Here is a 69892-nt window from a genome sequence, read left to right on the forward strand (position 1 = left end):
GGACAAAGACTGTGTCCTTACATGGCAGAAGAGATGAGAGGGGAGAAGGGGAGACTGCTGTGGGAAGCCTCTCTCGTGAGGTGTTAATCCAGTTCCCAAAGGCCCCACCTTCTAATACTGTTGCACTGGGGATTCAGTTCCAACATGAATTTGAGGGATCACAAACATTCAAGCACATGGAAATATCTGGCTGTCCCCTGGTGGCCTTTGTCTCACTGATGAGAGACAAGCAGACATCATTTACCTCCGATGTGGGCTGTAAGGAGCACACAGATTAACGGCATCTCCTGAGGATCCTCCCAAATGCTCAAAGCCCTCAGCTCTGAGCTTTTGTTACAGGAATTTGCAGGGGACAGTGGAGAAGGTAGAATGGCACTTCTGTGAAATGGGACCTAGAGCCTGGGACCTTCTGGCCGCTGATGCAGGCTCCTAAAGCAAGTTAGCGGCTTGGGGAAAAGATTAGGTGCAGGGGGTGGGGAAGAAACTGGACCACAGAGCCATTCCCAAAGCATGGGGCTTGCTTCCATCCTGGCTTGAACAAACCAGCAACAAATGTGTTTTGGGGAACTTGATAAAGATTGAATATGGATTATGTTTTCAATGCTATTAGGGAATGACTGTTTAACTGGCTAGATGTGATAATGGGATTGTAGTTTCATTGGAAAATATCCTCCATTTTTGGAGATGAATGCTGAATTTTCTGACCTATTTATTTACGCTTGGCCATGTGTTTGTTGAGTTGATTTTTGTATATGGTATAAGGAAGAGGTCCAGTTTCAACTTTCTGCATGTGGCTAGCCAGTTCTCCCAGCACCACTTATTAAATAGGGAATCCTTTCCCCATTGCTTATTTTTGTCAGGTTTGTCAAAGAGTAAATGGTTGTAGGTGTGCGGTTTTATTTCTGTGTTCTTTACTCTGTTCGATTGGTCTATGTGTCTGTTTCTGTACCAGCACCACGGTGTTCTGGTTACTGTATCCCTGTAGTATAGTTTGAAGTCGGGGAGCGTGATGCCTCCAGCTCTGCTCTTTTTGCTTAGGATTGCCTAGGAGGTTCAGGCTTTTTTGATTCCATATGAAATTTAAAATAGTTTTTTTCTAATTATGTGAAGAATGTCAATGGTAGTTTAATGGGAAAAGCATTGAATCCGTAAATTGCTTTGGGCAGTAAGGCTGTTTTCATGATGCTGATTCTTCCCACCCATGAGCATGGAATGTTTCTCCATTTGTCTGTGTCATCTCTGATTTCTTTGAGCAGTGGTTTGTAGTTCTCCTTGAAGAGGTCCTTCACGTCCCTCGTTACCTGTATTCTTAAGTATTTTATTCTTTTTGTGGCAATCGCGAATGGGAGTTCACTCGGCTTGCCTATTGTTGGTGTACAGGAATGCTAGTGATTTTTACACACTGATTTTGTATTCTGAGACTTTGGTGACATTGCTTATCAGCTTAAGAAGCCTTTGGGCTGAGACAACGGGGTTTTCTAGATATAGGATCAAGTTATCTGTAAACAAAGGTAATTTGACTTCCTCCCTTCCTGTTTGATTGCCCTGGCCAGAACTTCCAAAACTATGTTAATAGGAGTGGTGAGAGGGCATCCTTGTCTTGTGCTGGTTTTCAAGGGGAGTGCTTCCAGCTTTTGACCATTCAGTACGATATTGGTTGTGGGTTTGTCATATATGGCTCTTATAATTTTGAGGTATGCTCGAAAAATATGGAACACATCAAGAATTTGTGTGTCATCCTTGTGCAGGGGCCGTGCTAATCTTCTCTGTATGGTTCCAATTTTAGTTATGTGCTGCTGAAGCGAGCACCAGCTAATCTTCCTAACTGGAGCAAATCGGTGCAGGTTTTTGTCCTGGCAAAGAGTATTTGGGCAGTGAACACCTGTTTCTGTTGTTTCTCAGTCTATCCCAACATGTAGAAAACCGTAAGGGTGGTTTGGTTTGCTCACCTGGGAGGGACGGCGGCGTGAACCTGCCTCGGGATTACACGAATGCCCTAGATCTCAGCTGTAGTTTAGCCCATGTGGGCCTTGATTATCTCCCCAGCCCACAGGACACTGGGCTGATGTGACCTGCAGGGGAGGAAGGTGTAGGTTGCTTTAACCAAAACCATGCTTGGCAGGGTGAGAAGGAAACCCTGTGAAAACAGAGACTCCTGCTTTCTCCTGAAGTTCTCCCCGGGGTCCAGCAAAGCTGGGCATGCCTACTTCGTGGTGCCGAAGGACCGGTCCTGCACCCGGGGTCATCGGTGCACAGCGCTCTGGAGTAAACACAGCCCACATGTGGGTGTGTGCTTTCCCTGTGTCCAGGAGCCCCAGTGGGTGGTCTGCTTCTGCAGGGGCACAGCCAGTGACGATGCCCATGCGGTCCTGTTCTTGTGTGGGCTGAGACGCTTGGTTGTTGTGGCCCAGGGACCCAAAGGTCCTCTTGGGGTGTTGGTTGACCGAGGTGCCCTTGGAGCCTGAGCCAATCCATGGTGGAAGCCCCTGTGACCGTTGAGGGGAGCAGGCTTTGCCGTTTGTGGCCGGGACCTCTTCTCGCTTGGAGATACAGCGCTTGGCTTCCCCTGGGCCTGGTGGAGACTGAGTCCGTCCATGGGCATCCGATGTAGTCTGATCTGGGTGTTGTTTGTCTGCTAAGTCCTGTAGCTGGACAGGCTGGGCATTCTCTACCATCAAGCCCATTGGGTACTGGACTCTCGTAAGGTTCTTGGAACCTGTGGCAGACAGGCAGCCTCTGCCCCAAGGGAGCTGGTGCTGCCTTGAGGCAGACATCGAGGGAAGGGGAGCCGCCGTGGCCCAGCCACCGGTACTCAGCTTACCAAGCTCTTCCAGACATCCCTGCAGCTGATGCCCGATCAAGGTCAGCAGTGTGATGTCCTGCCCTGCAGAAGAGCACTACATCTCATGGGAGACCACTGAGCCACCTGGGCATGGACTGACTGGCTTTGGGTGCCTTCCTTCGTGGAGCGGGTCTGGCTTTTCTCAGGGACGAAGGCAGGACATTTAGTGCAGAGGGGGAACAGGATCATTTAGGAGCACAGCTGGGAGATGCCAGTGCAAGACTGCAGTGACCTCTCACAGGATATGGCACTGATGCTTGATGCCCCCTCACTGGCGCTACTTCCACTTCATGGGGGGGCACACCCCCACTATGGAGGCTAGAACGACCTTGACATTCCTTCTCTCTTGTCAGCTACTTAGGGCCTCAGTCCAACTTGGTGTTCCACCGGGACTTCGAACCTTGAACAAACTGTGCAAACATTCAGGGACGTCTTCCAGCTGTGGTCCTAAACCAGCCTGTTCCCATCTCCTCGCTCACTGCCGTCTTCATCCCTGGACCGTGTGGCTATGAGATGAGGGGGAGGATGACTGCACTTGACCCTTCTTGATCTGGACCCTCCTCCCCTCCCCTGGCACTGCTTCCGCCAGCACCAGTGCTATCCTTCCCAGCCTGCCGCCTGCTCCCGCACCTGCTGCCTGCTCCCCGACCCTCCGCCTGCTCCCGCACCCGCCGCCTGCTCCTCAACCTGTCGCCTGCTCTCCCACCCGCCGCCTGCTCCCCCACCCATCTGCTCCCGCACCCGCCTGCTCCCCCACCCGCCTGCTCCCGCACCCGCTGCTGTTTCTAACCACGGCATTGTCTTTACAGCTGAAGGACAGTGGGGAGACATCATGGGATTCACTAGGGTGTCCACGTACTCTGTCCCTCCAGAGAAGCCGCTCCTGCGGGATGGTGATCTGGCTTCTCAGGACCATTCGGGATTATTTAGGAGCTCAGCCGGGAGATGCCACTGTAAGACTGCAGTGAGGACCTACAGCATATGGTCCTGGTTCCCAGTGAGTGGTGCCACTCCCCCAAACCAGGATCCACGGGCCGGGGGCCTAGGGATGAGAGTGAGGGCAGCGCCTACGGTTAGACATTCACCTCTTGGCCCTGTTAGTCCTTACTCTTCTAGTTTGGAGATTTATTTTAGTTTATTTTATTTAGTTATATATATGTGTGTGTGTGTGTGTGTGTGTGTGTGTGTGTGTGTGTATAGGCATATACATACACATTGCATATATATGTATATATGTCTATATATACACATATAAATACACACATGTACATATGTATATATATATTTTGAGACCGCGTCTCGCTCTGTCACCCAGGCTGGAGGGCAGTGGCACAATCTCAGCTCACTGCACCCTGTCTCCGGGGTTCCAGCAATTCTCCTGCCTCAGCCTCCTGTAGGCAGTAGCTGTGATTACAGACGCCCACCACTACACCCAACTAATTTTTTTGTATTTTATTTATTTATTCTTTTTTTTTAAATTTATTTTTTTGAGAGGGAGTTTTGCTCTTGTCACCCAGGCTGAGGTGCAATGGTATGATCTCGGCTCACTGCGACCTCCGCCTCCTGGGTTCAAGAGAGTCTTCTGCCTCAGCCTGCTGAGTAGCTGGGATTATAGGCACCTACCATCACACCTGGCTATTTTTTTTTTTTTTAGTAGAGATGGGGTTTCACCATGTTGGCTAGGCTGGTTTCTAACTCCTGACCTCAAGTGATCTGCCCGCCTTGGCCTATGTTGGAAATAGATGCTCGGTGCTGCAAAGAAAAATCAGCACTGAGACAAAGGATCTTTCAGCAACACAATTTTTACTTCCTGGACTGCAGGAAGGGTACTCCCGGTAGGCACTGTGCCACGAGAGTACAAAGAACAAAGGGAAACACACAAGTTTATTCCTTACACATGTGGGGTCATCCTTTCTGCTGTGTCTGATCTCAGTTGGCTGCAGCCAGACCTCACAATCTAAACTAAAACCTGATTGGCTAATAACCTAAAACTTTTCTAAACAGGTAAAAGCAATGGAGAGCTGGGACACACCTGTGAGCATGTCTAGCACAGATACCTTGTTGAAAGTACAAGGACATAGAATGTACTACGTGCCTGTAAGCATGGTGTGTCTAACAGCTACATAGGATAGGGCTTCACAAAGTTATTAGTACACTGATTCTTTAACAAGAAAGGAAACTTTAAAAAGGAACTTTTCTATTTCCCACAGCCTCCCAAAGTGCTAGGATTATAGGCATGAGCCACCGCACCTGGCCTATTTGTTTATATTTTGAGACAGGGTCTCACTCTGCCACCCAGGCTGGAGTTCAGGGTTGTGATCACAGCTTACTGTAGCCTCTACCTCCTGGGCTCAAGAGATCCTCCCACCTCAGCCTCTGAGTAGCTGGGACCACAGGTGTTCACCAACATGCCTGGCTAATATTTCCTTTCTGTCGTTGTAGAAACAAGATCCTGCTGTGTCGCCCAGACTGGTCTCGAACTCCTGGCTTCAAGCAGTCCTCCTGCCTCGGCCTCCCAAAGTGTTGGGATGTGAGGCATGAACACGCCATGAACACACACACCGCTTGCAGCCCCTACATCTATGCTGCTCTTACACAGCTGAGAAAAACAGCACAGCTTGTGTCTGGGTGGAGCCCTCCAAGGCACGGACCATGGGTGTCCTGCTGTCTGTGCTGGGCTGCTGCCTCCAGTCCTCCTGCCTTGGCCTCCCAAAGTGTTGGGATTCCAGCTGTGAGCCCACCATGCCTGGCCTGGTTTGGAGATTTCAGTAACTAACAGAGGAGTGCTTTGGTCAGATAATAAATCACGGTATGATGGAGCTGAAAGTTGTGGGTGCCACGTGGATTAAGAAGCCTTAAAGGGGACCTTGGGAATAGCGAGGTGGTCCTAACAAGAGGAAGCAGAGATGTGACTACTAACAGGTGGTCCCGGGTCCATTCTCCCGTAGTTGGAGATGAAATTGGTAGACAACCACAGCAACAAAGTTCAGGACTCAGACCCTGCGGGAGTGAAGAACTGGGCTGCCGGCCGAGCAAACGCGGTGTGAGGAACGTGAGCCGTGAGCACACATCACCGCCTCATGACCAGCTGCAGAGATGAGCCACCCAGAGCTTTGGCAAAGTTTCTGTTTTTGTCATGCTGTCTAAACTTCACCAGAACTGAACTCGGCCTCCTGCCTCCCTTCTCTTTCCACCGAGACTGTGTATTGGGTGTGTGGGTGCTTCCTTTCACATTAAATCCATAGGCTGCAGAACAGCGACGCGACCAGGATGGAGCCAGTGGGAGCGCCCACCACCAGAGACCCTGGGCTGTCACCGGGTGTGGAACCCATGACACCTTTGGCGTCCACCTTTGGCGACCAGGCCTGTGCGTTTTCAGTGGAAGGAGCACTGTGTGTTACGTGGGCGTGTTCTAATTTCCGGAGGGGTGTGTGGTTGTCACTGGAAAGATAGGCTGGACCGTAGCTGGCATTTGTCACTCTGGCCACTCATCATAGGATTGTTCTTATTTGGAGGGAATCCGCCTTGGCTGGTCTCGGTGGGGGATGGGGCCATATGCCCGCTATGGAAGTTAGAAGGGCTCTGACAGTCCTTCTCTTCTGTCAGCATCACTAGGGCCTTGGCCTAGGCTGGGCCAACTTGGTGTTCCACCCAGGACATAGCATGTTGAGCAAATTGTGCAAACATTCAGGGACTATTAGAGATAATTCATCATAGACATGGTCTGAAAGTCCAGTGAGAGTGGGTGTGGCAGGCAGAATATCTAAACTGTTACCCACGAAGTGTCCCGCCTTAATCCCTGGACCACGTGGGAAAGCTGATAAGATTTCTCTTTCAAGAACTCCTACACAGGCTACAACACGGATGAACCTACAGATGTAACAGCGAATGAAATAAACCAGACACAAAAGGAACATCCTGTGTGACCCCACGATACGAGGCCCCTGGAGCAGCTGAATCCATAGAGACAGAAAGTGGATGGTGGGTGCCAGGGACCGGGGCAGAGGATGGGAGTTGGTGTTTACTGGGGACAGACGTTCAGCTTGAGAAGACGGAAAGTTCTGGAGAGGGATCGTGGTGATGGTTGCACAGCAACGTGAATGTATTTAATGACACACACCGTACACTTAAAAAATGGTTCAGATGGCGAATTCTATGTGACGTATATTTGACGGCAGTCTACTCAGTGCGCCATTGCTGGTTTGAAGGTGGAGGGGCCACAGGAGCAGGGACAGGACGTGGGCACCTCAGTCCTACAGCCATGCGGAGTTGACTTGTCAACAGCCTGAATGGTCCTGGAGGCAGATGCTTCCCTGGAGCCTCCAGATGACAGTGCAGCCCACCAAGGCCTGACGTCAGCCTGAGAGACCCTGCACAGGGTGCCCGCTGAGCCCACTGGGACCCCTGCCCTGGAGAACTGCGAGCTCATAAATGGGAGCTGCTGGAGTCCTGCTTCTGTGCTGCTTCTTACGCAGCATGGAAACCAGCGCGGCTTGTGTCTGGGTGGAGCCCTCCAGGGCGTGGACCACTGGGTCTTGCAGTCTGCGCTGGGCTGCTCCCTCCAGCGTGGCCTCCTCTGTGCTTGCACCTAGCCCATTCCCACGGAGGGATTTGGTGAAATACCCCTTACCCTTCCATCTGTTCCCAATGGAGCCTGACTCTCTGGCTGGGCTTTCACTCCCTCCCCTGCTCATAGCTTGAACCCTCCCATGAGGGCTGACAGTAGGGGCGTCTTCACTTCTGTGGGCAGGCAGGTGACGGGACAGGGGCCGAGATGCAGCATCCTTGTCCTGGAGCCGCTGAAGACGGCCCGAGCATCCTCTTAGACCAAAAGCATCTGCTTCGGAGTGGGGATAACGTGCAGGTCCATCCTCGGAGCGTCTGAAGAGGCTGGACTCCTGGGGCTGGTGGCCACATGCTCTGAGGAGCAAGGGGATCATAAGGCTGTGGCGTAGTGTTCTAGAAGGGACTACGAGGCTATTGTGGAATGTTCTAGAGGGGATCATGGGGCTGTTGTGGAATGTTCTAGAGAGGATTATGGAGCTGCTGTGGAATGTTCTAGGGGGCCCATGGGGCTGTTGCGGAATGTTCTAGAGGGGACTGAGAGGCTGTTGTAGAATGCAGAGGAGCCAGGGATGGGGTCTTGGATGGCCAGGAAGAACAAGTGGGGGGTGTTAACAGGCATGGCAGGCGGAGACAGGCCAGACTCCGTCAGGTCAGGAAGAACTGGCTGGCTGCGGGTTGGGCCCTTCCTGCCCCCTAAGCCTGAGGAGCTCTGGGGTATTCAAGCACAGAGACCTTGGCCTGGGGCTGTAATCTGAGGGCCTAGAAGCATCCATCTCCAGGTCTTTGTGAGGCCTGGGGTAAGTAAAGGGGGGTCTCCATGCAGCCTGTGGAATGCAGTGCACTGGCTCTGGCAACTCTCCAGGCCTCCCACCCGCCCTGGCACTCAGCCACCCATCAGCCTGTGGCCTGGTCTGGGGCTTCCTCCCAGCTACTGGCAGAGCAGAAGCCTCTGGGGCAGAGCTGGAGGACCCTTCTGGAGAGGGTGGGTGCAGGCAGGGGGCCCTACCGTGGGGCCAGGGTGTATTTGCCCTTGCGATCCAAGCTGCAGCCAGAGCGGATGGCAAACCACAGGAAGGAGTTGAGGAGTAAGGCGTACACCTGGGAGGGAGATGGCCATGGCTGCCCCACTGCTCCAGGGTGGGGGCGCCCCTCCCCAGGAAGCATCAGGATTCTGCTGTGTGGGGAGCAGCCCAGCTGCAGGAGGCAGGCACTGTCACATCGGACCACCTCCTGAGGTCAGGAACCATCACACTGAATCTCTTTTTGAGGTCAGGGACCGCCACACCAGACCAGTTCTCTGAGGTCAGGAACTGTCACACGGGACCACCTCCCGAGGTCAGGGACCGTCACACGGGACCATCTCCTGAGGTCAGGGACTGTCACACGAGGTCAGGCACCGTCACATGGGACCGCCTCCTGAGGTCAGGGACCATCACACGAGGTCAGGCACCGTCACACGGGACCACCTCCTGAGGTCAGACACCGTCACATGAGGTCAGGCACTGTCACATGGGACCGCCTCCTGAGGTCAGGGACCATCACACGGGACCGCCTCCTGAGGTCAGGGACCGTCACAAGGGACCACCTCCTGAGGTCAGGGACCATCACACGGGACCATCTCCCAAGTTCAGGGACCGTCACACGGGACCGCCTCCCGAGGTCAGGCACCGTCACATGAGGTCAGGCACCGTCACATGGGACCACCTCCCGAGGTCAGGCACCATCACACGGGACCACCTCCTGAGGTCAGGCACCGTCACACGGGACCACCTCCTGAGGTCAGGGACCATCACACGGGACCATCTCCCAAGTTCAGGGACCGTCACACCGGACCGCCTCCCTGAGGTCAGGCACCGTCACACAAGGTCAGGCACCGTCACACGGGACCGCCTCCTGAGGTCAGGCACCATCACACTGAACCTCTTTCTGAGGTCAGGGACTGTCACACGGGACCGTCTCCTGAGGTCAGGAACCGTCACACTGGACCGCCTCCCTGAGGTCAGGCACATTCACACCCGACCACCTCCCTGAGGGCGTTCAGCCAGCGAGGCCCAAGACCAGAGATGCTGTCCTGGATTCCCCTTCTACCTGAGTCGGGGGCTAGGTAGGCAGAGGGGGTAGAAGGTGGGAAGGGGCGGTGAGGGAGGTGCGGGCGTACCGTGAGGGCCAGGCCGATGGTCGTCAGACTAGAGGCGACCTGCTGGTGTGTCCTCAGGAAGCTCCGGATGCCCTGCAGGCAGTCCTGTGAGAGGGCAGCAGGCATGGCACCCGCCCTGACCAGCCCTCCCTGCCTGGGCGAGTGGACTCTTTGGGGCACGGAGCTGCAGCACCCACCCAGGCCAATGCCAGGGCAGCAGAGAGGTGGGGTGCAGCCCATTCCCAGCGAATTCTAGGGAAAGGCAGCACAAATGGGTGAAGCCCAGTGGGACAGGGCTGGCCTCTGTGGGCACCCGGGTACTGCCCTGGGCCCAGCAGGTGCCGTCTCCCAGCTGTCCTGAGCGTCCATGTTGGACCACACGTTGGCTCCCGTGGGCTGGGCTGCTTTTGACTCACTCTGGGTTCCCAGCGTCCAGCACCTTGGTGACCAGAGAGGGTGCTGGCTAACAGGGAGGGCCGGAAGCCAGCGGGTAGAGGGATATGGGGGCTCCCTGCATGGTCCCAGGGTCCTGGCTCCATCCTGGGTTTCCAGTGCCACCCCAGGACATGGCACCCAGAGGCATCTTTCCAGAAAAGGGAGGTGGCAGGTGTGTCTCTGAATCCTGGAGATGGTGACAACTGGGGCAGGCTTTGGAGGCTTCCGCAGGGTCTCAGCGCTCAGCCTCCTGCCCCTGCAGGCAGCTCTGCCTCCCTCCTGCCCATGGCTGCCCATCTGGGTGGCTCTGTGCCCACTGCCTGTGCTGGCTCTTCTGGCTCCCCAGGAAGCTTCAAAGTCGGGCCCATGGTTCCTGCCATCCCGGGGTGCTCACGGCAGTCCCTGTTTTTCAGTCAGGGGCCCTGGGGCCTCTCCTTGGGTGGCACAGGGTTTCCAACTGTCAGTCCTGCCCCTGCTGCTGCTGGTGCCTCCCCAGCACCATCCCCAGCACCGGCCTGGACTGTGACTCCACCCCTCACCAAGCCTCCAGCCATTTGCTCTCCTCCCCTCTGTTTCTTGGAGGGTCGCCAGGCGCCTCCCACCATGAGATAGGGTGGGTCTGTTTCCAGGACAGTAGGGGAGGGAAGCAGGGAGGGGGCAGGGCGGACTGGGGGAGGGCTGCTGGGCACCAGGAGAGGGAGGGGAGGGCCCGCTCTGGTTCTGTTGCTGCAGAAGCCTTCGCCACACCCTGGGCTACGCTGACCCTCCAGCCTCGCTTCTCCTCCTCTGAGTGCCCTTCCACTCCTCCTGATGCCCCCCAGGATCCCTGCACCCTTCCCCCTAGACAGAGCAGACCAGGCCTGCCCTGCGGGCCCTTGGCACAGAGCCCTCATGGGTGCACTCCAAGAGGCTTCTGTGGACGCAGCTGGCCTTGGGAAGCCCCCCAGCTGGAACTGGCTTGAAGGAGTGAACGGCGCACGGGGCCTGCGTCCAGCTGAGTGGAGGGTAGCCTGTGTCTATGCCTTGAGCGCAGCCTGGCCACACGACGGGCTTCATGCCCCATGAACCCTCACAAGGCCTCCGATCACACCAGAACCTTCCCTGAGCCCTTCGGCGGGCAGGTCCCAAGTGTCTGGGGAGGCCAAGGGCTGGGGTGAGAGGATGTCCCTGGGTCTCGGGGTTGGGCCCCAGGGTGTCCAGCCCCCGAGGGTCTTGCCTGGCCAGCATCCAGGTCCCCCCCTCACCTCTCTTGCCGCCTCTTCTCCCTGACACAGGTCGGCCTCTGTGTTCCCCAGACGGCTGAAAGGAGATCTCTTCCCACAGCACAGAAACTATAAGAACAGATGGGAGGGAGTGGTGGTGTGCTCCTGAGGCCCCAGGAGGTGGACAGCATCTATGGGGAAACTGAGGCATCACAAGGACAAATGACCCAGGTGGGGTCCCTGCAGCCCAGGGCTGGGGTATTACAGCTGCTTCTGCTGGGGTCTCCAGCCACTGCACAGCCTGGCCTGGTGAGGGAGCGCCCTCAAGCCCCACTGCCTGCCCGCTGGGGGCGGAACAGCTGCTGGAGCCAGGCCAGCTTCCCAGCCCTGCTCACAAGGGACTGTGTGTGTTTTTGTTGTTGTTTTGTTTTAAGATGGAGTCTCGCTCTGCCGCCCAGGCTAGAGTGCAGCGGGGTGACCTCGGCTCACTGCAATCTCCTCCTCCCGGGTTCAAGCGATTCTCCCGCCTCAGTCTCCTGAGAAGCTGGGATTATAGGCATGCACCACCATGATAACTTTTTTGTATTTTTAGTAGAGAGGGATTTTCACCATATTGGCCAGGCTGGTCTCGAACTCCTGACCTTGTGATCCGCCTGCCCTGGCCTCCCAAAGTGCTGGGATTACAGGCGTGAGCCACCGCGCCCGGCCTTTCTGGTTTTGTTTTTTAAGTAGAGACAAGGTCTCCCTGTGTTGCTCACACTGGTCTTGAACTCCTGGGCTCAAGCGCTTTGCCTGCCTCAACCTCCTCCCAAAGTGCTGGGATTACAGGCGCGAGTCACTATGTTCAGCCCTGTACTCGCTTTAACACTCTTGGAATCCTTCAGTGTTTCTGAGTAAGGGGCCCTGCCCTCTCATTTCACACTGGGTCTCCAGAATCTGGTAGGTGACTCTGTCCTGGGCAGACAGAGGATGGGAGCTTTTTGTCCCCAGCCCCCAGCTGTAGCCTGTGTCCTGGAACCCCCTGGTGCCTGGCCAGGCCGCTCGCTGGCCACCCTGTGCCTGTCCTCTGAACTGCAGTCAACACAGAGGCAGACCGCCCTGCCACCCAGCCGTCCCCACGCTCACCGTGTCCTGGATGGCCACCAGCTCCTGCCACCGGACGTGGGACATGCCTTTCACTGTCTGCTCATACACTAGGTCGTAGGTGTCCAGCATGGCTTCCTCCACCTGCACCAAGAGATCATAGGGAGGTCCTGGCCCTGGTGGGATACCTGGAGACAGAGCCCCCTCCCCACGACATCCAAAAGCCTGCTGGGCCCTCGGTGCTGAGTGACGTCCCAGCTCTGCCCCTCCTCGCAGCAGGTGCATCTCCCCAAGGGGGAGCCCGGGTCCCTGGGCAGCCGGTCACCGTGCTTCCCAACTTCAGTAGTGAGGCTTCCACTCAATGGCCACCAGTGTGGCCCTCCTGCCCCCAGAGGTCCTGCAGGATAAAGCAGAGGCCTAGCTCTGTGTCCGCCCCACTGTGGTCTTGCCAAGTCAGCCCAGGGAAGTGTCCACCATGCTACCGTGGACCTGGAGACAGGTGACGGGGCTGGCCTGGTGGAGAGCCTTGGAGAGGCCCTGTGCCAGGACCTCAGCTCCCGAAAAGCTGGGGGAGTCTAGGTCTTTCCCCAGAATTACTCAGCTGCCTTCCAGAGGGCCGGGCAAGTGGGCGCTGGGTAAGGCTTTGGACCAGAGACGCCTTGGGTCCTGGCGTCAGATCTGGGTGGACGAGGCCACCGTGGGGCAGGGTGTAGAGAAGGTGGAGGTGACAGGGCCTTGGTGGGTGCTGACTGAATGCTGCCTGTGCTCCACACCCCAACGCCACCTAGACCTTCTGTCTCCACCCTTCTAAGCAAGATGCCCTCCCCTGCCAAGTTACTCCTTCAAAGACAAACTAGAATCTCGCCTCCTACAGGAAGGCTTTTGGGACTGCTCCAGGAGTCGCTGGTCTCATGGCACAGGGCAAGGCCCTCTTTGAGGTTCCTGCCCCCTGATGTCTCCTTCCTGCCTCAGAGGCCCTCAGTTGTCCCCCACATGCCATGCTGATAGCAGGGACACACTGAGGGGATGCTCAGCAGCTGCCCCAAAGGGCAGTGGTGGAATGGAAGCCCCAGGCCTGCTCTGGTCACTCACACCTGCCCTCAAGAAAGGAAGGGTGCTTATTGCTCTGGGGACCGGCCTCCGTGGCAGCCCTGCCAGCAGCCAACTAGGCGGGCAGCGGGCAGTGGAGGGAGGCTCCTGGTCAGCCCTGCCCAAGCCTGGAGGCACCAGCAGGAGCCAGATGGACTTTCCAGACCAAACTTGACTCCTGACCCTAATTAATCCCTGCCATCGATGGCTAATACAAGTTAGATCGCTGTCCGTGAGTCACCCCAACTCAGCCAGTCTCATCCTCCCCCCAGCGCCCTGGCTGGCCACACCACTGTTGGCCTGGGCAGGGGCCTTGTTCAGCCTCAGCGTTTGTGAGTGTGAAACAGGGGTGGAGTCTGGCCGGGCCATTGTGTCTTCGTGGGTGGAGGTCCTGGGAAGGGAGGACCGGAGGCCTGGCCGAGCGGGCTTGGGGTCCGCTGGGACCTCCCCTCCTGCTTCCCTCCCAACTCCAATGACTGTCACCATTGTCAGGCACCTGCTACAGCCCAGGGAGGACACAGGTGCCTCTGAGGCTCTGAGCAAGGTGTGGTGATTACGGCAGCATGGGTGGGAGTGACAACACCTGTTAGCGGCTGAGGGGCTGCTCGGCCTGGCTCTGCCACGCGGCCCTCCCCACCACGGAGGAGGCAGAGCTCAGCGAGGTAGGCCTTCTGCCTCGAAGCCCACAGCCTGGCCCTGGAGGGCCCTGGAGGCCAGACCGGCTGCTCCCCACAGGGCTGGGGCTCCCAGGTGATGCTTCACCGTCTGCCTCCCTTCCAGGTTCTAGGGGCTCTGTAGGGGCCTGGGGCCTGGGTTTCTCAGGACACCTGGGACAGCTGCTCCCTGTTGGGTACCAATGCACTCAGCTTGGTCTTCCGGTGCCCGGGGTGGGGAGAGTGCTTCGGGACGAGGACCGGGAGCCACAGGACTAGTGCAGAATTCCTGGCTGCTGGGCCCACCCATCCTGCCATGCGTTCCTCTAACTCCTGCCCAGGCCGAGGCCTGAGGTCGGGGGTTTCCCACTGCAGCTTATCCCCATGACCAGATGGTCCCTGGTATCTGCCTGGGCTCGACGACCCCATCCCGTGTCTGCTGAAAGTGCTCAGGAAGGCACAGGCAGGCCCTGGGTGGCGGGTTGGGAAGGACTGGCCTGTGGACTCGCCACATAGGTCTAGGACCGGCTCTGGCCTGAGCACGCTGGGCCGCTGGAGGATCCAGGAAGCGGGGTGGCTCCGGGGTGGGGCCAGACCTGGATGATGGGGCTGTAGCCCCCACTGCTGTACTTAATTGGAGCCTGAATTATTAAAGGGTGCTGGGCCATCCATTCTCCCGATGCAGACTCATCTGTGGGCAGGGGGAGGGTTGCGGTGAAGTGGCTCCCAGGCCTGGAGAAGGTAATTAATAGCCCTCAAGCTCCAGTTCATCCCTGCAGCCCAGCCTGTGCCTCCTGCCTGTGGGAGCGTTGCAGAAAGTGGCTGCCTGGACTCCCTGGGGCAGGGATGGGATGGGGAGGGGCACCCCACTCTCAGCCCTGGGCCAGGGTCTGTGGCCACAGGGCACCGCCGAGGGCACGTGGCCGACCCTTTTCCTCCTCTGTCCTCTGCCTTCGCATCTGCAGGGCCGCCCCATGAGTTATCCGGACCTTCAGTTCAGGACACCTCAGGGGCCCCGTGGGTGGGGGGGTACAGGGGGAAGGGGTGGGGGTGCAGGGGCAAGGCTGGTGCCAACAGCCTGGGCTCTTTGGCCTTTGCCACTGTCTGGGCTGCCAGCAGGACCTTGCTGGACAAGAAGCCCAAGGCTGAAGACCGTTTGGCCCCAGTGGGACCTGAGGGTGGAGGGCAGAAGATGGGATGTGCAGCCACTTGTCCTGCTCAGGGCCCAGGCCTTGGCACCAAAGCTACCCTGTCCACACCCAGGACAGCTCAGAGTGAGTCCCATGTCCTGGAAGACCAGGCTGGGCAATGGGGCATGGCGGGGGGCACGAAGGGGAGACGGAAGAGTCTTTGCACACACCCGGCTGCAGTCTCTGGATCTCGACACTCCCTTCACAGAAAAGGAAACTGAGGCCCAGGAAGATTTAAGTGACTTGCCCAAGGGTGCCCCAAGGAGCCTGACTTCAAATTCAGAACTCCTTCACCGAGGCCACTCCCATGCCCACCAGGCCTGACACAGACCATGCCAAAAGTCAAAACCCACTGGGGGAGGCAGATAAGGCCCAGAGGCCAGAGGCCCAGGAGGAAGCCTCAGTCCCCTGTCTGGGGTCAAGCAAGGCCCTGAGAACTGGCGCCTGAAGGCCAGCCGGGCCCACGGGCCAGACGAAGGCGATGTGTGTGGGGATGCTGCCTGGGGCTGGGACAGGCCAGAGGCCAGCCCGGCAGGGGCGTCTATCTTTTTGCACCCCCTTCCCTTCCCTCCCTTCCTGGGGAGCAGGCCCCAGCTGTGTTCTGTACTGTGCCCCCTGCATAGCCCGCTTTCCTCCAGCACTGTGGCCCCTGGGTCAGAGCCATAAACACAGAAGCACGGGGCACAGGCTGCAGGTGCCCCCATGAGCCTGGGCACCCTGGCAGCTGTCTTGACCTCGGCCACCCACACTGTGACCCAGACCTCAAATGAACCCGACCCGCTCTCAGTGGACAGGAAACATGAGGCCAAAACATGGACCTGGCCCAGCTTTCCCAACAAGACTACTGGGCCAGTCCTCAAGGGACAGCCCTCTTCTGGGGGCTTAGCCCCTCCGGGAGCCTTCTGGGCCTGAGAAAAGAGCTCGTCCAAAATGATGCTGGGAGTAGGGGAACACTTTGGAGCCAGCCGTGGGCAGGGAAGCGGGAAGAGGCCATGGTTCCGGGCCAAGATACTTTGTGATAAGCCTGTAGCCCTCTCTAGCCCTGGCACTGCCAGGGTAACCTTGAGCTCCCCCCATCCCTGGAGGGCCCGAGTCCCCCCATCTGCAAACCACGTGGGGACCACCACACTTAGGCTGCCAGTGAAGCTCCAGCACCTGCACAACAGACGCCCGCAGAGCCCACCTAAACAGCAGACGCCCGCAGAGCCCACCTGCACAACAGACGCCCGCAGAGCCCACCTAAACAGCAGACGCCCGCAGAGCCCACCTGCACAACAGACGCCCGCAGAGCCCACCTAAACAGCAGACGCCCGCAGAGCCCACCTAAACAGCAGACGCCCGCAGAGCCCACCTGCACAGCAGACGACCCGCAGAGCCCCGCACCTGCACAACAGATGCCCGCAGAGCCCGCCACCTGCACAACAGACGCCCCGCAGAGCCCACCTGCACAGCAGACGCCCCGCAGAGCCCGCCACCTGCCCAGCAGACGCTTGCAGAGCCCCACACCTGCATAGCAGACGCCCGCAGAGCCCACCTGCACAACAGATGCCCGCAGAGCCCGCCACCTGCACAGCAGAAGCCCTGCAGAGCCCGCCACCTGCACAACGGATGCCCAGCAGAGCCTGGCACCTGCACAGCAGACGCCCTGCAGAGCTTGGCCAGAGGACCTGCCTGCCACCAGCCTCGCAGCTCCCATGGCCAAGCCCGTGTTTGGGGGCCCTGGGCAATCTGACACTTGAATACACGAGGCCACTGGGACTCCAGCAGGGTCTCCAAGACATCACCTCTTGTGACCTGCCAGGCTCTCCTGCCCCCATCGATGACCTTGCCTGTGGCTGTCCTGGCACTACCCGGGCTGCCCTAGGAGCTCTCACCGGGTCTGGGCTCTCAAGGGGAAGGTAGGGCTGGCTCTGCCACTGAGCTCTCTTTCTCTGCTGGGCCAGGGACGCCTCCTTCCTCTCCAAGCTGCTGACCTTTCCACAGGGATGCCCTTGGCCCCTGCCCAGGGTCAGCTAGGTCAGCCCCTCCTCCAGGAAGGTCAGCATCCAGAACGGAAGGGTGGTGAGGGGGTGGAGGCTGCGACACCCCAGTCTGTGGGTCTCCAAGCCCTTCCCCGTGGCATGTCTGCCCCACCAGGTCTCCGTAAGGAGCTTGGGCCCTGGATCACTGCTCCTTCCGGTCAGCCCCTAAGGCCAAGCCAGGGCCCTTCCTTCTTCCTCCTCCTCGTTCCCTCCCCCAAACCCCAGGGGCCTCAGCCCAGGAAAGAGTGGGCTGGGGGTCTTCAAGGAAATGAGGCTGGGGCAAGGCACGGACACAGCATAGGCCTCTTCCCACCAGGGAGTCCTGAACCTCACCCACCTCCAGCCCATGGCCTCCCTGCAGCCTCAGGCAGAGAGAACCCAGGCTGTGGTCCCCCCACCCCACCCATCAGCACAAGCATGGAAGCTGGGGCTGTCCCCCGACAATTGCTCCCCAGTCCCCAGGGACCCACTGGCTTGCTGTGGGGCCCTCCACTGCAGGGTGAGGGCAGCTGGCGCTCACCTGGGTGGGGCTGTGGAGTCTCCAGAAGGCCACCTGCACCTGTGCGCAGAACGCCAGGGTGAAGCACAGGAAGCCCTGGGGGCAGAGCAGGGCTGGTCACTGTCGGGGGTGGTCACTATGTGGGGGCTGGTCACTGTGGGGGGGCCAGTCACTATTGGGAGGTGATCACTGTGGGGGTGCTGGTCACTGCAGGGGCTTGTCACTGTGGGGGGATGGTCACGGGGGGGTCACTGTTGGGGGTGGTCACTGCAGGGGCTGGTCACTGTGGGGGTCTGGCCATTCACTGTGGGACCTGGTGGGGCCTGGCAGGCCTGGGCAGAGCAGTGCCCTCAGGCTGCGCCCCCTGCGGGGTGCTTGGCTGAGGTGTGGGTCTGAGTCCTGCTCCCCACTGCCTGAAAGGGAGACCTGGCCTGGGGAGGGCGTGGGCGCTGGGCGCATGGGTTCCCCAGCACCTTTCCATCCCTCTTCCAGGTGCTTTTTGACAAAATTCGTTCCTTGTTCTCCCATTTTGGCCCCCAAGGGGGGGCCAAATCTGTTGATGGCAGCACCGCACCCCTGGCCAGGAGGAGCAGGGCGCCCCTGGGAAGATGGAGACCCCTGCCCACCAGGGCTGCTTCCTAGGGGTGTGGATCTGGGCAGGGCCAGGCAGAGCCTCCCCTGGGCCTGAGGCTCCTCTGTCTTGCCTTCTGTTCTGAAGCAAGCCTTCCCCTAAAGCCCAGCACTGGCGAGGCTTGGGACAGAGGCGGAGGCCATCCAGGATGCTGTGGCCTCCGTCCTGGCAGGTGAGCCCGCCTTCCTCACCTCCCTTTCTCTCCATACTCTGCCTGGGTCCCCATGGCCCGGCCAACCGCTGTGCCCTCTCTATCACTGACACCCCTGTCCCCAGTCGTGGAGTCAGGCGTTCTCTGGCGGAAACGCGCTCTCCCAGTTATTCTCTAGGTCAGGGCTTCCAGGCTGTTGAGAGCCCCCTTGCAGCAGCTGAGGAACATGAGAGACCCCTCACCCGACAGCATCCACGTGCCCCCATACAGTTTTGGGGACGGCCGCAGAGGTCACCCCAGGGTAAGAACCCTGGGGATGTCCTCTCACCCAGAGCCTGCGCGGCCGCCTTCACCTTCATGCTGGTGCCCTGAGGACCTGGAGGACCCGATGGTGAGTCTAGCTGCTGTCCAGGCAGCTTCCTCAGGAATCCTGAGGCCGTGGTGACACCAGCCCCTCCACCCTGGCATGCATGTCCCGCAGGCAGCACGGTGCCCTCCTGGGTGGTCCATGGGCTAGGGCAGGTTGGGGCTGGGCCCTTTCAACCCGGGAGCTCCATTCAGGATGATGGCATGAGCATGGGCACCCTTGGAACAGAGAGAGACCCACACATGCTGGCAGGCAGGCAGCGACGAGGGGCATGCCAGGGAAAGCTGAGCAAGAGGGGTGTGGGAAGAGCTGGGGTGTCCTCCTGGCCCCAAACGCAAGCTGGTGCTGGCAGCTCCCCATGACCCTCCCGCCTGCCCTGGAGGCTGCAAGGCTTGATGAGGGATGGCCTGGGAGCTGCCTCCTCCTCCTCTCTGCTCTTCCCCTCCTTCCTCCTCTTCCTCCTCCTCCCTCCACCCTCCTCCTCACCTTTTTCCCTCCTTTCTCCTCCTTCCCCCTCCTCCTCCTCCCCGTCTTCCCTTCTCCCCCTCCTCTTCCCTCCTCCCCCCTCCTCTTCCCTCCTCCCCCCTCCTCTTCCCTCCTCCCCCTCCCTCTCCCTTGTCCCCCTCCCTCTGCCTCCTCTCCCTTCTCCCTCCTTTTCCTCCTCTTTCTTCTCCCTCTTTCTCCCTTCTTCTCCTCCCTCCTGCTTCCTCATCGTCATCATCCTCCTCCTTGCTGGCTGAGGGCCACCATTCCCATCTGGAAGCTATCACTCAATGCTGCCTCCCAGGCTTGAGGCCCTGAGCCAGCTCAGGAGACCAGCATTTTCCAGAAACCATTTCATTCCTCAGGAGAAAGAGCATCCACGGCCTCTCTCTCTCTCTCTCTTTCTCTCTCTCTCTCTCCCCCTACAACTCCTGCAGAGAGGATCTTGGGCAGTGGATGGGCCCACCCAGACCTCCCCGAGGCCTTCGCTGTCAGAGGCTGCTGCGTGGTCAGGTCTGCCCTGGCCGTTTTCTTTCCCCTCATTCTAAATGGAAATAGACACACAAGCGAATCGCACGTGCTTCCTTGGGCCGCGCTGCCAGCTCTGCTCTCTCAGCCCAGCAAGCTCTTTCATTTCCTGTGCGAGAGGCCAGCTAGAGGAGAGGCCGTAGGGGTGGGGGCCGGCAGGAAGGAGCTTTGGGGGCAGAAGCCAGGCGCCCAGAACGTTGGAAAAAAATCTTTCCGCTCCCTGCTCCCCATGCCTAACTCCTTCACTTGTGCTCATGCATGCAGACGCACATACAGATGTGCCAGATGCAACTCGCAGCCACCACACCCATATGGCAACAGGGGCAGGCGAAGACTGGCAACAGATACTTGCACACAAGTGCACACACACAATCATCTGCACATGCACACACACTCATGCACACATGCACACAACATACACAGGCACCTGCACCTGCACACATGCACACAACACAGGCACTTGCACCTGTGCACACTCATGCACACACACACACACTCATGCACATGCACACACAGAGGCACATGCACATGCACACACTCATGTGCATGCACACACACAGATGCACCTGTACATGCACACACTAATGCACACGCACATGCACACACACAGGCACCTGCACCCACACACTCATGCACACTCATGCACACAGGCACCTGCGCACACACTCATGCACACACACATGCACAGTCACCTGCACAGGCACATACGCACACACTCATGCACACAGGCACCTGCACATGCACACACACTCATGCACACACACACATACACACGCACACATACTCATGCACATATACACTCATGCATGCACACACACGCACCTGCACACACTCATGCACACACACATACACACAGGCACATGCACACTCATGCACCCACTTATGCACACACCCACATGCAAACACAGGCACCTGCGCATATACACATATACATGCACACGCATACACATGGGCTCACGTTCATGCACACACATGCATGCAGCTCAACGGGGCAAGTCTCTTGGCTGGGGTCTCCCAGTCCCCTGCTGTGGCCATGCTGAGCTCACCATTCAGGCCAGGGCTGAGTGCACTGGGGTTTGGGGTGAGCTGGAGCCCACCCAGCTTGTATTGGAGTGTCCTCAGGACCCCAGCCCAGTGCAAACGTCCAGCTGGGGCCTCCCAGGCTGCTCTACAAGCCTGACCCACATATCAAGTCACCCTGCCTTGAGGCTGGCTGGGGACACAGAACTCGAGCCAGGTGCTCCCTGATCGTCTCGGCCACAGATCAGGGTGCTAGGCTGGTTTGTGCACGGGGGCAAAGTGGGGTCGGAAAGGTGGTAGAGCCGCACAGCCCAGCGCTGGCTTCTGCAGGTATGGCCTCAAGCCCAGCACCATGGCGCCCCCTGGTGGACAGTGTTGTGGCACCCCCTCCCGCCACCCGCACCAGTTCTTTCTGGGCCTCCAGCTCTGACCTGGATCCCTTGGTCTGGCCCTGTTGCCAGCCTTGCCTTCCATCCAGCTGTCCCTTTGCAGACCATACACCCTCTGGGGGACAGTCTACCTGCCCTGTCATCTCCCCACTGGGGTCTCCCAAGTGGCCCTGGAGCCAGATAGCACAGGCTGGGGTTTTGGCGCCCGCCCAGGGCCAGTGCTGTCCCTGCCCACGCTCCTGTACCCGGGAGCAGGAATCCTGGCTAGCGCTGGAGATGCTGGCTCCTCCTCTGCTCCCCATAGCCTGCCCAGGGCTGGTGGGCCAGGGCAGCAGCTGCAGGAGGTGACTCGATTCCTGTCCTTGGAGGCGTTTATGAACCAGGGGTCATTCAACAAGCATTGCTGAACTTGGCGGCTGAGCTGAAAACCCTGCCAGCCCTGGGGACCCAGGGGGCTCTGCCCTCAGAGACCCCCAGTGTGGTCCAGCTTCACAAGCTAAACAGGGAAGCAAAGCCCCCACGGCATACTCTTCATGGCTGAGATGGGGAGATGGGAGGCTAGAGGGAGAGGGGGCAGCTCAGGGTACCAGGGAGGAGCTGCCCCAGATGGGGTGAGAGGAAGGCTGTGGGCCTAGCAGGGGCGGGATGGGTGTGGGGAGGCTGCTGCCGGTGGGGTCTGGGATGACCATCGAGGGCTGGCAGGGACCAGGACAGAGCCTATGGGGAGGAGTAGGAATGGGGTGACGAGGCCACGGCTGTGGGGGTGGGGTAGAGGGGCCTATGGGACCTCAGGGCTGTGGAGACTCCTCCGGCAACTGGAAAGGAGGCCGTGCAGCTCAAGAGAACCCAGCTGGAGAGCGGAACGAGGGGCATCGCTCTTGCCTTCCCTGGCCTCCTCCAAACAGGAAATGGGTTGCACCCAGCACCTCCCACAGCTTGCTGGGCAATAGAACCAGACCCTCCTGGGGACTTTGGAAACAGCTCCCAGAGTGAGAGGAAGGCTCTCTCTCTCTCTGTTTTTGAGATGGAGTTTCATTCTTGTTGCCCAGACTAGAGTGCAGTGGCACGATCTCGGCTCACTGCAACCTCCATTTCCTGGGTTCAAGCGATTCTGCTGCCTCAGCCTCCTGAGTAGCTGAGATTACAGGCACCTGCCACCATGCCCAGCTAATTTTTGTATTTCTAGTAGAGACAGGGTTTCACCATATTAGCCAGGCTGGTCTCGAACTCCTGACCTCATGGGATCCCACCCGCCTTGGCCTCCCAAAGTGCTGGGATTACAGGCATGAGCCACCGCATCCGGCCAGGCCATCTCTCTTTTTCAGGGCTCCTGTGGGAACCCTTGTTGGGCATGTGGATGACAGGGTGAGGTAGGGCCTGGTGGAGGGGACTTGGCGATCCAGGTTGGGGATCTTTGCTGGCCAGCATCCCTGGGGCCTCTGTTTCTGCCTGGACACTCAGGTGAGGGGGTGAGGCATAGCCCTGCCATCTCTTGAAGGGGTCCTGGGGCATCTGGGAACACAGTGAACTCACCCCGGCCATGAGACCCTGGGCCTCCCTCACAGTGGCTGCAGCACTCAGCACGGCTCCCAGAGTCAGGAGGCCCACCAGGCTTGACCCCACAGACAAGGCTGGTTGGGAGGAGAGAGGAGGAGGGTTAGGGGCGCCCAGGACAGGTCCTGAGGGCACACAGCCTGGTTCTGAAATCTAACTTGCTTCCAGCAGCTGGGTCCTAGGGCCACATTAACAGACAGAGGGGTGGATGCAGCCTATCTCCTAGGCAGGCAGCTGCGGTCTGAGGCCCCTGCCCAGCTGGAAACCACAGGGAGCGGAGGGGAGGGGAGAGGAGGGGAGGAGAGGGGAGAAGAGAGGAGGGGAGGGGAGAGGATAGGAGAGGAGAGCAGGGGAGGGGAGGGGAGAGGAGAGCAAGGGGGGAGAGGGGAGAGGAGAGCAGGGCAGGGGAGGGGAGGGGAGAGGAGAGTAAGGGAGGGGAGGGGAGGGGAGAGGAAAGGAGGGGAAGGGAGAGGAGAGGAGGGGAGAGGAGAGGAGGGGAGGAGAGGGGAGAGGAGAAGAGAGCAGGGGAGAGGAGGGGAGAGGAGAGGAGAACGGGGAGGAGAGGAGGGGAGAGGAGAGGAGGGGAGAAGAGGAGAGGAGGGAAGGGGAGAGGAAAGGAGGGGAGGAGAGGAGAGCAGGGGAGGAGAGGGGAGGAGAGAAGAGTAGGGGAGGGAAGAGGAGAGGAGGGGAGGAGAGGAGGGGAGGGGAGAGGAGAGGAGGGGAGGGGAGAGGAGGGGAGGGGAGGGGAGAGGAGAGGAGAGGAGAGCAGGGGAGGGGAGGGGAGGGGAGAGGAGAGCAGGGGAGGGGGGAGGAGGGGAGGGAAGAGAAAGGGAGGGAAGGGGCTGCCATGGGACCCTGGAGTCCAGTTAGGGCCCCATCTGACTTGGGAGTCAGGGGCTGTGCTGCACTTCTGGGTGCCCCGAGTGGGCCCCGGTCTCTTCATCAGACAGGGCCTTGAAGGAAGGAGGAGGGAGGTGTGACTCATTCAGCCTAGGGGACTGCCCCTCCTTCCCTATTTCCCTCCTTGCCCTCCCTGCCTGTGGGGCTATCTTTGAAGACACATGCTCCCCGCCATACCCTAGTGACAAGTGGCCGGAGTGGAGCTGTAATCTTATCAGTTCGGACCTGGACCAGGCCCCCAGGTGTCCTCCTCCAGGGAGTCCCTGGTCCTAGGACTTGGGGAAAAGCAGTGGGTTCTGAGGCAGCAGCCCTGACCTCCTGGGCCTCAGTTTCCCCACATCTGCCCACTGGGCTGCAGCCCTCCTGGGCCTCCTGAGCTCCTGTCTGAGAGTCCTCCATAGGTTCGGCTCCCGCATCCCCTCATGAAAGGCGTCTTCCTCGGCCTCACCCCTGAGTGGCCCAGTGGGCCCTGGCCCTCCCTCCTGCTCTCTGGATGTTGGATAAGTCACTGCTGAGTCTCTGCAGGGAGGCATCTGGCTAGAGCAGCCGCCACCCCTTCCCCACCCCATCCCAGGAGCTGAGTGGAACATCAGCTGGCGCGGAGCCCTTTCCATGGATCTGCTGAGCCCAGCCCCAGGCCAGTCCCAGGTGGCGCCTGCGTGGAATTGAGCCCTGACTGCACAGAGCCAAGTCCTGACCCTACCCGACATATACCCACACTGTGCCCATGCTCCTGTGGGGCACAAGAGCCAGGCAGGAACACCGGCTGTCACCCAGACCCCAGGCTCTGTCCTGGGGAGTGAGAACTCCAGGGAAGCCCCTCCCAGCCCCTGACCACCCCCGGCGCCTGCCCAGGGCCTGGCACCATTCCGACTGTGAGACCTCACACCCAGCTGGGCCCCCACCAGCCACCCTTGCACCCGAAGCCCCTCCCGACACATCCAGGCCTGGATCTGGCTTACCCCAGCGGTGCACAGCCTGGTACGGGTTCTTCTCCAGGGACGCTTGGCGGATGACAGCAAAGTGGGCCCCAAAGTAGGTGAGAGCCACCGTGGTGGCCACAGAGAGGCCCAGCAGCTGCGGACAGGGCAGGGTCAGAATGTGGCACCGGAAGGGAGGCCCTCGGCCCGGGAGGCAGGGCTGGGGCTCTCTCCTTAGCTGCAGGGTTTCCCGGGATCTCTGTGGAATGGTCTCAGGGGCCTTCACTGCAGATGCCCCAGCACACTCTAGGGCACCCACACATGGCCAGGCGTGCACACACTCACAGCCCGGCTTCCCCAGGCACCCAGGACCTCCAGTCATTCTGTCTGGAGTGGGAGTGAGCCCCACCTCGTGCCAACACCCTCTGGGCAGGAAGGGGAGAAGATCCCTGGCGCCTGGCAGCCAGTGCCCCTCCAGCCCAGCTCACCCAGGCCTCAGCCCTCCCCAGGCCTCCTCCAGGCCCTGCACTGCCCCTCAGGAGGAGAGATGGGCTGCCCACGGCAGTCATTGCCTGCCAGCTGTCTGCCACCAGAAGCCCCAGGCACATGTCTGCAGGACAGGGACCGTAGGGCTGGTGTGTGTGTGAGGGGAGGGGTAGCCCCAGTGCTGGAGGCCTGGGAAGCAGGCTTCACCCCTGCTCACCCCCACCCACCACCCACTCCTGCCCTATTACCAAGACAAAGAAGCAGGTGACCAGCATCTGGCATTTGGCAACCCTGACTCGACTCCAAGGCCCCATGGTGGCTCCCCTCCTCTTCTCTCCTCCCTTCCCTTCCCCTCCCCTCCCCTCCCTCTCCTCCCTTCCCCTCCCCTTTCCTCCCCTCCCCTCCCTGTGGTTTCCAGCTGGGCAGGGGCCTCAGACCGCAGCTGCTGGCCCAGGAGGTAGGCTGCATCCGCACCTCTGTCTGTCTGTCAACAGGGCCCTAGGACGGAGCTGCTGGGTGCCCCGGAAGAAGGGCAGGCAGGAAAGGGAGGGGCAGTGAGGTCGGCCTCCTCACCCCACCTCACCCTGCTGCCCCCAGCCCGGCCCAAGACGCCAGGGCATTTGCTGACACCTGAGCCAGGAGGACACGGCCTCATTCCTGGTGTGGCCACTGAGGACGGCGCTGGGAGCAGAAAGTCACGAGCAGGACTGAGTGTGGGATGCGAGGAGACGCACCCGGAGAGGAGGGGTGAGCTCCCTAAACTGGGGGTGTGCAAGTGTGGAGTGGCCTTGGGGGCGTGATCGTTGGAACACCATTATTGAAGTGCTCTTAGGAAGCACCATTTGAAATGTCCAATGACAGCTTAAGTTTTGAGAAGGTCCTGGGTTTTACCCTAAGGGGTATTTTGTTGCAGAGCCTTCCTGGGGCCACAGGGTAGTCTGGGTCCTCTCTCACAGCCATGCATGGCCTCCAGGGGGAGGCTTTGACAACCTCGAATTTGTAATTACGCAAAGCCATGTAATTCCACGTGGGTGGGGGCCCCGCTGCTGGCCCCAGTACAGCAGGGTTTTTGTGGCTTCTGGGCGAGGGTGGGCCTGGAGAGGCTGAAAATGCTCCGGGTGAATCCCCGAGCGGGGACCACTCTGGGCGCTCCGAGGCGGTGCTGACAGATGGCTCTGCTAGCCCTCCCCAGCTCTGCCACCCCCTTCCGCCGGTGCTGAAATTGCTTCTCCTGCATTTGGTCAGGACCTCATGGGCGGGGGAGCCAGGCCTGCAGGTGTGGCAAGCCAAGTGGCTGTGGGAGGATGGTTGGGCTGCCGCCTGTCAGGAGCACTGGAGGAACTGCTCAGGCCTCCTCTGCCCTCCTGCTTTGCCCGGCACCCCCAGACAGCACCCTTGGTAGCTCTGGCCCCCAGGAATTCCCATCCTGAGTCTGAGGGGGCTTGTGTGGACCTCAGACGCTTGGCACCCATAGCATCACTTTAGCTGGAGGCCTGGGTGTGGCTAAGGCTGGGGTGCAGGTATGAATCCAGGGGTAGCAGCAAGAGTGAAGGTACCAGGTCCAGGGTCGGGAGGCCCCCGGGCTGTGCAAGTGGCCAGCTCGGCCTCTCCCAGGAAGATGCTCTTGGCTATGTCTTGCTCATCCCTGGAATTGTCCTCCATCCTTGGCCGCCCTGGAGCCTGTGAGGCGGGCCTGGAACACCACGCCCTCCTGGGGTGCCTTTTCGCCAGGTCTGAAGAATTTTGGAGCAGGGTGGGCCTGGGCTCTTGACCCACCCTGGTGGGCACCTTTTCACAACAGCACTGTGCCCAGGTGGCCTCACTTGTCATCTTAAAGTGGCATCAAACCTCCCATCTGGTGGACAGAATCCCCAGGCCGGCCCTCCAGAGACCAGGTCTGACCACAGCCCCCCTCCCTGTGCCCCACCAGTGGGGGCAGGGAGCCGGTGAAACCCCCATGCCCTTTGCTGACCACACCCACCCACCCTGACACCCCCTTTGCAAGAATAAGTGGCTTGTTGAGGGGCAGCTACTGTGCAGGCTGCTGTCGGCCCTCACACACCCCCAGCCACCTCCTCTAGACGTGGTGCTGCCGCTCGGAGCCTGGGAGGCCCCTAGAGCAGCCGGTTCAGTCCCAAGGGGCCGACCCAGGAGGACAGCTGCCCCCCTCACCCCACCAAGGAGCCTGTCCTAAGGGCCGGGCCGCACTGCAAACCCGCCTAGGGGTCCCCAGCTTTATTTTCAGGGAAGAGATCGGGGGTGGATGCGTGTGTAGGAGTGGATGCATGTGATGTGTGTGCAGGAGTGGATGCGTGTGCAGGAGTGGATGCATGTGTAGGAGTGGATGTGTGTGCAGGGGTGGATGTGTGTGATGTGTGTGCAGGAGTGGATGCGTGTGTTGGAGTGGATGCGTGTGCAGGAGTGGATGCGTGTGATGTGTGTGCAGGAGTGGATGTGTGTGTAGGAGTGGATGTGTGTGCAGGAGTGGATGTGTGTGCAGGAGTGGATGCATGTGTTGGAGTGGATGCGTGTGCAGGAGTGGATGCGTGTGGTGTGTGCAGGAGTGGATGTGTATGTAGGAGTGGATGTGTGTGCAGGAGTGGATGCGTGTGCAGGAGTGGATGCGTGTGATGTGTATGCAGGAGTGGATGTGTGTGCAGGAGTGGATGCGTGTGCAGGAGTGGATGCATGTGGAGTGGATGTGTGTGCAGGAGTGGATGCGTGTGCAGGAGTGGATACTTGTGATGTGTGTGCAGGAGTGGATGTGTGTGTTGGAGTGGATGCGTGTGCAGGAGTGGATGCGTGTGGTGTGTGCAGGAGTGGATGCGTGTGCAGGAGTGGATGTGTGTGCAGGAGTGGATGCGTGTGGTGTGTGCAGGAGTGGATGTGTATGTAGGAGTGGATGTGTGTGCAGGAGTGGATGCGTGTGCAGGAGTGGATGCTTGTGATGTGTGTGCAGGAGTGGATATGTGTGGAGTGGATGTGTGTGCAGGAGTGGATGTGTGTGTTGGAGTGGATGCGTGTGCAGGAGTGGATGTGTGTGGTGTGTGCAGGAGTGGATGTGTATGTAGGAGTCGATGTGTGTGCAGGAGTGGATGTGTGTGCAGGAGTGGATGCATGTGCAGGAGTGGATGCGTGTGGAGTGGATGCGTGTGCAGGAGTGGATGCGTGTGCAGGAGTGGATGTTTGTGATGTGTGTGCAGGAGTGGATATGTGTGGAGTGGATGTGTGTGCAGGAGTGGATGCGTGTGTTGGAGTGGATGCGTGTGCAGGAGTGGATGTGTGTGGTGTGTGCAGGAGTGGATGTGTATGTAGGAGTCGATGTGTGTGCAGGAGTGGATGTGTGTGCAGGAGTGGATGCGTGTGATATGTGTGCAGGAGTGGATGCGTGTGCAGGAGTGGATGTGTGTGGAGTGGATGTGTGTGCAGGAGTGGATGCGTGTGATGTGTGTGCAGGAGTGGATGCGTGTGCAGGCGTGGGTATGTGTGCAGGCGTGTGTTACAGCGTTTACCTTCCAGAGACTTCCTTTTTCCTCTCTCCTTCCTGTGAACTCCTGGTTCCCAGGTGTCCCTGCTTGCTCCACAACATCCTTACCCACCAGAAGGCCCCTGGCTTCACAACGCCACCCGCAGCTGCCCAGTCCTCCACCCATGGGGACCTAGTTGCACTTGCCACTGCTCATGAAACTGGATCACCCAGCTCTTCACTGGCTCACCTGTGGCTACTGCCTCAGTTTACCTGTGCAGTTGCCCCTGGCTATCTGGCTGGGTAGGACTTGGAATTAGAAGCAGGCCCCTCCCTGGGAAACTGTGTCCTAAGGCCAGGAGGTGGCAGCCTCTGCCCTCCTGAGACAGGGATCTGTGAGCAGCCTGGCTCTGTGGCTTGGAGCCTGGGGGGCCCCTGAGCTGTTTGTGAGCACGGCCCCTCCCATCAGGGAGGCACTCAAGAGCTTCCCACCTGTGTCACAGGGAGTGGGGCCTGGAGCCCGAAGAGACCTGTGGGGGCCACACGAGCGCCTGAATTCAGCTCCTCTCTGTCCTTTCCCCTGATTCTGAAATTGTCCCCACAGCGCAGATGCATCGAGGGAGCTGCCTTTGCAGCCTCTCCTGAGCCCAGGGAGGAGAAGGGCAGCTCCCCTTCCCAATCGCCCTAGGCCTAGGTCAGCTTGGGTGGGCCCAAAGGGACTTCTGAACCCCCACTGCCCAGGCAGCCCCCTTTCCCTGGACGCCCCCTGGCCTGTCCCCTGAGAGCCAAGCCCATATTCAAACAGGGCTCTGGGGTCTGGGTACTGCTCTGCTCCCAACCAGGGAGTTTCTGGGCACGGTTGCCTGGGCCTTCCCTCTCAGTGCTGTGGACTGCTGCCCCCGCTGCCCAAACCCAGAGGGCAGTGATGGGCACCCTGTTTTTCCCTGCCTCCATCCTGGGAGCCTAGGCCCTGCCCTCAGTAGAGGCAGAGGAGACCCAGGGATGGCTGCCCCTGCATAGACATGGCTGCCTCCCAGCCAATACCTGCATCACAGATGCCAGGGACAGACTGTAGGCGAGGCATCTCCATCCACATCCACGCTGAGCCACCCACTAGCATGTGAGGCCGGGCACCACCAAGCCTACTGTCCCGCCTGGGCCACCCCAGCCCGGGCTGAGCCTCAGCACCCTGTGGGGGTAGAGCAGTGGGGCAGGGGCAGGAGGTGCCTGGGGTAAAAGCCGGATGTCTTCAGAGTGACCCCCCGGGGCTGGGCAGGGCTGGGGACGGGGGAAAGGCCTGCTGGCAGAAAAGTGCACACCGGACCCTCCTCCTAATGGTCCCCACACTCCCTGTGCAGACGAGGCAGCCTGCAGGGCAGAAGCTTCCAGCCCTATTCCTGGTGGCCAGCATGCTTTATTTAGCCCTTGACGAAGAGAATAGTTCCTGACAAGTGGCTGCAGTGAGCTCCTGGCACCTTTAAAGCTTTGGCGTTGCCTCTCTCAGGAACCTAGAAGTGGACACCCGTCCCCATTCAGGCCAGACCCCGAGGCTCAAGGGTCAAGGCCCAGGCCCATTGCCAGGCTGCCCTCTCTCTGGGACAGGTGCAAGGCCCCTTGGGAGGGGTGTGAAGTTGCAGAGGATCTTTAAGCAGAGTGAGGAATAGGGAGAGAGAAGGCTTTAGGAGGCGGGCTCAGTGTCAGCGTCCGTATGGACAGAATCATGTTCCTGCAGAATTCATAGGCTGAAGCCCTGCCCCCCAATTATATGGCATTAGGAAGTGGACATCTGGGAGGTATCAGGGACAGATGAGGACATGAAGGTCCCTGGTCCCATAGGACACAAACACAGAAGGCGGCCATCTGCAAGCCAGGAAGTGCGCCCTCCCCAAGACTGCAACCAGCGGCACCTTGATATTGGACTCCCAGTTTCCCGAACTGCAAGAAATAAGCACCTGCTGTTTACATGCCCAGCCCTAAGTGCTTCCTAACGGCAGCCAGAGCTAACCGAGACAGCTCCCCGCACTCACCCATCCATTTGTTCATTCATTCGTTCATTCACCTCATGTCTACTGCACGGTTCTGGGTTGGCTCTGGGAAGCAGTGAGTCACACACCGCCCCCGGTGTGGAGTATGGTTAGAGACAGTGTGACAGCGGACTGCAGTGGAGAGGGCAGAGGCCCTGGGAACCCCAGCAGGGCTGGCCAGAAGCACAGGCCCGGTTGAGCTGAGGCTGGCATGGGGCAAACTGGGGAGCCTCGGGGCGCAGGGGTGATAGATGTGGGGGGTTTCAAGGCAGTGAGATGAAGAAGAGAGGTGGGTGGTGCCCCCCCATGCCAGACTTCACCAGCCTCCCAAACCCTGAGTGTTCACCTGTCTGGATGAGACACCGCTGTGAACTTGGGAGTGAAGGCGGTGAGTTTGGGCAGTGCTGGGGGCCATGCAGGTGAAAAGTGGGATGAGTCTAGAGGCTGGGGCCCAGGCAGGAGCCCACAGCCCGCTGGTGGTACTCACATGAGAAGAAGCCTCAGGGGGCGGCTTGGAGTCTGCTGGGCTGTCCCCACACTGACACCCTGGCTGCAGGGCCCGCTGTGTCCTGGTAATGGCTCTCAGGATGGCTGTGTGGCCTACTCAGGGCCATCCCTACAGCCCATGCTCTCTGGATCACCAGTTGCCAGCAGCATCCCCCCCGCTTTGGGGAGAGGCCAAGGACCCCAGGATGGGAGGGAAAATGCAGTGGGGGCTCATCCAGCGCTGCCCAGCCTGAGGGTCCCTCACATGTGGGCTGCACCCCTGCATCTGTGGGGGTGGCCTCTGCTTAGGGTGGTTTCTGGTGAGTTCTGATACGTCAAACACCACCATCAGGACCAGCGCAGACAAAAGAAAAGTGAGCTGATTGGGGTGTCCCAGCTGGGGGCTCACAACCTTGAAGGAGGGCAGGGCACAGCCCAGTGGGGTTGGCCGTGAGGCCCCAGGCCTGTGGCTGAGGTCGCATCTGGCACTGGCAGCGATCGGAACAGGCCGGCCCACGGAGCCCGGTTGCCTTGGCCAGTGGCTCATGGTGCCACAGGAACTGGAGCAATGGGTGGCCTCCCTCATCCAGTGCCTGAGTCGAGGAGGACTGGGTCCTTCCTAGGGGAGGACTCCTGCAAACTTACATTGTTCCTGTTTCCCTCAGTCTCCCCCCAGGCCACAGCCATTTGCTGGGGTGGCCAGTTTGGAAAGGGGGATCATCAGACTCAGAGGGATAACTGGACACTGGCTCGAACCTGCCACCCACTCCTGAGGACACAAACATCCCTTAGATCTAATAGTCAGAGGAGGGGCATGTGGAGGCCAGGTTGCCCAGGGAGTTCTAGCTCAGGTCCAACTCTTGGTGGGTGCAGAGGTCACTTCCCCAGCCTGTGAAGGGTCAGTAAACAGATATGTGGCAGCCAACAGAGTCCCCACGTTTGTCCCCTGACCTGGGGGGTGGGGGCTACTGTGGTGGGAAAGGCCAAGTGGAAGCCACTGGGGTGGGAAAATGGTCAGTCAGAAGCAATCCACAGCCCTGGAGGGACCGCAGAGGTCAGCGCTGTCACTGAGGACTTGGAAGATGCTGGGTGGCGACCCCCACCACAGCCCCATTCCACTTGTCTAAGTGGTTTGTGCAGAAGACAGGGGGGTCCTGGAGAAAGAAGGACAGTGAATTCTGGTGAACTTAACCAGGACTCCAGCTGCAGCTGCTGTTTCAGATGTGACTGCTGATCGCCGGGGGAATCGAAGCAGCCCCAGACACCTGGTGCACAATCACTGATATGGCGGAAGCTTTGATTTTTAAAATAGATTTTATTTTTTTAGAGCAGTTTGAGGTTTACAGAGAAATTGAGCAGATTTGAGAGCTCTCTTAAAGCACCTCTCCCTACACACAGTTTGCCCATCATCAATATCTTGAATTAGTGTTTACTCTTACAATTGATGAGCCAATATTGATCCAGTCATTGATCAGGTTACATGAGGGTTCCCTCCTGGTGTTGTACATTCTATGGGTTTGGGCAAATGCATAAAGGCATGTGTCCACTGTTACAGCGTCACGCAGGATTATTTCACTGCCCTAAAATCCATCTGAGCTCCATTTATTCTTCCCTCCCTCCCCACTAACTCCAGGAAACCACTGATCTTTTCACTGTCTGCCTTTTCCAAAATGTCACATAGTGGGAAGTTATACAATCCGAAAAGGCAGGGAGACTCCTTCAGATAGGCCACTCTCACTTAGCAGCATACACTTACGGTTCCTCCATATCTTTTCACGGCATGATAGTTCATTTCTCTTTATCACTGAATAATATTCCACTGCTTGCATATATGAGAATTTGATTATCCATTCACCTATTGAAGAACTTCCTGGTTGCTTCCAAGTTTTGACAATTATAAATAAAGCTGTGCAAACATTAATGTGAAGGTTCTTGGGTGGACGCACGTTTTTAGCTTATTTGGGTAAACACCTAAGGCTGGATTGTATGGTAAGACTATGTTTGCCTTTGTAAGAAACCACCATTAATTAGGTCATTCCTACGTGGGTCAGGATATCACATCTGAGCTGCCTCCAAGATCCAAAGACACCCATGAGGCACCGTGCTTCCTGGATTGCTGGATTGTATGGTAAGACTACGTTTGCCTTTGTAAGAAACCACCATTAATTAGGCCATTCCTACGTGGGTCAGGATATCACATCTGAGCTGCCTCCAAGATCCAAAGACACCCATGAGGCACTGTGCTTCCTGGATTGCTGGATTGTATGGTAAGACTACATTTGGCTTTGTAAGAAGCCATCAAACTGTCTTCCAAAATGGCCGTCTCCTGTTGCATTTCCACCAGCTATGACAGAGTTCCTGTTGCTCCATGCTCTGGCCACCATTTGATGATGTCAGTGTTTTGGATTTTGGCCATTCTTATAGGCATCTCATTGTTGTTTTAATTTGCAATACTCTAATAGCATGTGATATGAAACCTCTTTCCATGAGCTTATTTGCCATCTGTGTACCTTCTTTGGTGAGGCGTCTGTTCATAACTTTTCCTATTTTTACATTCAGTTGTTTGTTTTTGTTGTTGAGTTTAAGAGTTCTTTGACTACTTTGGAGGCAAGTCCTTTATTAGATATGTGTTTTGCAAAGATTTTCTCCCAGTCTGTGGCTTGTCCTTTCATTCTTTTAACAGTGTCTTTTGCAAAGCAGAGCCCTTTATGTTAATGAAGTCCAGTTTATCAGCCATGATCCAGTGAATGCTTTTGATTCCTTGATACCTCTGAGTAAAGGCCACCAAAACTGGTTGCTTTCAGCTGGCAAGGGCAGCAATACACATGCACTGTCCTGTTCTGGGATGGAGTATATCAGCTCTATGTCATAATCCAGCCCACAGCGACCTTGACCAGCTTTCCCTTCCACAGCCATCGGCTGGCCCATCACACTGATGATGGCAACTGATCTTGGTGCAGAACTTGTGAGCAAATGTGGTGAGCAGAACTGGCATTGACTCAAGGACAACTTGATAACATGGTGTGTGCTGGGAGGTGGGGAATGAATCCCACAAAAATCAGGGGCCTGACCCTTTGATGAAACTGCTGGGGGTCCAGTGGTCTGGGGCATGCTACGATCTACCTCTCATCCTTCCTTCTACCTAAGAGGAAGCACAGTGCCTCATGGGTGTCTTTGGACCTTGGAGGCAGCTCAGTTGTGATATCCTGACCCATGTAGGAATGGCCTAAAATGCTGTCTGCTTTCTGTGAGTCACAGAACAAGAGAAGGCTCTGCCGCAAGTGGAAATGAAAGCTGCTGAGCCACTGGAGCCACGCGACCAGCAGATGCCACAGCATTGGAGGTGTCTGTGGCAGATAAGGATGCTGTGTGGGGGCCGTGGCAGGCTCCTGCAGGTGAAGCCCAGCCCAGGGCCCTTAGGATTTTGGAGTCAAGCTCTGCTATCCTCTGTGGACAACTCTGTGGATTGCGTACAGGCCTCCATAGAGACTGGACACATAACTGCAGGCCACCAAGTCACCATGTGGCCGGAACTGTACATCACGAGTGGGATGTTGCTGGACCCAGCGAACAAGGAGTTGGGCGTGCACAGCTGTGTGCTGTGTTCTGTCAAGTGGAAGCAGCATATACAACCCCGGGCTCAGGCAGGCCCTGAAGGTGCAAGCAAGTTACATGAAAAAGTGGCTCCAGCAACCATGGTCCCGACTCCTGCCATTCTGCGATCCTTCTCCCAGCCAGCACCTGTGGCTTCGTGAGAAGCTCCCTGCAGCTTGATCATTGCGGAAGAACAAGTCCGGTCCCAGCTTACAGATGCTTCTGCGGGACACACACGAATGGCCACAGAGCTCAGCCCCGCTAAGCACCGATGGTGAAGGGAAGTGCTTCCAGCAGGCAGAACTCCGAACAGGGCCTCTGGCTGTTTTCCCTTTGCCTGGAAGGAGAGGTCAGAGCTACCGGTTCCACCCACTTGTGATCAGTTTTGCTCCTAGCTTGGCCAGATAGATGGTCAGGGACTTGGAAGGAACACATTTGGGAAAATGGTACCAGGAGGTGTGGGAAGTGGTGTGTGGTTAGAGCTCTCTGAAGGGCAGAGCGTGAAGGTCCTTGGAGCCCACGTGACGTCTGACAAAGAGCAACCAGCCGAGGAGAACCTCAGCGACCAGGTAGACAAGAGGGCCCTTTCTTCAGCCGCAGTCAGGCTCCTTCCCCAGCCACCCCATCATTGCCAGCAGGACAGGGACTGTGGCAGCAGGGATGGAGGTCACGCATGGGCTTGGCCCAGGGGCTCAACTCACTAAGACCCATTCACTAAGTGCCCGCCTGCAAAAGCAGAGACAGAGACAGGCGTTGGCCTCAGTATCGCGGGGTATCTGCCAGCTTCCAGGCAGAGTGGATGATATGACACAGCCGCCGGCATGGAACGGGCGCCACCGCGCTTTCGTTGGGACAGAGGCTTGCCCTGCAGGGACACTGCATTCTCCTCGGGATAGAGGCTTGCTCTATAGGGGGCTGGACTGGCTCTCCTTGCCCACAGTGCTTTTGCCGAAACCACCTGTGGACTCTGGAGTGCCTCATTCAGCATTCTCACCCTTCTGCTTAAGGAACTCGCCACAGTTAGTGGAGTAGGGCAAAGGCCCCATGCTCGTGACCTTGGAGGTCTTCTGTGATCCCCCTCCCCCCGAAGTAGCTGGTGAACAGGACCGTGGAATGGCCTTCGGGAGACTCATGTGACACCCGCCGAGTGGGGATGCTTTACAGAGCCGGCCGTGTCCTCCAGGAGGTGGTCCAGGCTCTGGAGCAGCTTCTCCTGCAGCCCAGACCTCACAGTTCTGGGAGTCAAGAAGGGGAAGTGGCGATGGTTTCTCTTTCACCCTCTTAAAATTCTACTGGTGACACGTTTGCTCCCGTCCCCACAACTCCAGGTCCTCCTGGTGTAGAAGTCCAAGTGCTCGAGGGAGGAGGGTTTCCTGCAGAGGCACCACCGTGGCTCCACTAGCCTGGAAGGTGAGATTGTACCAGGCCATTTTGGATCCTCACTCTGGAAAATCAACTCAGGTAAAGAAGGCAGTTACCCCGGGCCAGGGAGCTGATCTTATCGTGCGGAGCTGGCTGGCCATGGTTGCACAGGAAGGTGAGGAGGAGCACGTCTGGAATGCGCAGGGTCCCCTGCAGCGCGTCTTCAGGTTCCCATGGCCTGTGATTAAAATCATGGAAAACCATCGCCCCCGATCCAAGCAGGGCCACTCATGGCCCAGGCTCTCCAGGAATGAAGGCTTAGGTCATCCCACCAGGCAAACAGCCACATCGGCTGAGTGCTTGTAGAGGCAAAGGCTACGCGGGAGACGGTGGCAGAAACGCTAGTTCCCGCTGCACAGCCGCCGCAGAAACGAAGCTGACAGTAGTTGTAGGGATTTATTTCTTATTTTGATCCGAGTGTGCTGGGTAGGACCACATTAACCAGTTTCTTCTCCTCTTCCATTCCCTATCACTTCATGTGGTACCACTGTATGAAGTGTACATTCCATAGTATTGACATTTAATTACTTTAAATATCTCAGTGTTTAAATTTTAGGATATCAGGCCGGGAGCGGTGGCTCATGCCTGTAATCCTAGCACTTCCGGAGGTCGGAAAGGTGGATCACCTGAGGTCAGGAGTTCGAGACCAGCCTGGCCAACATGGCGACACCCAGTCTTTACTAAAAATACAAACATTAGCCAAGCATGGTGGGACATGCCTGTAATCCCAGCTACATGGGATGCTGAGGCAGGAGAATCGCTTGAACCCAGGAGGTGGAGGTTGCAACGAGCCGAGTTTGTGCCACTGCACTCCAGCCTGGGCAACATAGACAGACTCTGTCCCAAAAAACAAAAAACAAAAAACAAAATTAGGATATCCAAGGGGAAATGGGATTCAGCTGGAAGGAGAAGGAACACACTGAGAGACGGATCAGGATCAGGGCCCTCCTTTTCTCTAGGGGAGAGGGGAGCACATTTTTCTCACGTTCAGGCTTGGCCGCATCTTGTTAGGTGGAAGAGGGATTTCACTTTGTCTTTATTTGGAAGTTAAGTAGGATTAAAAATTGTGGGTGGGGAATCGAAGGACTCCACGTGTATGAAACGTGCAGAACGTGCACCTCCTGGAGACGGGCAGCGGTCAGTGTTCGCCAGAGGCTGGGGCGAGGGGAGCGCCTGTTAGTGAGTAGGGAGCTGTTTGGGGGTGCTGTGGGTATTCTACGGTCAGACAGTGGTGAGGGTGGCAAGTCTCTGTGAATACCCTAAAAGCCCCTGAACGTATAGTCAAAAGAGTGCATTTTATAGCATGTGAATTATATTTCAATAAAGCTGCGTAAGAAACAGGAGGTGCAGGTGGAAGCCCGTGGGCGGGATTGGCACGGTGTTGCCCTAGCTGAGTGGGACGTGTGTCTTCCAGGACTTGCGGAGCTGCCTGGTTACGGTAGGGTGAGACCCACGTGGCCTGTGCCGGCTTTGGGTGGTGAGGGATGTGGTGGACACCCTCTTTATAAGCCTGGAAGTTTGCTCAAGGCACCAGGGCCCTTGCTGCTGGGCTGTGCACTGCAATAGGCCCAGGCAGCAGCAGCGTCTGCATCCTCCTGAGAGTCTGGGCCCCAGCCGGCTGCCTGCCCTGTTGCCAGGATGGAGGAAGTGGCATCCTGGATTCTGTGTCATTCCTGAGAGTCCTCTGACTCTCAGGAGTCACCAGTGAATTCTATGCTCCTGGGTCTAGCAGGCCCCCGCTGTCCTCGTTCCACCCCTCCAGGCAGGAACGCGAGGGGGTCCTCATGTCTTCCTCCAGTTTCCGTTTGCTGACTGTGTTGCTCTTTCTCAGCCTCTCCCCAACTCTGCCCACTCCCCTAGTGGAGGAAACTGGGCTCCTCCTGCCTTTTCTCTTTTCTCTCCCGCTTCTTATACGGTCCCTCAGTGCCCAGGGGCTGAGCTGCCACAGACTGCAGGGGACCCTCCAGCCCAGCCCTTCCTGTGAGCTCCTCAGCAAGGGTGAGAGGAATCAACAAAATTCTATGGGTCCTGCGGCTCTGTGCTCTAGGGCTCACCCCACCTCTCTTTCATTTGTTAACTTTTTATTTCAAGCCCTGCACTGGAATTTCAATGGTGGCTTTCCATTCCTATGGGGATAATTCCCAGGTACCCCAGACTCCACAGATCCACCCAGGAACCCCGGGTTCCTGCAGCCCTACCCCCCAGGGCCAGCCTCCCTTCTCATCTCAGACAAGAGCCCAGCAGCCACTGGGGCTGACTCCCCACCCCACTCCCACGAGCAGTACTGACGCTTTCTCCAGGACCCTTCTCTTTAGAAACAGTGCGGTACAGTTGACATAACACAAAACTTAACCATTTTCAACTACGGTTCAGTGGCATTAAGCACATTCATGCTGTCATGCAGCTGTCACCACCCTTCATCTCCAGAACTCTCTCGTCTTTCCAAACTGAAACTCTGTTGCCATTAAACACTCACTCCCCATCCGGTCCCCCAGGCCCTGGCACCCGCCATTCACTTTCTGTCTCTACGGATTCGACCACTCTAGGGACCTTCTATCCGTGGAATTACACAGGATTTGTCCTTTTGTGACCGGCTTCTTTCACTGAGCCCAGTGTCCAGATTGGCCCTCAGGTCTGCACCTCTCTCCTGGAGCCCATGCAGGCCGCTGGCACCTGTTGCTTCTCTGCCCACAATAGCCCCCTTGCTGGACTCACAGATCCCACCCCCACCCCATCCAATCTGTCCACACAGTAGGCAGTGTGACCATCTTAAAGCTGGCACTGGCTGCCAGAATGTGTACCTTGCCCAGGCTTCTGTCCCCAAAATCAGTGCCTGAGAAGCTTCAGAATCTAGAGGGAGAAAGAAACAGCCTTGAGGAAAAATCAACAACGTGGTAAATCTCTAAGAACACTGCAGGCTGTGGCTGAGCTGGTGTGCACGTGCACGTGTGTATATGTTGTATGTGTTGTGCATGTGTGTGCACCAGTGTGTGCATGTGTGGGTACACGTGTATGCGTGAGTGGTGTGCTCTCATGTCTGTGCATGCATGCGTGTGTGTGTGTGCACACATGTGTGCACACGTGTGTGTGGTGTTGGGAGCTGCAGCCTGGTGTTGGGAGACAGCTAGAGATGATAGTGACAAGAGCAGCAGGTGGAGGCAGGCTTGTCTTTTCCCGGGTTACCTTGAGGGAGTCATCGCTGGCCCCTTCACCGCGCAATCAGAAGCAATGGCCTGGACAGCGGGGAGCACAGCAGGGCAGAGAGGGGAAGGGGGACGGATGGAAACAGGTGCAGGTCCGCCCGCCGGCTCCAAGCAGTTGCTCCTTTACCCTTCTGCTCTGGTCTCAGGGCTGAAGGTGGCCACACAGGCAGTGGCCTCGATCCAAAACGATTTTTTTTTCCAAGGAGTTAATGGCAAATTTCACACAAGGTGCCTGGCTAGCAGCAACGGTAAGAGGAATCGACAAAATTCTGTAGGTCCCGGGCTCCGTCCAGGTCACCTCACCTCTCCTTCATTTGTTAGCTTTTTGTTCCGATATCATTTCTGACGTACAGAAAGGTTTTGCGAGTAGCACAAAAGACTCCCATATCTCTGCCTATTCTCCAACTGCGAGGACCCTGCCACCATCGCTTTGCCACCCGCTTCCTATTAACCGACCTTCTTACATGCGGGGCCCCTCTAAAACAGCTGTTCCGGTCCTTGTCCGTCCACAGCAGCCCCCTGGACTTTCTGCACCTGCCTCCGCCCCCTGGTTTTTCTCCTGGTTCTGGGTCACATTTTCCTGTTCCTCTGAATGCCCGGCCAGATTTTTCTTGCGAACATCACATGGTCAGGTGCCAGATTTGGTTGTATTCCTTTAACGGGTGTTGGATTTTGTTCTGGCATCATGAATTCCTGATACCCACGTGATCTTCGGAGCTTTGCTTCTAAGCTTCGTAGGGTAAATCCAGAGCTGCCTTGAGTCCAGGGTTGGTTCAGAATCAGCACTCGAGAGAGGCTCTCCTGAGGACCCTTCGTGACATCCTAAGTATTACACACTTTGGTGGGAACACACGCTGTCTCCAGACCTGTGTGAGCTGAGCTACGGGGCTTCCTTCTCCAGCCTCAGATGGTTTCTCTTCATGCATGAATCCATATTCAGCCATAGACCTGAGGGTCTCTGCAGATCCCTGGAGTTCTCTGTTTCTCTATATATCTCTGTCTCTCTGTCTTTCTCTTTCTCTCTCTTCTTCCCTTTCTCTATCTCTCCCTATTTCTCTCCCTCTCTGTACCCCCGTTTCTCCCTATCTCTTCCTCCCTCTCTTCCCCCCGCCACTTTCTCTCTCTCCCTCTCTGTATATTTCTGCCTTTGTCTCTCTTTTCCTCTTTCTTTTTCCCCCACCCCCTCTTCAAAGATCTGCCCTGAAAATTCTAGTTGCCTCATCTTCCCTGAGCTCTGACCTCTGTCTCTTCACCTCAGTGAGACCCAGGGCTCAGCCTGGAGACTCTCGGTCACCCGGAAGATCACCGGGTTCCCCCGGCTGGTTTCACGTCCTTCAGAGATTACCCACTTGGCGTCACCCAGCGTTGGAGAACTTGCTTCACACGCTGTATTACTGCATCCTGGTTGCTGGCTGTGTGCAGTGAAGGACCCATACGGTCCTAACTGCTCCATCACGGCCCAGAGAGGGCAACGTGAGCTTGGAGCACCGTTAAAGTTGTAGCTAGCAGGTTTCTACAATGTCAACTTGATGTTCTGTGCTTTGTAATTTCTATTTTGTGGGGAGGAACTTGATGCTACGTAACTTCCTGTTGCGTCTTAGACTTTTGCTCACTGGTTTTAACACCGATTGAGGAATCCCATCCTTCCTTCAATGTGTATTAGTTGGGAGGGGAGGGGAGGGATAAATATGTTTTAAGTACTGAAGGAAAGGGGAAGGGAAGGGAAGAGGAATGTTCCATGGCCTGGGATGGCCCAGCCGGGGCCAGACTCTGGGTCCTCCCCCGACGCACTGCCAGGCGGGGTCACTGTCACCTCAGAAGGAGCTTGAACTCGTGGGCACACATGCGAGAACGGAGAGGCAGCAATCTGATAACTGTATTGCATACAAAGAAAAACTGCTGAAAATACGGACTGTGAGGCTGAAGCAATCCTGGTAGAAACTTAAAAACATGGCCGGGTGCAACGATTCATGCCTGTACTCCCAGCATTTTGGGAGGCTGAGGTGAGTGCATCACTTGAGCCAAGGAGTTCAAGACCAGCCTGGGTAACATGGCAAGATTCCACCTGTTCCAAATGTACAAACATTGGCCGGTCCTGGTGGTTTGTGCCTGTTGTCCCAGCTACTTGGGAGGCTGAGGCGGGAGGATTGCTTGAGTCCAGCAGGTTGAGGCTGGCTGAGCCCTGAATTGTGCCACTGCACTCCAGCCTTGAAAAAAAACCCTCAAAAATGTAAGGGACGGTGCTGGTACACTATGAAACAGGATGAGAAGGCAGATAAAAGGAGCTGGGGAAAATACTTGGTATGAAGAATATACCAGTTCAGCAGTGAATGAGGCAAGTAATAGCATGCGTGCTGCTAAGAAATGAGTGAGATGACATATCAGGTGGCAGAATTGTTCTAGAAGGTTCAGGAGCAATAGTGAGATAAAAACATTAAAAGGGAAGCCAAGACGTGGGGAGAAAAGGAGAAATTAGTGGATTGGCTACGAGGAGTCCCAGAAGGCAGAGGAAAAGAGGGGGGAGGTATTCAAAGAAATAATGAAAATAAATATCCCAGAATTAAAAAACAGACGCAAGGGCTCTCAACAGGCCAACGAGGACAGATAAGAAAGAACCCACATGCATTACAGTGAAATTTTAAAATATCAAAGTCCTAAATCATCCCATAGAAAATCAGCAGAATTGCCTGAAAGAGCAAGAAAGAATCACATCATTTGTCTCAAGAATGATCTGGATGTCAGAAGACAAAGGAATAAAATTTCAAAGGCATGGGAGATAACTTTGTATACAGGATTTTACGGGCATGATTATTGTTTAAATGCATCGGTGAGATGAAGATACTCTTAGGCATGCCAAGCCTCAGATAATATTAGGAATATTTGCCACAGAAACACTCATTTTGCAAAGGCTCAGACCTGACTGATCTACTCACAGACTTCCACACTTCAATCTTGGTGTCAGAGTAAGGTCATGGAGCATGCCCCACACCCCAGCTAAGATGCGGATTGGGGTTGCACTGGATCCTTAATTCATGTAGGGAAGTGTGACATCTTTGCAATATTAAGCCATCCCCATATGAAGTGTCTGCCTGTGTACTCTGAATAAACCTACCAAGATCCTCAGTTGAGTATAGCATTTCCACAGTGACGTCTGGCATACGTCTGTTATGTGTCAACTTTGAAAAGAACAAAAAGAGAGGAATTTGCTCTGTCTGATATTAAGACATATGATGAAGCCTGATATGAAAATCCCATGGGATTGGCACAAGAGCAAAGTTAGACCAAAGACAGAGGGTAGAGAGTTTGGAGGCAGACTCCTGTATACACATATTCCATGCTTACAACTGTCCATTTAGGCAGGGTGCAGTGGCTCACATGCCTGTAATGACAGTGCTTTGGGAGGCCGAGGCAGGAGGATAGCTTGAGGCCAGGAGTTTGAGGCCACAGAGAGCTATAATCATACCACTGCACTCCAGCCTGGGCAACACAGTGAGATTCTGTCTCTGAACATATTATATGTATGTATTATGTGTATTATATATGTATATGTATTATATACAGATATACATACATTCATGACTGCCCTTCTGTGAAAGAAAAAACAATAAACAAAAATATTTCCACCACTTTTAATGTGAAAAATCATGATATGCTCCATGCCAACCTGATACCTCTCAGATTTTCACAAGTAAAATGTCAATTGAAGAATGAAAATAAATTTGTATGAGGAATTAAGAATTACAGATCTTAAAATCAGTTTTCCAATTTCTACAAAGAAGGCTTCTGTATTTTGATTGGAATTGTGTTGAATTCATAGATTAATTTGAGGAAAATTGACATCTTAATACTGAATTTTCCAATCCACGAACACGACATATCTCTCCATTTAGTGAAGCCTTCTTTAACGTCTCTCAGCAATGTTTTCGAGTTTTTTGAGTTTTTTGTGTACAGGTTTGCACATATTTTGCCATATTTATAGCTGAATACTTAATACTTTGTTTTTGCAAATGGTATTTTTAGTTCAATTTCCAATTGTTCTTTGCTATTATATGCAAATACAATTGATTGTCTAGATTGATCTTGTATGCTGCAACCTTGCTAAACTCACTTTAATTAGTGTAGTGTTTTTGCAGATTTGGTCAAGTTTTCTTCACAGCTGATCATTTTCTGTGAATGAAGATAGTTTTACTCTTTCCAAATTGGAAACCTTTTGTTCCTTTTTCTTGCTTTGTTCTACTGACTAAAACCTCTAGGACATTGTTAAATACAAATTATGAGGATGCCTTTGTCTTGCCTATGGTTTTAGGGCGAAAGCAACCAGTCTTGTACCAGTAACTTTGATGTCCTTCACAGGCTGAGAAAATGTCCTTCTATTCCTAGTTTGCTGAGATTTAAAAAATCAGGAATGGCCATTGGATTTTGTCATGCTTTTTCTATGTCTATTGATATTATAATATGATTTTTCTTTTTAAATGTAATATGGTCAATACACTGAGTTGATTTTTTTGAATGTTAAACCAACCTTGCATTCCTTGAATAGCACTTGTATATGGTTGGGTTTGATTAGGTAAACTTTTCTTTAGAATTCTTGCATCTATGTTCATGAGGAATATCAGCCTGTAGTTTCTCCTTGCGTTTTGACTGTCTGGCTTTGGTATCAGGGTCATGCTGGTCTTATAGAACGAATTTAAAAGTATTCCATCTTTTTCAATTTTTATGGATTTATTTATGTAGATTTGGTTTTATTTCTTCCTTAAATATTTGATCGAATTCACTAGTGATGTCATATAGGCCTGGAGTTTTCTGGATGTTACCTACATGTTTAATTTACTGAATAAATATGGTGCTATTCTGGTTATCTAATTCTTCTTAAGTGTTATTAGCTTGTGTCTTACAAAGATTTTGTCTATTTCATCTAAGTTGATAAATTTATTGATGTAAAGTTGTTCCTAATATTCTTTTATAATACTTTTAATATCTGTAGGATCTGTAATGATGACATCTCATTCATGATATCGGCAAATAACATCTTTTTCCTTTTCCTCCCGACCAGTCTGGCTTTTATTGATTTTATTGACCTCTCAATGAACTGGTGTTTTGTTTCACTAATAGATCTATTGTTTTCTGTTTTTAGTTTCACTGATTCTACTCTGATTCTTATTTTTGCACTTACATTGGATTTGTTTTTCTAGTTTCAAAGGAAGCTGTGGTTGTTGATTTCAAGCCTTTATTCTATTCTAATATAGAATATATGTTTAGCTGCCTAAATCTTCTTCTAAGTACTGAATTGCATACATTTTGAAATGCTGTGTTTTCATTTTTACTTGGTTTAAAATAGTTTCCAATTTCTCTTTTATTTGTTAAACCATGGGTTATTTAGATCTATTTTATTTATTTCCAAATATTGGGCATTTTTCATATATCTCTGTTATTAGTCAAATTTAACTTCATTATGGTCAGATAATATATTTTGTATGACTTGAATTCTCTTTTACATTTTTCAAGACTTGTTTTATGGCCCATAAGTCAGTTTATGTTAGTAAATATTTCACGTGCACTTAAAAAAATTGTGTATTTTGCTGTTAACAGGTGGGATTTTCTATTAATGTCAATTAGGTTAACAAAGTTGATAGTGTTATTTACCTTTTCTATATTTTTTCTGATGTTCTGTCTATTTATTCTATCAAGTACAAGTATCTAGAAGAGAGTGTTGAAGACTCTGACTATAATTATGGGTTAATCTATTTCTCCTTGCAGGTCTATCAGCTTTTGCTCTGTTCATTAACATTTGAGATTGTGATGCTCTCATGATTGACCCCTTAATTGTTATGGAGTGACCTTCTTAATGCCTGGTAATATTGTTTATCCTGAAATCTATTAAAATGACCACTCCTCCTTTATTTTGATCAGCTCTGACACAGAATCCTGAACTTCATACTATCTACTGCTGTCTAACAAACACCCCAGACTTAGTGGCTTAAAACAACAGATACTTACCTCACAGATTCCTGTGGGCCAGGAAGCTAAGCACCATTTAGCTTGATGTCTCCAAATCCAGGCTTCTCAAAGGCTGACTTTTCCCTTTTGCTTCAGGCTCCAATAGAGACTCAGCATAGTATGGTACTGTTACTCATCCTGTCTTAATTTAAAATTCCAATAATTTGGTCTTCACATTTTTTTGAGTTAATTTGCATTTTAAAACACATTGCATTAAAATATTATTTGTCTGGATTACTGAATTTTCTGGTCCTTCTTTGAACTTCATGACTGAGGCAAGTACCTTATTTGCTTCCCCTTAGTCCCAGACACGGGTGTGAATACTAAGATACGTGGGGCTTCCTTAGAAGCTGCATACCATAGCACCATCTTATGTTAAACATATTTATATATTTGTATTTGAAATGTGTTTCTTGAAGGCAGCAGAGAGTTAGGTATTATTTTGTTATCCAACCTATGAGATTTTAATTGGGTATTTAGATCATTTACATTTAATGTGTTTATTGTTGTGGTTAGGCTTGACTATATAAACCTGTCATTTCCATTTGTTCTGTCTTTGTTCCATTTCCTCTCTTTTTCTGTGTGTGTGTGTGTGTGTGTGTGTGTGTGTGATGGGAATTGAATAATTTGTTAATGATTTCATTAATTTTTAATTAACTTATTTACTGTAATTCTTTTTAAAAAATTAGTGCTTCCTCTAGGATATCTAGCTTACATCTTCAACTTAAAGTGAAATGATACAACTTAACATATCGTATAAGAACTTTATAATAGTATACCTCCACTTCTTCCCTCCTAGCCTTTGTGGTATTGCCATACAATCTATTTTTACATATGGTGTCAACTTCCTATCAGTTACTGTTTTTCTTTAAGTAGTCATTTATTTTATAAAAATATTTAAATAGTAGCAAAAATTTACATATATTTACTCATAGAGTTACCATTTCAGGTGCTCTTCATTCCTTCGTGCAATTCTGTAATTCTATCTCATATAATTTTCCTTATTCCTGAAAGACTTCCTTTAATATTTTTGTAGTGAAGGACTGCTGGTAATGAATTCTTTCAGGTTTTGAATGTCTGAACAAACTATTTTTCATCTGTACTTTTGAAAGATATTTTGACTGGGTATAGAATTCTAGGTTGACAGTATTTTTTTCAGTTTTTAAAGACATTGCTTCCCTGTCTTCTCCTTGCATTGTTTCCAGTAAGAAATCTGTGTCATCCATTTCTATTTTTGTATCTTTTTATAATTTTTTATTGTGGTAAAATATACATGACATACAAACTTACTATCTTAATCACTTTTAAGTGCATAACTCAATGGTATTAAGTACATTCAGATTGTTGAGCAGCCATTACCACCAACCATCTCCAGAACTTTTTCATCTTTCCCAACTGAATCTCTATCCCATTAATCATGAACTCCTACCCCCTGGCAACCACCATTCTACTTCCTGTCTTTATGGATTTAATGCCTCTACCTCATGTAAGTGGAATCATACAATATTTGTGTCTGGTTTATTTTACTCAGCATAACGTCCTCAAGATTCATCTGTATTGTGACATGTGTCAGAATTCCCTTGCTATTTTAAGACTGAAGAATATTCCACTGCATGGATGGACCACATTTTGTTCATTCATTCATCATCAGTGGGTAGTTGGTTGCTTTCACCTTTTGGCTACTGTAAATAGTGCCGCTATGAACACAGGTGTACGAATATTGTATCATTCTTATTTCTATTCCTCTGTACATGAGTTGTTCTTTTGTACATATGTTCATTTTCCTCTGGTTGCTTTTGAGGTTTTATTTTATTTTTCTTTACTACTGGTTTTAAGCAATTTGATTAAGATGTGTCATGATGCTGTCATTTTCTTCAAGTTCCTCCTTCTCAAAGTTTGTTGAGCTTTGTGGATCTGTGTGTTATAATCTTCATCAACTTTGGAAATTTTTCTGTCATTTTTTTCTCCAAATACTTTTTCCATCTCTTTTGTCTTTTGATTCAGGGACTTTGACTGCAAGTATATTAGAGCACTTGAATTTTTCCATAGCTCACTGATGCCCTCTTCACTTTTAAGCAATTTTCTTTTCTTTCTATGCTTAATTGTGAATATCATCTACTGCAATGTCTTTAAGTTCATTAACCTTTTCCTTCATAATATCCTTGTTTTTCTAGCTCAGTGCATTCTTCATTGCAGACATTGTAGTTATCATCTCTAAATAAATAAATAGTCCCAAATGAAACTGTCCTGTCCTGACTGTATAGCCACTTTTTCCATGGTCTCATATCTGGACAGCTTCTGGTTGCATGGGAGAATGACATGAGATTGACAGAGGGGCAGACTCTCCTGTTCCAGCAGGCTGGCGATGCTGCCTCCTGCCAGGGCCTGGACAGCCCTTGAAGTACAGCCACAGAATATATATAATAAATATATATATTATATATATCATTATATATTATATAAAATAATGTAAGAATATATAATAAATATATATCATATATAAATTATATAATTTATATGATATATATGTATATTTTATATACATATATATATATGTATGTATGTATCTTCCATGTCTCTACTTGGCTTTCAACATAGGAAATACAGTCATAACACCTGTTTTAATGCCTTTGTCAGCTCTGGATATTTACTTCTTATCTATATCCTTATTAGATGGCATGTTTATCTGCTTTATGCACACGTGCCATTTGTTATTAAATATCATACATTCATACATTGTAATCTTTCTCTTTTTAGGTGCTAGGTATTTTTGTATTTCTGTTTTTCAGTTTTGCCTGGGCCACAGTTGAGTTACTCAGAAACACCTGGGTGAGGCGGGGTTGGAACGGTGTCCAGTCTAGAGCAAACGATCCCCACTAGGGAGGTGAGAGCCTGCTGTGTACTCTGTCCATGGCCTCGTGAACTATGAGTTTCCCCTTTTGGCTGGTTGGGATAGCCCTCCTCCCGTCCTGAGTGAGAACTGGGAGCTGCTCTCTCATCCTTCAGGACAATTCCTTCCGCAGCTTCAGGCTCTTCACATGTATCCCTGATCAGTTCTCTGCTGAATCCTTGGAGGAACTTTCTGCTGCTCTCTGGGGTTCTCCCTCCGTGCAGCTCTCTCCAATCCACTGCTCTGTCCTGAGAACCCAGGTGCCTGCGCCTCCTCGGCTCTGAGCTCTGTCTCCTCCTCCAGGCACTCCACTGGGCTCTGCCCGGGTACCTCCTTCTGGACTGGGAAACTCTCTCGGGGGAGCAGCTGGGAAGCTGTAGGGCCTCCTTCACCTGTTTGCCGTCTCTTGAGGACTACTGTCCTCTGCTGCCATATGTCCAGTGTCTTGAAAACTGCTGCTTCCTAAATTTGATCCATTTTGTTGTTTTTTTCTGGGGCGGGGGGAGGGGAGTACATTCAGTTCCTGTTATTCCATCGTGGTCATAAACGAACATCCTTAGTTTTTAATCTTTTCCATATTTGTACTTAAGTCGTCTTCACTTTTCTGTTATTTTAAAAACGTGTCTTCTTTCTTATTTAGATTTACCTATTTTGTTGGCCTTTTTAAAAAATCAGTTTTCCATTCTGTCGACTCAGTTAACAGCTCACTTTTCCGACTTGTTAATTTCCCTCCTCATCATCATTAGTTAGCCCTTATTACTTCTTTTACACTTATTTTGGGTTTTCTTTTATCTAGAGTTGAATGCTTTGTTCACTGTGTTTGGTGTTTCTTGTTTTTAAGGAATTTGAGGTTATGAAGTTGCATTGACTGTTGACTTTTGAAAGGCCTGTCTTTGCTGTTTTCATTGTTCTTTAACGAAGAGTTATTCAGAAGGCTGTTCTTTTCTTCACGCGTTCGCCATGTTGGAGCTGGGACTTAGGGGTTTTCTTTCCGGCTTTATTGTCCTGTGGTTAGGAAATGTGGTGGAGAATGAGTCCTGTCTTACGTGCATGGCTGCTTTCTCCATGGTCTCATACCTGGACAGCTGTCAGTTTCACAGGGGAATGACACGAGCTTGGAAGAGAAGCAGCCTCTTCTCTTCCAGCCGCTGGGAGTGCCGCCTCCTGCCTGGGTTCGGCCAGCCCTGGAGTGCAGCCACGAAATCCCCTTCTCAGCCCCAAGCCTCCACGGTGGGGTAGGGGATGGATGTTAAGGCGGCTGAACTGAGAGAACTCCGTGATGGGCTCCCAAGTCTCTGCCTGTCACTCACGGCCAGCCTTGAGCACTGCCTTCTCCTCTCTGGGCTGCAGCTTCCTGGTCTGTCATGTGAGGCCATGTCGTTCTAAAATGTAGGTTTCATTATTATTCAGGTATGGCGAGGGCAACAGATAGAGTCAATTGCCATAGAAAAGACAATTGTTAACTCACAGTTCTCAAAGCGGTGGCATCCCATGCAACAGGCGGGGGTGCCCAGGGTACATCAGAAGGTGGGGGAGCCACCAGGAGACCTGGGCAAGACCCTTTCTTGTGGTTTCTGTAGAATAGGCAAGGAAGGGCACATGGGTTTAGGATTGGGCAGGTTGAATAATTTCAGAGCTCTGGGGCCTCGGGGCTGCTGTTTGTCTGGGACCTGCCTTTGGGGTGACAAGGGCAGGGGTAGTGCCCTCCAGTGTAAGACCCTGATAGAGGAGGGGACCAGAGGTGGGCTCTGCAGTGGCCGGTTTGCCTATGAAAAGGGCCTCTTTCACTGTGTCTAGGACTTAGCTTATCCTGGGAGGGCTGGCCCTTCACAGTCAGCAAGTCCCAAAGATATCACACTATCAGATACAGAGACCAGAAAACTGGTATCGCAGTGGGCACGAGGCTCTCCCAGTCCAGATCTGTGTTGTCCAATACGGCAGCCACCAGCCATGGGTGCCACTGAGCATTGGGATGTGGCCGGTCCACATTGGCCGTGAATGTCAAAAGACACACGCCTGATTTCAAAAACCTTGGTATGAAAACGTGAAACAGCTCTCAAGTAATTTTTATACAGATGACATGTTGAAAATGCTAACATTTTGGGTATGTTGTTGAAGCTCATTCCACCCATCCCTCTTCAGGTGTTTTTAAAATGTGGCTACCAAACAACGTGAAGTTACTGATGATACCTCCCAGGCCACGGCCACGCTGGCTCCCAGGTCCCCCCGTGTCCTGCCGCATCTCCCCAACTCCTGCCACACAGCCGCCTGCCAGTCAGGCTTCATGACTCCCCAGGGTGCCCCACACTTCCAGCTCCTGCACCCCAGTTCCAAACAACCCGTGGGTAACGTCAAAGTTAACGTGAGCCTCACTCACCCCTGGAGCAGGAGCCGGCTCCCCGGGGGATAGCGGGACTGTGGGTGGTGGCTCCCAGCTGGCCAGCCACAGAGCTGCTCTTAGACCCTCTAGGTTCATCCTGTGGGAGTCAGGCTCACATTCACTTTGAAATCACCCTTGGTGACCAGGAGCTCTGACCAACCAGGCCGAAAGCTTCCCAGGGGCCATCACCAACCCCAGTGTGGCTTGCTCCTGCCCCTCTTTGCTGGACCTGGGCTTTGCTGGACATTCACCCAGCTCATGAGCACACATGAGCAGCACCTCAGATGTCCAAGGAGCAGGTTGGGTAAGCCTGTTGGACATAGCTGACCCAGGCAGCCGCAGCTCCGTGTGAAGCACAGGGAAGAGGAGGCTCCAGGAGGCTGCTGAGGTCAGGGAAGGCCTCCAGGTGATGTGGTGTCTGAGCTGGACGGGAGGCAGTGGGCGATGGCATGTGAGGGTGCTGGGCCTGAACCTCGAGGGCCCGGGCACGATCTAGCTGGGCTGGATGCTGGGTAAGGCCCCTACTTCCAGGCGCTGCTCAGACAGGAGCAGCAAACTGAGAAGCCAGGAGACCAGGGCAGAGGTGGGGACAGTGTCTGAGGGCGACATGGGGATATGGCTGGACAAACGGCTGGGCTGAGGGACAGTAGAGGACAGGCGAGAGGAAGGGAGCGCCCACACTGCCGACCTGGCGTTCTGAGGAAGGGATCTTTCCTTGGAGGAAAGGAGGCTGAGTTCAACCTGTGGCAAGCTGAGTCTGAGGAGCTGCAGGAGGATGGGGTTGGCCCACGTGTCATGAGCACACACCACTCCTCTAGAGCAGCTGTCAGCAGACCGAGGCCCACGGGCCCGATCCAGCCCTGGCCTGCTTTCGTCCTGCCCCAAAGCGAGGAATTTTCTTTAAATTCTTAAGTGGATAAAGAATTAAAATCTATACGCATTAGCTGTCATCAAAAATCTATTATCAAAAATCTTAGCCAGCTGGGGCAGTATAGTAAGACTCCATCTCTACAAAAAATAAAAATTTGGCAGGGATTGGTGGCACGCATCTGTAATCCGAGCCACTCAGGAAGCTAAGATGGGAGAAGCACTGGAACTCGGGAGGCAGAGGTTGCAGTGAGCCAAGATCGTGCCGTTGCACTCCAACCTGGAAGACAGAGCGAGACTCTGTCTCCAAAGCAAACAAACAAAACAAAACAAAACACACCCAGAAAGTACCAAGTGTTGGTGGGGATGTGGAGACGTTAGAAGCTCGTGTGCTGGAGGGAATGTACAATGCACAGCCACGGTGGAAAACCATGGGGTGGTCCCTCAAAAGGTGAAACGGAGGTTTGCCATATGACCCAGCAACTCCACTTCTCCATCTATTGTCAAAAGAATTGAAAGCAGTCTCACAGAGATATTGTACCCCACGTCCACAGCAGCATCAGTGACAACAGCCAAAGGGTGGAAGCCATCTCAGTGTCCACTGATGGAGGAATGGATCAACACCCTGGTCTGTGCAAATCCACAAATAAGGATGAACCTCGAGGACATCACCATCAGTGTAAGAAGCCAGTCCACAAAAAGACCAATGCTGTAGGATTCCACTTACATGAAGTCCCCAGAGCAGTCAAATCTGTAGAGACAGAGTGGATGGTGGGTGTCAGGGGCTAGGGGAAGGGTCATGGGGAGTTGGTGTTTAATGGGAACAGACTTTCAGTCTGGGAAATGAGAAACTTCTGGAGAAGGATGGCGGTGATGATTGCATGACTGTGTGAATATACCTGATACCACTGAACTGCACACTTACAGATGGCTAAGAAGGTTCATTTTATGTCACGTGTATTGAACCACAATCCAAAAATCCAGAGCTATTTTGTGACAGTGAGTGTGACCTGGACTTCACGTTTCCGTGACCAGGAAGCAGGTTTTGCTGTCATTTCCTCCCTGCCCATGCCTGCATTTGCTCCACAAGGCAGAGAACTCCTGGCAGAGACCTGCGACCAGCAAGGCCGAATATACTTACCGTGCTGTCCTTTGCAGAAAAAGTTTGCCTACCCCTGCTCAAGAGCTCAGGGATGAAGAACTGGAGGTAGGTAGAGCCCAGGCAGGGTGCCAGGGTGCCCAGGCAAAGTCCTCATGAGGCCGCCTGCTTATGTTCAAACGTCTTCTAACTGCTTTATTAACATACAGTTCATATTCCATAGATTTAAAGTGTACACTTCAATGGTTTTTTTGTGTGTGTTGTAGAGTGGTGCGGCCAACAGGACAGACCATGCTAGAACTTTCTCAGCATCTGGGAAAGAAACCGTGTACCTTTTAGTGGCCACCCTCATCCCTCTGCTGTCACTCCCCAGCCCACGGCCACCGTGACTCTCCTCTCTGCTTCTGTGAATGTATCCATTCTGGACATTTCATAGACAGAGTCACACACCACGTGGTCTTCAGCGTCTGGCTTCGTTCACTCGGCCTGACGTTCTCGAGGCTTACCCACATCGTGGCGTGAAACGGCTTCAATCTCTTTTTGGGGCTGAATAATCTCGCATTATGCTAGACCATATTTTGCTTATCCACTCATCTGTTGATGGACACATGGCTATTTTGAATCGTGCTGCTGGAAAACTCACGTGGGCACCGCCATGCTTACCAAGGCTGAGTTCTCAGGATGGAGTGAGAGGCCGAGTTCCAGAGAAGATGGGCCAGATAGTGTGGGGACTCACCGGTCCAGGAGAGGGTGTGCTTCCGAAATAAGGCGGGTGCTGCGGCGTCAAATGCTGCACAACTGGTGGAGCCAAGGAATGAAGGAGGCAGGGAGACTCTCCGTCGCAGGGAGAGACACAGGTCCCTAGGAAACTCTTATTTCTAAGCCAGGCCTTGGGGGTAGACCGGCTTTCCACAGTGGTGGAGGACCACATTGGGAAGAGGATGAAGGTGGAGAGAAGTGTAGGCCGTAGTGGGGGCTGGCCCGGCTGTGGCCAGCAGACACAGGTGGGTGCAGGGCTGTGCCCGGGCGCTGAGAGGCTTGAGTTTTAGACAAGGAGTTCTGGGGTGATCTGAAGAGGCCCTGCAGGTCCTGCTCCACAGATCTTACCAGCTGTGCACACTCGGGCGAAGACCAAGTAGAAAGCCACTTTGTACCCCTCTCCCCTGTTGACCTCAAGGGTGTATAGAGCGACACCCAGAGCAGCAGAAGGCCCACCCACCAACCCACAGAATCCCACCCCTAAAATCCTGGTGTCTCCTTACACAGCAACAGATAACCGAGGGGCTCCCAGCCCGGGGGGGCCTGGTGGAAGTCCAGCAGGGATTTCCAAATTTGCAGGACCCCAGGATTGTTCCTGGATCCTTGTCTTGCAGCCTTGACGAGGGGAAGGAGGGAGGCAGTGGAAGCAGGGCAGGCTGATCCATGCCAGGCTGTGATTTGCCAAGTGACTGGGAAGAATGGGGCCTCACGCCAGGGACAGAGAGCAGAGGTGAGCTGGCCTCTGCCCTGGTTGGAGAACTTGGATTCAGACACAGGGCCCTGATTTCTGCGTGGATCGCTCCACTGAGCGGAGGAGTGACTGTGGACACTTCCAGGGTTCTCTCCAAGTCGTCTTCCTTATCTGCCAAATAGACTGCTGCCCACCTGCTCCCCGGTAGGTTCCACTCTTTGGGCCACTCTCAAGGCAGGAAGCCAGGGGTGCTGGGGCACAGGTGTGCTAGGAGCCCAGGTGGGCCAGCCCAGCAGAATCCTGCAGGGTAATGGGAGCAGGCAGGGACCCCGATGCTGGCAGTAAACACTTGATTTCTGCCCCCAGGCTCCCAGGAGGGGTCCTGGGCCTCACCTCCTCCAGCCAGAACAGGAAAGCAGCTCCAGGCAACTGGGTCCACAGAAAGCTCCATTCCCTGAGGTCTCAGAGGCAGCGGCCCAGGAGCATCTGGTCACCTTTGGAAAAACCGGCTTGGCAAAGGCTCCCCCGAGGGCACGCCTTTCCCGGACAGTGAGACAGAGCCAAAACTCCTCCGTTAACACTGCATTGTTCGCATTTCTGCAGTGCCTGCCCTCTCGGAGCCCACCACTTCCCTGCATCTCTTAGGGAGAAGCTCTCGACGTCCCACCTCCCTTGGAAGGGTGCTGCTCCCAGAGACCTTCCCACCAATGGCCCAATCTCAGTGCCCTCAGGGGAGAGGTGGGTGCAGAAAAACAGCCTGGGTCACGGAAAGAGGAACGAGGGCTGAGATTCCGGAGGCACCGACGCGAAGCGCGATGGAGAGCGGGAAGGCAGGACGGGGTGGTGGAGGGGGATACTGGAAACGGAGGGAGCCACGCAGGGTGCGGGCGTGGGCCTGACCGCCGTCCCGGCACAAAGCGATCGGGTGCAAACCTCCAAGCCCCCTGGCTAAGGTGCCGCCCAGAGCCTCAGGCCTGGGGTGCACGGAAATCACAGGCAGGGTGAGCGTGGAGGGACGGGGAAAGCGCGGCGGGTTGGGGAGGGCGCCCCGGGAACCTGAACCTCCCACCCGCCTCCGTCTCGACCACTCTTAAGCCCCGCCCCGCCCGAAGTAAGGCGCAGTTCACCCCCATTCCCAGTCGACTAACGCACAGGTGGAGGCGCGCTCGGGACACAGGTGTGCTTGGGGGCAGCGCGCACAGCCCAGTCAAGGGGGCGAGGAGCAGGGCGGGGCCGAGCGGGCACCCAGCTTTGTTAGCGGTGCTCCCCGCGAGACACGCGCCGCGCGTACGCGCTTCCTCCTTGGGGCAGGCCGTGGGGCCCCGCCCTGCACGATTGGCCAAACGGATGGCCCACGATTGGCTGAGACCCTGGCCCCCGCCTCCTCGGCCCCAGGAGGGCGGGGCGCGGGTGTGGGCTGTGCGGCGCGTGCTGCCCTCGGGGGTCTAGCGCGCCTCAGGTACAGCCGAGCTGTCGCCAGGGCCACGCCTTCCCTCCCACAGAGCGCGCTGCGCGTGCGGAGGGCTGGCGGCTATTGGGACTTGCGGGCTGAGCGCGGGGGTAGGGTGGGGGGTACGGGAAGGTGCCTGCACCTGTATACCTTGCTTTGGGGGCGCACCGAGGACCTGCCGGGAGCAGGGGGCGCACCGGGGACCTGCAGATTTCGCCAGCTGAGCGCACTGGGGATCTATGGCCTGCGCCCGGGGGATGGGCTAGGGGAACACGCGCACGCTTTGGGCTTTACCGAATGTGATCGCGCGAGGGGGAGGGCGAAGCGTGGCAGGAGGGCGAGGCGAAGGAAGGAGGGCGTGAGAAAGGCGGCGGCCGCGGCGCGGAGGAGGGTTATCTATACATTTAAAAACGAGCCGCCTGCGCCGCGCCTGCGGAGACTGGGGAGAGTCCGGCCGCACGCGCGGGACACGAGCGTCCCACGCTCCTTGGCGCGTACAGCCCGCTACCTCTAGGCCTCTTGTGCCCGGACTCCAGACGACCTAGGACGCGTGCCCCGGGAAGTTGCTCGGTGGCGCCGTGCCAGAAGCCCCCTGGGGGCGCCACCGTTTTCACCACCGCCTCCGGTTCCTCCGCCTGCACCTTCCTGCGGCGCGCCGGGACCCGGAGCGGTCGGGTGGATGCGGGCGCGATGGACAGCGGCGCACTGCCCGGGCCCGCGCCCCCTGCGCCCCGCGTCCCTGTCGGCTGCGCCGCCCGGCGGAGACCCGCGTCCCCGGAACTGTTGCGCTGCAGCCGGCGGCGGCGCCCCGCCAACGCGGAGACCGGGGGCGGCGCCGCGGCCGTGGCGCGGCGTAATGAGCGCGAGCGCAACCGCGTGAAGCTGGTGAACTTGGGCTTCCAGGCGCTGCGGCAGCACGTGCCGCACGGCGGCGCCAGCAAGAAGCTGAGCAAGGTGGAGACGCTGCGCTCGGCCGTGGAGTACATCCGCGCGCTGCAGCGCCTGCTGGCCGAGCACGACGCGGTGCGCAACGCGCTGGCCGGAGGGCTGCTGGCGCCGGCCGTGCGGCCGTCTGCGCCCCGCGGACCGCCTGGGCCCACCTCAGTGGCCGCCTCGCCCTCCCGCGCGTCTTCGTCCCCGGGCCGCGGGGGCAGCTCGGAGCCCGGCTCCCCGCGTTCCGCCTACTCGTCGGACGACAGCGGCTGCGAGGGCGCGCTGAGCCCCGCGGAGCGCGAGCTGCTCGACTTCTCCAGTTGGCTAGGGGGCTACTGAGCGCCCTCGACCTAGGAGGTAACGGCCGGGCGGCGGGGAGGAGGGAGGACCGGGGCCGGGGTGCAGGGACCGGGTGGGGCGGGGTGGGCAGGGCGGGTCTCGCCCCCAAGAGCCCGGGGAGCCGAGCGCCAGGCCCGAGCGAGGGCTTCGATTTCGCTCACTCTTCATTTTCCCCAGACTTTTTCAAGCCTGTGCAAGACCGGCGTTTGTTTGTCCGGGATTGCAAAACTTCCCCTCGCGGCCCCGCCGCTGCCGAGGGAGGGGAGGCGAGGGGAGGGGAGCGGCCGTCGGGCGGTTGAGGTCTCGAGTGCTGGCGGTTCTCGGGGCAGATTGGGGTGCTGGGGGCGGGGTGACTTTGCATTGCAAATCGCGCTCCCGGCCCGGGGCGGCAGAAATGAGTCGGCGGGCGCGGCGGGCGCGGAGCCCTGACTCACCGCGGCTCCGAGTGCCCTCCCCGCCCCCGCCCTGTCTCAGACCGAGCCGCGGCACCCACGGACTCAGGACTCCAAAGCCGACCGAGCAAACGAAACTGCCGACTTCGCTGGGGGGAGGTGGGGCGGGGCCGGCCCGGGCAGGCGGGGTCTGTCCTGGTCGGCGCCCGCGTTGACGCGCGTTCGGTTCCCCACCTTCCCCTTGCAGCCTCAGCCCTGGAAGCCCAACGAGCGACCGGCGCGCTCATCGCCTAGGAGCCCGCCAGGTGGACCGGCCCGCGCTCCTCCCCCAGCGAGCCGGGGACCCCCCTTCCCCGGCCGACGCCGCGTCGCCCGTCCGGCCCAGCCTGACCAATGCCCAGGTGGAACCGGGCCTGTAGCTGGCCCCGTGGGGGCTGGCGGCTTCCTCCGACGTCGCCCCTCCCCACAGCTTCTGGACTGCAGTGGATGGGGGCTCCACACGTGGAGATTTTTCCGGAGGAGAGAGGATTGTATCAGGGCACAGAGAATCTTTTTTCTGCACATTAGCTTGAGCTGCTGGAGGGACAGTGCTGGCAGATGGAGACCTATTTTTGTACAAAGAACCCTTGACTTAGGGCACAATAAAGATGATCTGGACCCTGCCCCCACTCTCTGGAGTTTTCCATGCTGGCCAAGGCCTGGACACGAGCAGCCCCTGAGGGGCGGGGTCCCTGGCATGAGGTCCCCATTACTGCCCCCCCTGGGGCTGATTTGTGGATGGTGCTGCTCTCTTCTGGAGAAGCCTCTTTAAGGAGCATGAACTTTATAAATCAGTCAGTTCTGTTTACCAGTGGCTCCTGTCACCTGCTTCTCAGGTGACGGCCAGACTAATGTGGTCACTACTCCCTGAACCCTGCCACCTCCTGTGTACGGTGGGTCTGGGGTGAGATCTGGAGTCCAGCCAGGCCGTTGATAGTGGAGCCACTGGGACATCTTGTGAGGCTGGGGACGCCCTGCAGGAGCTGGTGGCTGGGGGGCGGGCCAGGCAGGGCTACTTGCTGGCTTGGAAGCTGAAGTCTGGAGGCTGCTGAGCCACACCCGGGGCTGGGGTAAGTGCTGGGTGGGGGGCCAGGCTGAGGTGGTCTGACCAGAGAGCACCGGCTGTGGGGCTGAGGGCGTGGGCTCCCCGGCAGGCTGCAGCTCAGAGCTCCACTGCCATTGAAGGTGGGCATCCCAGGGCAAGTGGCTTAACTTGCAAATGGAACTGACCAGACCACGTTAGGGGCCTCTGGAGAAGTTAGTGAGAGGTGGCCGGAGGCTGCCGCCTCACTGGCTTTGGGTTTTGCCTGCACTGGGGAGGCTCTGCAGGCCTCTGCTCACCTGAATCCTGAGAGCGGCTCTTGAAAGGAACACGGAAGGCTTGGAAGCTTTGCGCCAGGCTCCCCCCATCTGGAGAACTGGCACCGGGACATTACACGGCTCTACCTTTGACCCAGGGCCCGGGAAGCTTTGAAGTCTCCCTGTGCCCAAAGCTCCCTTTTAGTGCTCTGCTGGAGGAGGAGTTGATGGGGATCCCCAGTTGCTTTAGGGCACAGAGGCACCCCTTCCTTCAGAAGGGGGTGGCTGGGACAGAGCGGTTGGAGAGCTGGGAGGTGGGAGCAGCTGGGGATGTCCCAGAGTGGGTGGCTCCTGAGTAACCATGGCAACAGGACACACAGCCTGCCGGGGTGCATGGGTCTCAAATGCCAGGCTGGCCTGGTCCCCTATTACCAGGGGAGCAGGGGTGCCCAGGGCTCCTCTCACCAGCTGCAGCCTCGGGCTGGGTGGGGTCTCCTCAGCAGCCAAAGTCAGCCAAGTCTGTAGTGGGCGTCTGATGAGGACCAGGCTCAGCTGAGGTCAGTAGACCTGCAGGGCTCAGGGAACTGGCCTTGGCTGAGGGACAGGAGGGGCACATTGCCATGGTCACCCAGGGAGGGCCACCCCAGAGCCTTCTCCCAGAATCCACACCGAGTTGGTGGCCTCCCTGAGCCGCAGGACCTGAGCTCTCCCCAGGGTCCCATACCTTGACCGCAGGGAAAGACCCATGGCCGCCAGGACCACAGGGGGCTGTTGGGTGGGTGAAGCGGGTCGGGGGAAGACCGTGGAAGGACAGGGCGGAGGAAAGGACCGCCACCCACTGGTGCGAAGTGGACGGAACTCTGCAAAGGGTAAGCGTGGTGTCATCTTTGTCTTCCCGCATTTTATTATGGAAAATTTCCAATATCTGCAAAAGCACCAAGGCCTTTGTTGGGCATTCTCCGTGCCAGGACTTAGGATGCATCCGTGTGCCACACAGGCCCATGCTCATGGAGCCTGGGGCCTAGCGGTGGGCACAGGAGCCAAGCGTTGTACAGTCTGGCTGGTGGAGGATGCGCTGGACCCCGGGGGGCCCCGCGAAGCCTTCAGTACCAGTTCCAAGGCCCTTCCTGCCCCATCCATCTCCCACCCCATCCCTGCATTGCTAAGTAAATCCCAGCCTGAATCCTTTCACCCGTAATGTTTCATGTGTGCCTCTAAAGGAAACCCCAGTACCATCATCCCTCCCTCAGATGAACCACTGTTCTTTCATATCACCAGGGACCCAGCCAGTGGCACAGTCCTGGGTCTCATGGCTTTGTACAGGTGGCTTTGTAGCATTGGGATCCATCCCAGGTCCACACACGACGTTTGCTCAACAGGTCTCTTGAGCATCTTGTAAGCAGTTTTCCCCCGGTGTCTTCATGAAGAAGCGGAGCTGTTTGTTCCCTTGAGCCCCGTGTGCATGGCGGGATTGATGGCACCATTCTGGGTGTTGTTATTGAGAACCTATCCCTGTATTTCCTGTAGGACAGGGTCCGGGTGCCAGAAGTGGTCCTTTGATCAAGTTTGGGGTGAACTGCAAATGGGTTGACATCAAACCCACCTAATGAGTGTGACAGAGATACCAAGACGGATCCCTTCCAGGGAGACGAGGGACTCCCTTTCCGAGTTTGCCTCGAGAACTACCCGGTAAGCTTGTGGAACCTTCCATAGACGACGCAGCAATCTAGGCCCTGGCTGCTCCCTCTCCGTCACTGGGGGAGGTTGCGCCGTGGTCTGGGGTCTCCGCAGCCGTGGCCAGCTCCTTCCGGAGTATTTCTTTCTCACCTCCGTTTCCCCGAGTGCTCTCCTTACCCGGGTCATCCCATGTGACACCTGCCACTCAGAGGATGCAGTGTCGCTGGACTGCACCTTGCCAGGAGATGGGACTTATAGTGGCCGTGTAAGTTGCTGTTGCGGCGGGGATATTTTTGAGAGTGGAAAGGGCTGTGGTTGACAACCAGGACTGTGGGTGAGTCTTCCGGCGCACTGGGCTGCTGATCGATGCGTTATGAAGGCCCTCCCCACACTCATTCACTCAGTGCCCACTGGAGCTGGAGAACCTGAAGTCGTGGGCGAGCCGGTCCCACCCGCCTCATTTTGCTGTCGTTTTGTTTTAGGCTCTCAGCAGCCTGAAGTCATGGCTTTAGTTTCTGTCTCTAGTGATAAGCAGAAAAGAGGGATGAGGAAGGGGCCTCCTGGCCCGACCAGAAATGGAAACGAAGAATCCATCACTGTGTTCTCCCCCGCGGACATCATACAGCTTGAACATGATGAGAACTGGGATTTAAACCCTGGACTCTTCCGCTTCTACATCCTTGCTGTGTTCATACCTTCCAGGCAGTGAGGCTGAGCCTGGTGGCTTCCCTGGGGAGGAGTTCAGCATTTGAGATTGGTGAGCCTGGAGAGAGCCTCACCTGGCCCAGGTGCCAGCCTGTCCTGGGCTCTGCTGTGGGGGCAGCAGGGCTCTGCCGTGAGCCCATGGTCCAGGCCTTGTCCCCACCTGGAAGTTAGAAACTGATTCCAGGCAGAAGGCGATCGTGATGTGATGTTAATGGTGCTAAAATGTAAAGTTTTTTTCTTTCTTCTATGATCAGCCTCTTGACTATTTTATGCTTCTTATTTTATACTCACTAATGCCATTCCGACAAAGAAGATTAAGCATTTAAATGACTAGCATGAATTTGGTCGTCCATCTTCATATGATGCGACGCCAGTTTAACATGCAAGCCTAAGGGTATTTGACTTCTATACGGAATCACTGGAATGGCACAGTGTGTGTTTTGTCCTGGCACAGGTGTCTGTATTTCATTGCCACTAGAACAGTGGAAACTGCACAACTGTTTCACTCCTTGACGCTGGCTGGCTTCACCAGTACCCTCCGCCTCCCAGTCGCTGATGGGTGAGGAAGGAGGAAAGGGAGGCGCTGTTGGTACATCCATCGGCGAGAGTGCTCGGCTAACACAGAGAAGTCGCCTGAGTAAGAAAGGACATGACAGCTTTCTGGGTCCTGCACGTTCGTTGGAACACCACCGGCTTCCTTCTGCATCCTTAGCAAGTTTGGATTTGAATGGAAAGCGTGGCAGCTCAGTGGTCACCAGCACCCGGCTTGCTCAGGCGTAGGTGTGACACGCTGCCTTGTACTGCTGTGGGTCCCGGGCACCTTTTCTGTGTGGCCTGGCGTCCGTGGGCATCGTGGATGCGGTGCTCGAGCGGGGAGATGCACGTGTGGTGCCCTGCGCATGCTCTCCTTTGCTTATGTGAGCGCTGCGGTCTGCCGTTGGGTACAGAATTCCAAAGGCCAGGCGCGGGGCTCACGCTTGTCATCCCAGTGCTTTGGGAGGCTGAGACCGGAGGATCGCTTGAGCCCAGGAGTTCAAAGACCAGCTTGGGCAACATTGGGAGACCCTACCTCTAATAAAAATAAAGCAAAAAAAGAATAAAAAAAGAACTTCAAGACGGTAGTAGCAGAGCATTAAACCAAGGTTGGGGCCCTGTTCATGGTGGAGCCTTCGTGTCCTACGCTGGTGACACCCGTCCCGGTGCCACCCCTCCAAGCTGGGGCAGGGGCGTCATGCAGAGGGGCCCCTCCACATCACCTAATCCCCACCCCAGCCCAAGACAAGCGGAATAGCCATACGGCGATCCCCCAGATGGAAGCAAGCTTGTTCCACTCAACGCACGAAGGGATGGGGCAGGGAGGCTTGCTGTGAGCAGGGTCCCTGGTGTCCGTGCACCTTCGATCCTCCCAAGGTGGCCTTCAAAGACCTTCAGTCATCCCAGAGACCTCAGCTGGGTCCAGAGGTGACTGGCCATCTGGAGAGGCTGGGCTGGCCAGGGCCAGATGGACGGCATTGGAGAGGCCTGCCTCTCAACCCCTCGTCCTCAGATGTAGCATGCACAGCCCACAGGGGTTGCTCGGGGGACCCTTTTCCCAGCAGCGAGGGCACGGGAAGGGGCGGTTTCTTTGGGGCCACACCCTCAGTCTTTGTTCTCATCAAAATGGGGAGTGGGGCCAGGTGGGCCTAGCAGCCTGCCCGATGCTGTCCTGAGCCTGTGGGCTGTAAGCTGGCCTTGAGCTTTTTGGAGGGTCTCAGGGGTGGCCCAGGTCCACCCGGGAGCCCACAGAAGCTGGGAAGGACCCTGAAGGCTCGAAGGGCAGGGCAGGCAGCAGGTGGAGGGTGGGGGCTGCCCACCAGGAGGGGCCACTCCTCCTCCCAGTCCCCTCTGAGGGGTGTCACCCCGACTTCCAGATGCAGGCAAGCTCAGTGACCTGCCTGAGACCCACAGGTACCCAGAGGTGCAAGGTTTAAACCCGCAGTACAGAGCTGAACCCCCCTCACACCGATGTCTCCCTTGGTTCTGCCTGGAGGGGGCACTGTTCTGGCTGTTTTTCCACTGAAGTGGAGGGTCTTGTCTGCAAGGCAGTGAGACAGAAGCCAGCAGTCAGGCCAGGCCTCCTGACACCCCCAGCCTCCCAAAGGGTGGGAAAGCGTCCTGTGCCCTGGGGCCTGGGGAGGTGCAAGTGGGGCAGAGGCCTGGGGGGCGTGGGAGGGGCTCCCTGAGAGCTAGGGGGTGTTGAGGACTGAGCCCCTAGCACCCCACGCTCTGGCCCCTTGGAAAGGAGGGAAGAGGGCCCAGCTGGAGGGCTGGCTGCAGACAGGTGCAGGCCCCTGCCAACCCCCAGGGCCTCCAGGCTGTGGGCTCCTGTTCCCTCCACCCCCTTTCTATCCCTCCCCAGCTTCTGGCTATGATTAATGGGGTGCATCAATCAGCAAGAGGCCCCAGTGCCACTGGGGACTCCCCACCCACCCACTGGCCTTACCCCCAGCAATGTCCCCTGCTGAGGTGGGACCCTCCCCACTGCTTACCTATTGAAATAGGCCATTCCCAAGTGCCCCCACAGGGGTGGATTCCCAGCCCAGAGGTGGGGGGCCTCCTGGGGGGTCACCTGTCAGCTCCCCCAGAGCAGCCCTGTCCAAGGCCACAGATCAGCAGAGGGAGAGACGGGAATGTGCCTGCTCAGCTGTCATGCCTGTTGTGAGCCTGGCAGGGGCAGAGTCACAGCCTTCAGGCCCCAGACCCGCTGTCCCGCTGGAAGCACAGAGAGGCTTGGGGGTCCCGGCCAGGCCTGCTGCCTGCGCTTCCGGGTCCCCATTCTGCCGAGGAGGTGACACCATCAGGGAAAAAGGCCCCAGAGTTAATTCATGTCCCCTAGGATGGGTTTGGGGTCCTGACAGCAGGAGACGCTGTGATGGGTCGACCTGTGCTTCATGAAAAAGCCCCACAGACTTGGGGCCTGCGCAGCAGAAATCAGTGTCACCATTCTGCAGCCCCCCCGAGGCCTGTCTCCTTGGCTCGTAGACGCCACCTTCTCCCTGTGTCCTCACATGGTCGTTCCTCTGTGTGTGTCCGTGTCTTCATCTCCTCTTAATAAGGACACTGGTCATATGGGACTAGGGTCCACCCTAATGGCCTCACTTTAACTGGATCACCTCTTTAAAGGCTCTGGCTCCAAAAACAGCCACATGTGAATCTGGAGGGCATAAAATTCAGCCCATAATGGGCAGGAACAAGAGGGCTTTCTAGAAATTCCAGCGCTCAGGGCCCTTCCCCGCCCCAGCCGCTTCGGAGTCACAGCCTCTTCCTGGGTCGAGCACTGCCCCCTCTGGACCCCTCTTGTGGAGGGTAGAGTAGACAGGGCTAAGGACAGAGAGGCCTAGGGCCCCATGTGGCCTTGGAAGAGGCGTCTCCTGGGACCAGGACACCCTGGGATGCCAAGAACATGGAGCAGCGGGTCCCTGGGCCAATCTTCCGAGAGCCTGCCTGCCAAGGTTCCAAGCACCTCGGTGAGCACGTGGCCTGTCCCACAGGCTGCAGGGCTGGGGGGTCTCATGCATCATGTGACAGGGACCCCAGGGCTGCCCTAATAGACCATGGAGGGGCTGCAGTCCCTGGCGGGGTGCTGGGGGCTGGTGTTGGGGGAGGGTGTCCTGCCCGGGTCCACGTGGATGCCAGGTCGTGGCCCAGGGCCCACGCTGGTGACCTGAAGCCCAGCCCAGGCAGGCTCTCCTGATACCATTCAGGAGGCTCCTGGGTCCTCCGTGCCCTAAACCTGGCATTTGCCTATGAGCCTTGGGGTTCCATCCAGGCTGGCCGGGCCCCCAAGGCTGGCTACCACCTGAGTGATAAGCATGCAAATCTCTAAACGAAATGCAATTAATAACCAAATGAGAGCCTGGGAGCAGCCTGGGCTTGGCCTGAGAGGCTGGGCTGGGCTTAACCTTGGGGCCCCAAATATTTGTCTCTCATTTGAATCTCCTCTGTGGGCTGGCAGGCAGGGCCTTGCAAAGGGGCCTCGTTGGCTCTCACAGGTATGCCAGGTTTTGGGAGCTCTGAGCCATTTGGTGCCCACTCAGCACTCGTCCTGGGTCCTGCCTGGGCCACCTTGCAAGGCCTTCCGGGCCCCACAGCCTGGCTCCTCCCTGAGCACCTTTCCAGAGTCCCATCCCCCCACCAGCCCTGCTCTGTGCCGCCCACATCCCCATGCAGGGCAGACAGAGCAGAGAGCTTGAGACCCATTTGTTCAAAGTGGAGACTGAGGCTTGAGGCAGGATGAATCTGTGGGAGGACATGGGGCATTGAGGGGAAAGCCGGATGGGTCTGGGCGCTTTGTGTCCCGGGCCAAAGCAGGGCTCTGTGGGAGGGGTGTGGCAGCGGGAGGCTGGCATGGGAGGGGTGTGGCAGCGGCAGGCTGGCATGGAGCAGCTCCTCGGGGCCTGAGGCTTTCTCTGGCATGGGTGTGAGTGTGCACTGATACGTGCAGACCTCAGTGTGGGGCTTGTGCCTGGTGCCACCCTAGCGCCTCTGCATGGGTATGCGGCTCTGGGGCATCCCCCCAAGGTGATGGCCTCTCCGTCCGGGGAGGGCATAAGCCTGGGCACTTCTCCAGTCAATTGTCCTCTGTACAGGTGACTCCCTGCACCACCCTGGCCAGAATCCCATTGTGGGGCCCTCTGGCACTCGGTCATATGGGATGAGGGTCCGCCCTAATGGCCTCACTTTAACTGGATCACCTCTTTAAGGGCTCTGGCTCCACAGTCACATGTGAATCTGGAGGGTATAAAATTCAACTGGAAACTGTTCTGTGGGGGCAGAGCAGGGTTCCCAGGTGGGGAGCCTGTGGACCACCAGTGCCCAGCCTGGTGTCCCCTTTCCTCCTGGGCCCTCCAAGGCACCCTGGAGAATTCCGCCCAGGGCAGTGGATGAGCAGCTCTGTCCGTCCGTCATCTTTCTGCTGGGGCACAGGCACCTCAAATGCAGGAACGTGGAGTGCGTGCTGACGAAGTGTGCATGGGTGGGCACTCAGAACCGCCACGCGAACCCCCACGCACCCCCACGCAGAATGTTCCCAGCAGCAGCAGCAGCCACCATCCTGGGACCCGCTCCAGCTAACACCCTCTCCCTCCCTCACCCTTCGCCCTTCCTGACATCTGTCACTGTAGGTAGGGTTTGTCCTTGAACTTCAGGTGGGCATCACTGCGCAGCATGGAACCCCCGTCTCTGAGTCTGTGAGTCGTCCATGTCCTTTGCTGCGGTCACATAGATGGCCATAGTGTCCGTAGCAGGAGTCGCCTCTCGTGCTTCTACCGTTGGGCCTGGGGCAGCTCCAGGGTTTGGCTGCCATTAAGGGTGTTCCTGGGGCTTTTTTGTGTCTGGGTTTTGGTGGACGTAAGCTCTCTGCTCTGCCCTGCGTTTGTGCCCAGGAGGGACAGGCTGGGCATCCAGGGTGTTTGGTCACTGAGGGCCCCATGGGCAGGCCTTGTCCTGATGCCGAGGAACTGTGGTCAGCAGGGGACGCCGGGCAGGTGGGGGCCCCCGCTCCTGGCCCTCAGCCCTGGCTGCTGTGCACTCTATGCCATTGGCTTCTCCCTGCACCGTCCGAGCAGGCATCCTGGTCCTTGTGGTTGGACAAGGACAGGCATTCGGGAAGGGCCGTTTCTGCTCACCCACCCGACGCTCCTTCAGAGCGAGGCAGGGTCATGGCAAGGATGCTTGTGACAGGGGTGCCTGTGACAGAGATGCCTGTGACAGGGATGCTTGTGACAGGGATTTTGTGACAGGGATGCTTGTGACAGGGATGCTTCTGACAAGGATGCTTGTGACAGGGATGCTTGTGACAGGGATCTTGTGACAGAGATGCCTGTGACAGGGATGCTTGTGACAGAGATGCCTGTGACAGGGATGCTTGTGACAGGGATGCCTGTGACAGGGATCTTGTGACAGGGACGCCTGTGACAGGGATCTTGTGACAGGGATGCCTGTGACAGGGATCTTGTGACAGGGATCTTGTGACAAGGATGCTTGTGACAGGGATGCTTGTGACAGGGATCGTGCACATCCCACACCGGCACCCCTGAACTTAAAACACTAGCTGGAAATAAAAATGACATAAATAAAACAAAACAGAAAGACAGGCCAGGTCATTCCCTGAGGTCACAGGGCAGGGAAGTGGCTGTGGGGATTCACAGGCCGTCTGAGTGCTCGGCACACCCACCTGGTGGGGCTAGCTGGCACTGGGCTTGGGATAAGGACGGGGGACCCGAGGACCCTTTGCAACGGCCACAGTCACCCTCTCCCAGTCTCCCTCAGTCCTCCATCCCCGGCTGTGCGGAGGGGGTGGGTGGAGGGTCTCTGGGACCCCATCCTGTCAGACGTCTGGGATTCCCAGACTTTCTGAAGCCCCCACACGTGTGGGAGGTGACCTGTGTCAGGGCTGCAGAACTCAGCCAAACACCCGTGCTGGGTGGGCAGGGAGGTGTTCCGGAGTGGGACGGGCACCCCGGGGAGGGAGGGGAGACTTCGGCGGGCGGTGTGCCCAGGGTGGCACGTGGTGCAGGCTGGGCAGAGAGCGGCGACCCGGCTATTCCTGCCTGATGCAGGTCTCCTGCTGTGGGCTTCGGGTTGCCCTGGAGGAGGCAGGCAGCAGCAGGGCCAGGGCTGTGGGAAGGGTGCCAGGGGACCCTGGGCTCCAGTGATGCAAACCCCGGGAGTGGGCCCAGCATAACCTGGGCCAACAGAACCACGGGGGGTGGGCAGGGGTCTCCGGCAGGGGCGGTTGTTGAGGGCAGGTGGCTTCACCAGCGCCTGGCTCCCAGCCCCACCCTCTGGCTTCCCCTCCCTGTCTCTGTCTCCGCAGCCTCAGGGCGGCAGGGCAGGCTGGCTCAGGTCCAGCCTGTTCTGGGCAGGGCAGGAGCTGCCGCCGCCGCCGCCAGTGCTGGGGCCAGATTCCAGCTTCTGTTTTTGCTCCACTTCACCTGAGCGCCTGAAACCACCCTTGCACTGGCCTTAGCCTCACTGCCCTCCACTCCCAGAGCCACGGGGACTCTGCTCAGGCCTGAGCCCTCCCTCCCTCCTTCACACGCACATGCACACACGCACAGGCACAATAACACACTGGGACACACGCAGACACATGCACATATACACATGTAGACTCACGCAGACACAAACATACACAGACACAGACACACACAGACACACACACACATGCAAATACAGCATATACATATATACATAAACACACATGCACGGACACACACACATGCAAAAACAGCATATAATATATACACATAGACACACATACACAGACACAGACACACATAGACACACACACACGCATGCAAATACAGCATATATATATACATATATACACATAGACACACATGCACATGCAAATACAGCATATATATATATATACATAGACATACATGCACAGACACACACACATGCAAATACAGCATATATATACATATATATACATAGACACACATGCACAGACACATGCACACATGCAAATACAGCATATATATACATATATATATACACATAGACACACATGCACAGACACACATGCACATGCAAATACAGCATATATACATATATATACACATAGACACACATGCACATGCAAATACAGCATATATATATACATACACATGCACAGACACACACACACACATGCAAATACAGCATATATATACATATATATATACACATAGACACACATGCACAGACACACATGCACATGCAAATACAGCATATATACATATATATACACATAGACACACATGCACATGCAAATACAGCATATATATATACATAGACACACATGCACAGACACACACACACACATGCAAATACAGCATATATATATACATATATATACACATAGACACACATGCACATGCAAATACAGCATATATATACATATATATACACATAGACACACATGCACAGACACATGCACACATGCAAATACAGCATATATATACATATATATATACACATAGACACACATGCACAGACACACATGCACATGCAAATACAGCATATATATACATATATACACATAGACACACATGCACATGCAAATACAGCATATATATACATAGACACACATGCACAGACACACACACACACATGCAAATACAGCATATATATATACATATATATACACATAGACACACATGCACATGCAAATACAGCATATATATACATATATATATACACACATAGACACACATGCACAGACACACACACGCACACATGCAAATACAGCATATATATACATATATATATACACATAGACACACATGCACAGACACATACACACATGCAAATACAGCATATATATACACATATATATAGACACACATGCACAGACACACACACACATGCAAATACAGCATATATATATACATAGACACACATGCACAGACACACACATGCACACATGCAAATACAGCATATATATACACATATATACACACATAGACACACATGCACAGACACACGCACACATGCAAATGCAGCATATATATATACATATATATACATAGACACACATGCACAGACACATGCACACATGCAAATACAGCATATATATACATATATATACATAGACACACATGCACAGACACACACATGCACACATGCAAATACAGCATATATATACACATATATATACACATAGACACACATGGACATGCAAATACAGCATATATATACACATATATATATACACATAGACACACATGGACATGCAAATACAGCATATATATATACATATATATATACACATAGACACACATGGACATGCAAATACAGCATATATATACACATATATATACACATAGACACACATGGACATGCAAATACAGCATATATATATACATATATATATATACATAGACACACATGCACAGACACACACACACATGCAAATACAGCATATATATATACATATATATATACACATAGACACACATGCACATGCAAATACAGCATATATATATACATAGACACATGCACAGAC

The 69892-nt window shown here is 55.2% G+C and overlaps 3 protein-coding genes and 1 non-coding gene across 7 annotated transcripts; 2 read left to right on the plus strand and 2 right to left on the minus strand.

Annotated features, from left to right (window-relative positions):
- Positions 1 to 1703: 1703 nt before the first annotated feature.
- LOC135272156 (U6 spliceosomal RNA) lies at positions 1704 to 1809 on the minus strand. Its single transcript, XR_010340248.1, has one exon. It is a non-coding gene; the product is annotated as a U6 spliceosomal RNA (small nuclear RNA).
- Positions 1810 to 4271: 2462 nt separating this feature from the next.
- TSPAN32 (tetraspanin 32) lies at positions 4272 to 25480 on the minus strand. 4 transcript variants are annotated; one of them, XM_064370285.1, is made up of 9 exons: positions 25395 to 25480; positions 24703 to 24817; positions 22820 to 22917; positions 17739 to 17813; positions 12308 to 12409; positions 11225 to 11311; positions 9567 to 9638; positions 8415 to 8506; positions 4272 to 7762 (listed from the first exon to the last, which is right to left on the minus strand). In XM_064370285.1, the coding sequence occupies exons 1-9, from the start codon at positions 25458 to 25460 to the stop codon at positions 7198 to 7200; spliced, it is 1272 nt and encodes a 423-aa protein (XP_064226355.1). In that variant the 5' UTR covers positions 25461 to 25480; the 3' UTR covers positions 4272 to 7197. The 4 variants fall into 4 exon arrangements, with proteins under 4 accessions (XP_064226355.1, XP_064226354.1, XP_064226356.1 ...); XM_064370284.1 differs by having other exon boundaries at positions 9567 to 9650; XM_064370286.1 differs by lacking the exon at positions 17739 to 17813 and having other exon boundaries at positions 9567 to 9650.
- A 239-nt stretch (positions 25481 to 25719) lies between these two features.
- CUNH11orf21 (chromosome unknown C11orf21 homolog) lies at positions 25720 to 29413 on the plus strand. Its single transcript, XM_012456177.3, is given in 6 exon segments — positions 25720 to 26877; positions 26948 to 27041; positions 28749 to 28831; positions 28833 to 28915; positions 28918 to 28944; positions 28947 to 29413. Coding segments are annotated over 6 exon segments (546 nt in total). The 5' UTR covers positions 25720 to 26668; the 3' UTR covers positions 28997 to 29413.
- Positions 29414 to 55908: 26495 nt separating this feature from the next.
- Positions 55909 to 57985, plus strand: ASCL2 (achaete-scute family bHLH transcription factor 2). Its single transcript, XM_064370323.1, has 2 exons — positions 55909 to 56764; positions 57386 to 57985. The coding sequence occupies exon 1, from the start codon at positions 56165 to 56167 to the stop codon at positions 56744 to 56746; it is 582 nt and encodes a 193-aa protein (XP_064226393.1). The 5' UTR covers positions 55909 to 56164; the 3' UTR covers positions 56747 to 56764; positions 57386 to 57985.
- Positions 57986 to 69892: the final 11907 nt, after the last annotated feature.

The sequence above is a fragment of the Aotus nancymaae genome, unplaced genomic scaffold (genome assembly GCF_030222135.1).
Source record: "Aotus nancymaae isolate 86718 unplaced genomic scaffold, 86718_ANA_hifiasm-v0.15.2.pri h1tg000106l, whole genome shotgun sequence".
Lineage (NCBI taxonomy): Eukaryota > Metazoa > Chordata > Mammalia > Primates > Aotidae > Aotus > Aotus nancymaae.

What these genes read in the sequence shown, in the direction of transcription:
- ASCL2 (XM_064370323.1), top strand. Translation starts at nt 56,165, where the DNA reads ATGGACAGCGGCGCACTGCCCGGGCCCGCGCCCCCTGCGCCCCGCGTC.
- TSPAN32 (XM_064370284.1), bottom strand. Translation starts at nt 25,460, where the DNA reads ATGGGGCCTTGGAGTCGAGTCAGGGTTGCCAAATGCCAGATGCTGGTC. An exon ending in GACTCCACAGCCCCACCCAG is followed by an intron (nt 12,410 to 17,738) that starts GTGAGCGCCAGC and finishes CTCTTGGTGCAG; the next exon opens with GTGGAGGAAGCCATGCTGGA. An exon ending in AAATACACCCTGGCCCCACG is followed by an intron (nt 7,763 to 8,414) that starts GTAGGGCCCCCT and finishes CTTGCTCCTCAG; the next exon opens with AGCATGTGGCCACCAGCCCC.